Below are 72,089 nucleotides of genomic sequence, written 5' to 3'. Positions count from 1 at the left end.
GATTTTTGTCCCAGTGACAATGGGCAAGAGAATCTCCCCAACAAGGAAAGAGACAGCAATAAAAACTGACATTTCAATACCCTTTTCAAAACAAAAAAATGTGCTAGCTTTAGATGTTTAACCCTTTTTTTAAATATCAGCACGACAGTAATGGACAGTAATTACTATCAATGTAAAGTGTCCCTTGTGGTGATGACTGCTGCTTTCACTGAAATCTTCAGTTCTTCAATCTCCCCCTACTCCTACATGGTAATCTTCCTGTGCTTCAGGGGTTGATGAAGTCAGGGGACCTGTTAGAGGTACTCATCAAGAGTGTTGACTATGCCCAACCTTTCTGCTCCTCTTGTCCATTTATCAAGACTGTCGACAATGCCTACCATGTCTGCTCACCTCTTCCATTCATAGAAGCTGTAATATAGAGTCCATGAATAAAAAGCACTCTATGAATGGAAGAGCTGGACCTTTCCTTTGTCCACTCCTCCTCCATTCATTAGATTTTCATTCCCAGAAGCTATAGTACAGTATAAATGGAAAAGGAGCCTGATAGATCTGATAAATGCCTCTAACATGTCTGCCTGTAACAGGTCACTCAGTTCCATTAACCATCGCGCTAGAAGATTACTGCTGTGGAAGACTGAAGATTCCAATGGACGCACCAGACATCAGCACAAGGGACATCTCACACTGATAGTAAGTACTGTTCCTTATGCTGATTGAAAAAAAAAAAAACATTTGTTTAAACTTCGACTTTTAAATGTTACAGCCTATAAGAGAATTTTGTGATTGGGTTCCCATACAGTATAGTTTATATTGCATTTTAACGGTTAGTCAAATGTACTGTATGTGTGTAATGTCTTTGTAAAAAGTCTGTCATCTTTATATACAGTATATAGTATTGTATCAGTGTATTCTAACTCTACTTATATTTTTTCACTAGCTACAAGCATGTCGAAGACTTATAACATTGCAACATTAAAAGCATGCATTAAGAAGTCTCATTTATTTAACAGTTGTCTTCTCTGTCATTGTGGATAATGTTAATTGCTAAATTTTGTTTTCCGATTTGCATTTTAATTGTATCTTATGTAAACTGATTAACTTCATAATTACTAGAATAATTGGGAGGCAAGTTAAAAATAAACAGAATGAAAATAGAAATGATTTTGTTCTTTATTATATGAACTTAATACATTTAAATGTAAAACACACAAAAGTGTGTTATGCCTAATTACTTTTTAAACAGTGTAGCTTGTCCTGCCACTACTCTTATTAGTGATATCACCAAGGCTACACAAACCTGTCATCTTCTTTATGTGCACATGTTAAATGAATTTGCTTATCTACTTTAAAGAATTAGCAAAATAACATTTATGTTAAAGAGATTGTAAAGGCGGAAGGTTTTTTATCATACTGCAGTCTATGCAGTATGGTAAAAAATCTTCATTGTGCAGCTCCCCCCGCAGCCACCCTAAATACTTACCTGAGCTTGATCTCGATCAAGCAATGTGCATGAGAGCCAAGACTCTCTTGCTCCTCATTGGCTAAGATACAGCAGTCAGCAGTCATTGGCTCCCATTGCTGTCAATCAGAGCCAGTGATGAGGCGCAAGGGTAGGGGCCGAGCCAGACTCTGTTTGTTTTATGGACACACACAGCAGGGCTCAGGAGCGAGCATGCATGAGTGCCCCCAGAGTAAATGGCTTCCTCTGGGGACACACAGCAAGGAGGTGAAGCTAGGAGCACTGGCGGCAGACCCAAGCAAAGGAGGATCAGGGCTGTTCTGTGCAATACCATTGCACAGAGTAGGTAGGTATAACATGTTTGTTATCTTAATAAAATAAAAAAGGAAGTTTTACAATCACTTTAAGATGAAAAGATTATCTAGAAAATGTGTTAAGCCAGTACTGAACATGTATACCCTAATATAGCAATTGTACTACATCTGCCTCAGGGTAATATATTATAAACATCGGTGAGTACGGTGATGAACTACTTTCAACTAAGTTAGTGAGATGCTAATTGTGTACATCTCTTAAATATCTATTCACTGCAATACCAACAGCTTTCTTCTTAAAGGAAAACTGTAGTGGGTTTGCATTTTCATATTCATTTATTATGGTTAGCATTAAAAAAAAACATTTAAAAAAAATTATTTTCTTTGAAAAAATATAAAAGGTGAAAAAAAGTCATTTTGGTAAATATGAATCATTGCATATAAATATTGTGATATTGAGGAATTCAGCTCAGTGGTAGATGCATTTTTAGTGAGCCCACACCAGTGGGAAGTGTGGTTTTAGGGCTTACCAGATCATTTCTATTTAACCGCTTGCCGCCCGCCCACAGTACATCCACTGCAGGCAGGCAATACAGTTCACGGATCATGGTGCTCGGGTATCGTGTGATCACTATGCCCAGTCATAGCGATTACATGATATTATGGATTTTTTCATGGCTTTCATTTATGAACAGCTTGCTTACTCTTGTGATGCTGTGATATGCCCTCAGCTATAAGATGGTACCTGGCACTCTGTACCATGTGATTAGCTATAGCCAATCACAACAGTAATCAAGCTGTCATGAATGGAAAGTCTTTCCAAAGCTTTCCAAAAATGGGTAATTTTGGGGGGTATTTGTACTGTCCTGGCATTTAATGGCCTCAAGAAATGAGACAGGTCATTAGTACACCAGGATTGATCAATTGTCAAATATATACACCATAGTTTGTAGACTCTATAACGTTCACACAGACAAAATATTATACAATGATTTGGGCTATTTTTAACAAAGAAATGCAGCAGACTGCATTTTGGCCTAAATTTATGAAGAAAAATTTTTTGTTTGCCAAATGTTATAACAGAAACTAAAAAAAACTTTTTTTTTTAATTTTCTGTATTTTTCTGTTTATATAGCAAAAGATAAAAAAAACTAATGGTGCTTAAATACCACCAAAAGAAAACTCTTTTTGTGTGAAAAAATTATATAAATTTCATTTGCATGACTGAGCAATTTGATAGCTAAAGTAGCATAGTGCTGAAAAGTAAAAAAAAAATCCCTGATCATAAAGAAGGTAAAACTGTCCGGAAGCCAAGTGGTTAAACAAAAGTCAATGCAAAGTCCTTTACATCAGGTTTTCCCATGCGAGGGCTTTTCACCAGCAGAACAGATAATGAAAATACCAAGTCACCTCTCTTTTTACTGGTCCCTCAGAGTCAGTTGTCCCGGGAAAGGAGGAGGGGCAAAGGTGTCATCAAAACATGCTCAAACAAGCAACAATAGATTAAATGCCTTTTGCCCCTCCTCCTTTCCCGAATCTGCCTAACCCAAGTGGGAGGGTCCAACTTCAGTCCCAGGGTATATATGGAAGAGGGTTCTCATTGTCAAGTCAGCTCTGATGAAGAAGGGACTCCCTTTGAAACATGTCAGCCTGACTTTGAGAATCGTCCCTCACGATAAGACTCACGCTGGTCTCAGACTCCTTGAATCTCGCTAAGGACTTTACAGGCTTGTTATACTTCTCTGTTTGTGAGTATATTTTCAAATTTAAAACAAATCACATTTTACTGAGGTAATGCGCAAGGTTGGTGCGCTTTCTTTTTGTTTTTCTTTACAGTATTGGTCGGGTTTCCCCAGCCTTGTTTAGAGCCGCACAACCTTTGATGCTTTGGTGGTGAATTTCTTCAAGTTCCGTGTCCATCTATCCACCCTTGCTCTGGGCCATATAGCACAGGAGGTGTTGTTTTTTGTATCCAACAGTTTCTGCTGTGCATCCTCAGGTCTAGGCAGAACCCTGTGACACATCTACACCTGCCCATGGGGGTTCCACGTGTTCACAGATACATCGAGAGCCTCTATACTGACTCCATCTTTGCACATGCATGGGAAATAGGGAAATGCAGAGATATTTAGCAGGGCTTTGCCAAGACCTAAAGGAGCACATATGTTCATGCAAGGAATCCTTGGGGTGGGGGCTCAAAAACACTTAAAAAATATATTTATATATATATATACAGCTCAAAAAAAAAATTAAAGGAACACTTTGAAAACACATCAGATCTCAATGGGGAAAAATATCATGCTGGATACCTATATTGATATGGACTGAGTAATATGTTAGGAACGTAAGGATGCCCCATAGTTTCATGAAAATGATCAACCTACAGAGGACTGAATTCAAAGACACCCCAAAAGTGAAAAAATGATGCAGCAGGCTAGTCCATTTTGCTGAAATTTCATTGCAGAAACTCAAAATGGTACTCAGTGGTTTGTATGGCCTCCATGTGCTTGTATGCATGCCTGACAACATCGGGGCATGCTCCGAATGAGACAATGGATAGTGTCCTGGGGTAAACACTGTCAGTGTTTAAGAGGGATGATCTATGTGTTCTCTGGATCTGCATGCCTGGCTGGTCATCTGGATAAAATTACACACATGCGCATTTAAAATGCGCGGTCGGTGAGTGCGCATTTTTTCTGTTTGATTCCAGTCACCTAATGAGGACTTTACGAACTATTTCACTTTTATTATTTTTTATCTATTTAATTACATTACAGCGCTGCACTATATATTTAATATTCTTGTTATGAGGTCCAGTGATTCCTTGGAGTGTTTCAGCAGCTGACTTTTGAGCGCTTGCTTTACTTTTATTCTTCAGTGTGAGGTCAGGCTGGATGGATTGGCAGGCTGAGACTCTATTGCCTCCAGCTGGTTCTGGAGGTTCATGGAAGCTTCCAGAAGCCAAAGGGTGGAGGGGTGTATACTTCAATCTGCATAATCATAGGAGTCTGACCAATCCCAGAGAGGAGGTTTTGGTAGTGTGGCAGACCAGCCCATGGACTGTTTACTGACTGTGAATGAAAGGGTGGAAAATGCATGTTGCCTAGCTGTGCAGAGCTTAGGGGGACCCAAAAACTCAAAAGGGTAGCGCTATATATATATATATATATATATATATATATATATATATATATATATATATATATCCCCACCTCTCACATTTGAATACCTGTATACATTATATATATATATATATATATATAATGTATACAGGTATTCAAATGTGAGAGAAGGAGGGGGGAGAAGGCAGGGGAAACATGTTTTTATTTAGGGTGAAGGTCTATTTTACAGGATAAGTTCACCTTTTAAAAAAATGTGTATTTATTATTTTTTTCATTAGGAGTCTGTAAAGCATTGAGCCCAAAATTAGCAGATTGCAGATGCAATGAAAGACTCCTGCAGACTGTCAGTGTTGCTGTGGGCAGGCAATGGCTAGAAGTATCCATGAACTACCAAGAGTGCTCATCATGCTAAATTCATGCAGGCCATAGACAGTTCGTTTATCGGCTGATTTTCGCACTGTTAGTGGGACAATGGCATCGGCCGATTTTTGCTGTTCATACTCATTTCTTTTATCGGTCATGCTGCGAAAAATTTGCGAAAAACAGCCAATTTTCACAATCATTGGTGGCAACAGAACGACCAATGTTTCGTTTTTTGGAGGAAAAATCGGCCGATAAACGAACCATCTATGGCCTGCATTATTAGTTTTAGCTTTTTCCACCAGGATCAATCATTTCCTTGAATCAAAACAAAAATTGTTTTGTTTGCTTGTATTTTTTTTTTTTCATTAAACCACCCACTTGTAACTGCTGCCAGATATTCTTTCTTCAAAATGATCATTATATTGAACAATCCTATTGTTACCTATATGGCCAGCATAATGTTGGCTGTGCATGTAGCAATGAACAATCAATTGGTCATAGATCTCTTTAACTTTAAAATAATTGTTTATTGCATTGAAGAAAATATTTAATTTGCTCTTTGCTATTTGTTCATTTTTCATTAAAAGAATCAAATATTGATTGAAGTAAGCTCTGAAAAAATACCCTTCTTTAACCTAACATGTCACTAAAAAGCATGTTCTGCGCAGACACACACCAAATAATAAATGTCTCTCTTAGCCTTTCATTTTTCCTCCAGTTCAGCACTTGAACCACAGGCTGCTTGTCCAGACCATGTTACTGCCTTTTTTTTCACATCATAGGTGGCTGGCTTTTTCTTCCTGGGTCTCCAAGCCAGACCACCGATGACATCCACAACAGATATGCACTATGAGATATGGCTAGGCATAAACAAAGCCTTATTAAGTCCCTAAAATCACAAGATTTCACAATTACATTTCCTAGAGTGGCCTGGAAGGACAGATGATGTAGCCTTCCCAGATGACAGCAGGAAGGCACTGACAATGGGGGTGATTGCCCCTGATGAAGCCACAAGACCGGTGGCGTAACACATAGGGGAGGGGCTTTGACATCACGACTCTCAAGGGTTCCATAGTGACACCAGCTAGACATTTTAGGATATTCACCAATGGAAAAAAATCTGGAGGACACATTTTGTGCACAAAGCATTTTTATACAGAGTACATGTGAGTGCGCTAATTTATTAATAAAACGGTTTTAACAGGATAATACACTATGATTTGATTATTCCTCTATATTAACCACCGTGGAAGGAGAGCCTATCGTTTCAGCAGAAGAAGGACCCCAAACAGCAGGATACCATCCCATCCAATTTGGCCCACTTAAAGGGACACAAGCATGATATGATCTTACTTAACGGTTTGGTCATATACCTGAGGTGAGACTACATGTGGTGGGGGAGCACAATAAATGCAAGTTTTTTCACATGAGAAATCAATTAAGAAGCACGGGATATTTTATTTTAAAATTGAAGAAGCACATATTTATGGATTTTTTTATATAATTTTAATTTATTATATTTTTTGATATGGATATGGACATTATTTTTGGTATTTCGTCTTTTGTTCACAACTTTTGTATGGCTCAAATTGAATCCGCACCAAAAAGGTGCAATACCATTTTTTAAATCCACACCTAAATCGCATCACATGGGTGTTCTCACCCATGCAATGCGATTTCTGGCATGTTTTGTGGGTAAAAGGAGTGTGGCATATGTGTGATGAGTATAGGGGGGTTTATTTATCTAAGCCCTTTTAAGCCCCTCTCACGGTTAGGGCAGTTTGGCCACACCCACAATTCTTTCTCTTTTTTGGACCATTTTTGTTTGGGGGGGGGTGATTGGCTACGGGTTCCAGATATGCTAGGTAAGTCACTGGGTTTAGGTGATGCTTCTTTAGCTTTTACAAATGGATGGTTAGGGTTAAATATTAGGGGAAAATGTACCATTATGGGTGAAAGGTCAATTTTAAGTGGATGACTAGCCCACTTGTTTAGAATAAAGATTTATGTCCCATCAGCCAATAGTGACATAGAAAAACAAATAAACCTCCCACTTAAAAAATATTGGGATGATGTATGCCATAATAAAGAAGCTCTAATGGCTCTCTCTTTTACATTGCAGGGTAATACAGTTACTTTTATTACAGAGAAATCATTTTTTTATGAACTGATGCGAAAGATCAGCTGGTGATTTTTGATTAGGTTATGGCACCATCTTGTGACAAATATTTACAATTGCAGCAATTCTTTCCAATATTGCCTTCTGGAGTAGAGAGTAAATGGGAATAGAGAAGAAATGGAAAGGTAGAATGAAAGAAAAGGGGAACACATGGTTTTTTCTGTGTCTAGATTACATTTTACAACATCTTATAACATTTGAAGTCAGAACTAATCATTATAATGGAAGGATGGTATATCCAGTGTCAGTTGGTCTAATAAACAGAGACAAAACACTTACTGTAGCTATGGGACAGTGTATTTATTATTTATTTATTTCAGGTACTTATATAGCACTGTCAATTTACACAGCACTATATATATATATATATATAGTGAAATAAAGACAGAGGTCTATCTGGTTCTGTGTGTGTGTCCCTAAGAATTCCCCTACCCCATATATACTGTTCACTCAGGAAAGCTCCTAAATGGTTTTGGAATATATCTATGTTCTCAGTTACTACTACCTGGGAAAGGGAGTACACATTTTCATTTCTCTAACAGTAAAGAATTATAGGAAGGAGATAAAATTAGGCCCCCTCCCATTTCTAGTAGAGGAAACAGCACTTTTCTAGAAGCAGATATGAGTGAAGCTTGTCTGGGATTGGGAATTTGATGTTTTAAATATTTGACATCTAATATTTTTTATGTTTTTTTAATTATGTGTGTCCCTTTAAGGGATACAGGTGATTGAGATGAGTGTCTGGTAAGCGTTGTATAAAAGCCCTCTCCTGGTTCCCCCTATCTCTACAACTAATCCTGTGAGGGGGAAATGCATCAGAATGCAGCAGTTTTTAGGCTATCAGTGTGCTTTGTCTTGTGGAATAAAGTTGATTTGATTTAACCACTTGGCCTCCAGAGGATTTACCCCCCCCCCCTTCCTGACCAGGCCATTTTTCTGTTACAGCGCTGCGTTACTTTAACTGACAATTGTGCGGTAAGGCAATGCTGGATCCAATTGAAATTTACGTCCCTTTTTCCCACGAATAGAGATTTCTTTTAGTGGTATTTGATTGGCTGTGCGTTTTTTATTTTTTGCACTATAAAAAAAATACCGACAATTTTGAGAAAAAAAACAATATTTTTGACTTTTTGCTATTAAACTTGTCCAGTAAAAAAATTTTAAAAATCAAATGTCGTCATAAATTTAGGCCAAAATGTATTCTGCTACATGACTTTGCTAAAAAATAATCCCAATACGTGTAAATTAATTGGTTTACGTGAACGTTATAGTGTTTACAAATAGCAGTGTATATATACTGGAATTTTTTAAATTTTATTTTATTGTTACTAATAATGGCAGTAATCAGTGACTTATAGCGAGATTGCAGGACTTTGGCAGGCATTCTGACACTTTGGTGAACTGACTTGATGTCACTGACATCCCCCGTGACACCAATACAGTGATCAGTACTACTAAAAAGCACTGACCCTGTACTAATTGCACTGGGCAGAAGGGGGTTAACATGTGGGGCAATCAAAGGGTTAACTGTGTGTTGTGTGTGTTTTACTGTGTGCTGTGAGTGTGCTTCACTGTAAGCACACTGCTTTGCATGGCTCTGCTGTGCAAAGCCATGCATAGCAGTGTGCAGGAGCTGATAGGAGAGAACTGTATTGTTTACTGATGGTTCTCTCCCGCGTCGGCAAGTGCCGGCGAGTAATCACCGTCCGGGACCCAGTGATTGGCAGCCGAGCCAGCAAATAGTGGCCCAGGTAAGGTGCATGCCCCCTACCCGGAAATGCAAAATCACATATATATATACGTGATTTTGTGCACCCGTGTTGCCCTGTAGCAGTATTACTTCTATAGGGCAGATGGGAAGCAGTTAAAGTGTTACTAAACCCTCAATAGTAAAATCAGTCTGTATATGCAGTAAAGCATGCTTGTTATACCTAAGGGTTTAACCCTCTGCATTGTGTAAAAAGGCAATTTGTTCCTGTTTTCTCTGGCCCTCCTCTTGTTCAAATGTCCATGTCTTATCTCCTGATAAGAGAGACTGAACCTGTAGTCACATGCACATGATCAGTCTAGTGTGTATTGCTAGAGAGGTTTTTCTTGAGAGGGTGCATGTGATCAGCACAGGGCCAATTAGCACTGTCCATACAGAGGTCAGGGATTTTGCATCCTCCTAGAGCAGAAAGAAAAAACTCCTCCTACAAGCTTTAACCTGTGCGCTGCTGAAGTCATAAGACTGCTCTAACTGCTGATGAGAAAAAGTATTTAGCAGTTTATATTTACTAAAATAATAGCACTTCCATGTTCTGTGTACTGTGGGAGACCAGATATAGTGAACGCAGGGTCCTGGGTTTAGTAACACTTTAAGTGACATGAACGGCTGCTCATTCTTTCTATGGCAGGGGTAGGCAACCTTTTGAGAGGTGGAGATCTACCTGAACAACATAAAAGAGTTTGACGTCTTTTTTTAAAGAAACTAACTCGCAAGTCCTACCTAAATAGTAAGGAAAACTTAGAAAAATATAATAAAACAAATGTCATTGTAAAAATATAAACATAGTCTAACTTAAAATGGACAGTGTCAGTCAGTAGAGCATTGGACCGTGTCAGTAGGACAGTGGATGTATGTGGACAGTGTCAGTACGGCAGAGACCAGTGGCAGTAGGACAATGGATAGTGTTAGGCCGTAGACCAATGGATGGTGTATTCTTTTATTTTTTCATTATTTTTTTTTTAGGAGCAACTGAGAGCTTTGGTGAAATATCAAGGATTTAAACAGACCCCTAATGTCTAATGTTTGAGACAGAGAAAGAGAATAAGGACAATTTTGCAGTTCTTTTCTCTGCAGCATCAGCTGCACTGGACAGTAAATGAGTAGGAAGTGCTCTGAGGCTTCCTGCTCATGCACAAACTGAAGCATAGTAAACAGCCTTTACTATGCTTCAGTTGTGAATGAACACAGTCAGTGATCGGTACTGATCATTGACAGTGTTCATTCAGAAAAGGAAGGAGCCGGTAAATGACACATTTACCAGCCTCTTCCCTGCTCTCCATCCCGGAACATCCCCCACAGCAGCCAGTGGGAGAAGTGAGAAGGAAAATCCGGCAGCGCTGTAGGGCCAAGGGAGCACATTGTGGGGGCTGGAAAACATAAGAAAGAGGAACCTGAAGAGGAGGGGTGGCATTTAGTGGAACCGATTAGCTGTATTTTCCTCTCTGCAGCTAAATGCCAGCAGGAGGGTGAGAAGTGAGCATTGCCAGCATTCTTCTGCTGCAGAAAGGAAAATACAGCCCATGGATTCCACTAAATGCCACTCCTGCCACCCCTACTCTCCAGGTTCAAGGGCGGCAACTAAGGGACTTGATCATCAGCTGCCCATCGACAAGTAGATTGCGATCAATGGGTTGCTGACCTCCATCCTATGGTGTACACGGAGCACAAACTGACTCTGTTACGGCTGGACACCTGCTCTTAGAAACAAAAGGAGAGTGATGGAATAAACAAATGGCCTAGTGGTCCACTGAGTCTGCCTTTTTTTATTTATACATTTTTGTTTTTTGGGGTTTATTTTGCGTACTTTTTTGTGAGGATAGATCTTTGTCCCAAGCATGTCCAAAAATGGTTGAAGCCAATTACTGTTGACTGACTTACTACCTCAGCTGGAAGTCTATTCTAAGCATCAATTACTTTCAGTAAAATAATACTTAGTTTAGTTTTGAACTTTCAAGTTATTTTGAGGTCATGTTTCCATGTTCTTGATCTTGGTTTCATATTGAAAACACTGCCCTCTTGAACCTTAGTCACCCCCTTGGTGTATTTAAAGTTTCAGGTATGCCTTTCCCTTCTTTCCTCCAGACTGTACATATTAAGTCTCTTCAGGAGAAAAAGAATGCTACTGTAGCTCAGAGCAGTGAAATCCCCTTGTTTCTTTGACCCTTTATGAAGATTTAACCTCCTTTCATCCACTCTTAGATTATGACCACATGTCTTTTTCAGGGACCTTAGAGTAATCCATTTATTACCAAACTACAATCACCATTAATAAACATGGACATAGTGATCATATCAAGCACCTCTCTTTTCCAGGATAACTACATTTAATTTTGTAATTGTCTCTCATAACTGAAATCCTTCAGCCCCCTTAATAATTTGTTGCCCATCTCTGGACTTTCTTTAATTCAAGGACATCGTTCCTGACCTCACCAAAACTGAACTGCATACTCAAGGTGAGGCTATATCAGTGTTTTGTAAAGTGGTAGGATTATTGATTTACCTCTGCAGCTTGGCATTGGATGCTGTTGCTAAGTCTGTGGTTTACAAGGCCCCCAAATCTTTTTCCGTCACCTATTTTCCCAGAGTAACCTTTCCTAATAAATACTTTGCATGTATGTTTTTAACACCCAAGTACATAACTTTATATTTTTCTGCCATGTAGCTGCCCAACTCCTATTTTTTTCAAGGTTTTCCTACAATGTTACTAAGTACCAAAATTATCACCTGCATAGTTTGGTATCATCATAAAACACTGAAATTTATCTATTAATTCCAACCACAATATCATTATTAAACAAGCTAAACAGCATTGGTACCTAGAAAGAACCTTGGGGTACACCACTCACAATCTTGGACCATTTGCTTTAGCAAAATCCAGGCAAACTATGGTCTGTATGGCCTTCCTCTAGTTAAATGATAAATACTAATACTCCTGCACTGCCTCTTTTGACAACACCTAAAATAAATTGTTTTCAAAGTGACACTGAGCTGCTGCTGTCACCTTGCACGTGTTCCCATATCCACAAAGTATAATAATAATGTATTGCTGTGCTGCTGAGGTATGTATTACCAATAGAAAAAAAACAGTATGTATTAAAAAAAAAACCAATATCAAACAAACTGTGTAAATAGCGAACCAAACCGCTACAATACTGTATAATAATATAGTTTATAAAATTGCAACAAATTAAATGTGCTGCACCCTCCTAGTTTAGAGTAGGCTGCTAGGTAAATTTAGTTTGGCTTCTCTGTGAGCAGTGGAGCAGGGACCAATTACTTAGAGCTGCAACCTGTGAAACTCTGAACAGCCCTGTAACTTCCCCATCTTCTAGAGGTTTCCCGGAATATAGCGGTGGTAGGAAGGACAGGGTTTGCAGCCTGAATATTTATGGGACTCTAATCAATCCCTGGGGAGGTGTGCCCAAAAAATGGAGAGAGATCCCATAAGTAGTCTAAGGTCTGAGCAGCAGTGTGCAGAGTTCCATTTCTGTAGGACAAAACCTCTGTGCAGGGGCTCTGCCCCTAGAGCAGACGTCTGGGAGGAAGGCAGCCTGAAGACCTCGAAGTCCCAGCTAGGATTAGCTGGTGGACATATGTACAAGTCCCAGTCCTAGGATCCAATTGGGTCAAAAGAAGCTCATGAGAAAGAGCCATGAGTCTACTTCTCACTCACTGGAAAAGAGCCTGGTAGATATTGGCAGGAGGCAACCAATGACCCTTTGGCTAAGTAAGTACAAGACCCCAGTTCTGCAGAGTGTAACAGTGTGCTGCTTTGAATCTCTGAAAGGATTACAAGTCACAGTCAGTCTAGAGATCCTGGGGGACATTTCTTTTGCAAGTGAAGTACAGCCAGGAGTTGTGCAGTCAGAGGGTGTGCAATACACGCAGATGTTTGCACATAGCAACCAGAGGTTGTACAAGACAGCCAGAAGTTTGTGCATAGCAACCAGAAGTTAAACAGTCCTCAAGATGTTCAGTTTTGCAGTTCCCGGGTATCCCATGCTCCCCATCCCCCTCTAAGCTCATCATTCTTCAATAAATACACAAACAGAAACACTTAGATTTATCTTTGAGCTAGAGGAAGAATGCCAAAAATGCTGTGTGTCTGGATCTGTGCTCTAAGGGAGAAAATAGGACCAAATTTACCAGCAGCTCCTGCAGGGGTAGTGCTACAAATATACTGTGCATTCATGGAAACAAAAAAGTCTTTATACTCCTTTCCAAGTAAATAAGATGACAACAGTTCAGATATACAGGTGCATCTCATTAAATTAAAATATCATCAAAAAGTTAATATATTTCAGTACTTCAATTCAAACAGTGAAACTCATTATATACAGTAGATTCATTACACACAAAGTGATATATGTCAAGCATTTCTTTCTTTTAATTATGATGATTATGGCTTACAGCTAGTGAAAACACAAAATTCAGTATCTCAGAAAATTAGAATATTACATAAGACCAAAAAAAGGATTTTTAATACAGAAATGTTGGCTTACTGAAAAGTATGTACTCGTGCAGTAAGGTGTGCACTCAATACTTGGTCGACCTCTGTTCCACCTCTGAGGAAGTGCGTGCGCACGAAACGCGTCAGGTGGGACCCTAGGACGCCGTTGACATTAAGCCGCCGGTGCCACGAGGAGGCCCGGCGGCCATTTTGACATCTAATAGGGTCAGTGTGTTTGCCCATACTTGGCTATTTTCCTGTATTCTGCACCTGTGCTGCTTTCAAATAAAGTTTTAAATTACTACACTATGAGTGCTCCCCTGTGTCTCCTGTGAGGAGCTTTTCCATCCTTGTAGCCCTTGGGATTCCTGTGCCAGTTCCTGTGGAGGTTCATCTGGATCGTCATAGCTTTGACCTGCTGGATTATTTCCCACCACATGAGGGCGTAGGATCTCCATTCTTCCAAGCCATATACCTGACCAGCCTTAAGTGGAGAAAAGGATCTTCAGGATTTACACATATATGCGCATTACCCATGCGCGTTCTGGTTAGTGCAAAATTCTACCATTTACACTTGGAAACAAGGAGCACTGTTGTTTTACTGGACTGTGTCTACTATTTCCAATATTAATTTTAGAGCGCTGCATTTCTTTTGTATATGTATTTTGGGACTTCTTATGTGTTTTCCTATATGTTCAGCTGCTTGCACTATTTATGAGCGCTTACTATTTATTACTATCATTCCCAATACTTGGTCGGGGCTCCTTTTGCATGAATTACTGCATCAATGCGGCATGGCAAGGAGGTCATCAGCCTGTGACACTGCTGAAGTTTTATGGAAGCCTAGTCTGCTTTGATAGCCTCCTTCGGCTTGACTGCATTGTTGGGTCTTGTGTATCTCATCTTCCTCTTGACAATATCCCACAGATGCTCTATGGGGTTTAGGTCAGGCAAGTTTGCTTGTCAGTCAAGCACAGTGATACCATATCCATTAAAGCAGGTATTGGTACTTTTTGCAGTGTGGGCAGGTGCAAAGTCTTGCTGAAAATAGAAATCAGCATCTCCATAAAGCTGGTCAGGAGAGTGAATCAAGAAGTGCTCTAGAATTTCCTGGTAGAGTGCTGCACTGACTTTGGACTTGATAAAACACAGTGGACAAAACACCAGCAGACGACATGGCTCCCCAAATCATCACTGACTGTGTAAACTTCCCACTGGACCTCATACAACTTGGATTCTATGCCTATCCACTCTTCCTCCAGACTCTGAGAACTTTACTTTCATCCAAAAAGAGAACTTTGGACCAGGGAGCAACAGTCCAATCCTTTTTCTCCTTAGCCCAGGGGAAATCTACACTGATAATCAGTGCCACCTGTCAGTGCACATCAATGCCACATACCAGTGCCCATTAGAGCTGCCTTTCAGTGCCAACTATTAGTGCCACCCATCAGTGCCATATATGAGTGCTGCCTTTCAGTGCCTCCTCATCAGTGCAGCCTATCAGTGCCCATCACTGCAGGCTCATTAGCACACATCAGTGAAGGAGAAAAAATTTCAGTTATAAAATTTTGTAAATAACTAAAGTTTTCTTAGTTTGTATAGCAAAATATAAAAACCCAGTGGTGATTAACCAATTCAATACCGGGCAATTTTACACCTTCCTGCCCAGGCCATTATATTGCTTAATATATGGGAACAATGCGTCGTTAGTGATATTCTCCGGGATACCTCGCAGTTTAATATTTTTGCGTCTAGAGCGGTCCTCCAGTTCTATGGTGTGGTCTGCATATGCGTCAAATAATAATGCGCCGCGACCCATTCTCCCATTTTTGATTCAATATGGCTTATTCGGTGGTCTTAATGCTGAACCACATTGGAGATCTGGGCTAGGGATGCAGTGATATCACTGTGTAATGTTTGACGCAGGGATAGTAGCATATTTTTCAGACATATTTCTGTAATAGGTTGGTCAGTGGCAGGGAATGTTTCTATCACTGACGTCTCAGTAGTAGTATGCAGAGATAATGGCATAGTGGGTGAGTTGTCAGAAAAAGGATCCCCCTTCTAAGCGTGGCCTCGACTTTGCAGGACTGCACATGGTGGGCGACAGGGGAGGGGAGGACTCACCCGGGTCTTTGGGATACAGGGAGGCTCGCAGCCGCAAATCTGGGATGTGTGAAGTGCTGTCTTCCTTATGGTTGCTGTGTCTGTCTGATGTGGAGCCGGCGCCAACTTGGATCCCCGGCGACATGGCCGGGAAAAAAATCTGTCAAGTTTCCCTGGTGGTCCCTGGGTTTTGCGGCGGCATGGCATCTCTCTAAAGGGTTGCACACCCTTCATGCATGCACTTGCCTGTGTTAGAGGCCTCAGGGTCGGTGTGTGCCACGGTGTGTCTGGCAACGGGATGGAGCGGGATTCAAGCAGCGTCAATCCGAGAGCTGGCCGCGCATGCGCCCCTACGGTCACTTTAAAGACAAAAATAAATATCCTAAAAATAAGATCATTAGGTAGTTTATAGTGAAGAGCAGGGTTATATTAACCCCCCCCCCCCCCTATTGCCTTCTAAGCCTGCTGGTCATGAGTCACAGGACATGCAGAGCACTGTGTTTAAAAAATAAATAAAATTGCCTCTGGGTCCTGCTGGAACTACCTAATTGTGCCCCTATCGCAACATCGACACTTCTATGGCTTCCCCCTGGCCTGCGACCTATAGCACTGAGTCCAATGTTGCTCCATGGCTTACAAGTCTGGGACTCGGTATGTTACTCTAGTGGCCTGATGTCATCTTTCCTGCCTTTGCTCCCAATTATTAACAACCCTCTCTTCCCACCGGGTTTAGATCAACAGAGAGCGTTTTCTCGGTAGGTGGCCAATGGTTTTTCGCAGGTGCAACACTTTTTGATTTTTTGGTCCTTCTCCACCTGGAATTCTCTTTGGGAGTCCTGGGATGTCCCTCCGGCGGAATTTTTTCGATACCTTCAACTGCGGCACTGGCTGATTTAGCTGCAGGGCACTTCTGTTTTCCCATACCAGAAATCTGCCTTTGAACAGCTTTGCCAACAGCGTCCTGGGCCTTATCTCCCTTCTTTATGCAGCTTTGAACAGACGCATGACGTATACTTCTTTCATATGTCGCTCAGTGGGAGCGCGACCTGGGAGTGCTTGTGGATCCGGAGGACTGGAATAAGGCCTGGTCGCTTATATCTAAATGCTCATTTAATACAACCACACTGGAGGTGGCGTACATAGTATTGTTTCTTTGGTATTGGGTTCCGGCTTGTTTAGCCCAAGTAAACCCTGCCTGCAGTGATCGATGCTTTAGGGGTTGTGACCATTGTGGAGATGTATTGCATATCTGGTGGTCATGCCCGAGACGGTTTCGCTTTTGGTCTCATGTGTTTGGCCTCCTTTTCACCTTGTTCCATCTCTCCATACTCTGGGATGCTCGGTATGCTTTGCTTCATTATCCCATACCGGGTCTCTTGGCTCACCAGTGGAAGTTGGCTTATTTGTTTTCATCGGCCATTAGAACAATTGCTCAGGCATGGAAGAGCCAGTTTGCCCCTCTTCAGGGGGTGCGGGATTGTATGACCACGATGATGCTCAATGAACAGATGTCAAGTATCTGCAACGACTCCCAACGTAAATTTTTAAAAATATGGGAGCTGTGGTTGCAATATGCCTTTCCTACGCTCCCCCAGCTAGTCTGGGGATGTGATGTTGTTCGGTATTGGCATTCTAGGAATCCCTGCTTTTGGGTTCTGTTATATATATATTTTTTTTCTTTGTACTCCTTTCTTTTCCGGTTTGTTTTTGGTGTGGCAGTGGATAACTGCTTTCAGTTTGAGTTGAGTTAGCTTAGACCAGTGTTTAACCTTTTTCAGTCAAGGCACTCTTTAAAATTATGGACACCCCATTCTAAAATGTGAAAAACTATGCTAATAGTTTTATTTAAAACAGCAACATCCATACATGTAGGTCACCCAACATTAGAGGTGATTTATGCTTTCAAAGCAAATACACTTTCACACACTGGTACTGACTAGTATTCCATTGTTTCTCTTCTGCCTGAGTTTTTCTCCATCACTGAGCTTATGTGAGCACAGCACTGATGGAGAGGGGCAGGGGAGAATCAGACTAGGATGCTGTGCAGGCAGCTGCTATCCTCATTATCAACTGATGTTATTGGTTGTCAGGACACCGGCAGCTAAGTTCTATTGGTGTGCAATGAAAACCTATGGCTTTGTGTAACTAAAAGGCAGGCCTCATCCACGCGCTGGCTTGTATACAAGTTTTGGGTAATTTGTAGACATTTTGCCAAGGCACCCTGGTTGAGAAAGGCTGACTTAGACTGCAGAGTTTGAAACTACAGGCTTTGCTGCAAACCAGTGGTAGCAGCAAATCCAGACTTTATGCTTAAGTAGTACAGAGTACTGAATTTAGATAACTAGAAACGCATTTCAACAGCAAGAAAAAAAACATATACCGTATTTTCCGGCGTATAAGACGACCCCCTACTTTCCTGTTTAAAATGTAGTGTTTGGGCTATACTCGCCGTATAAGACTACCCCTCTTCCAGTGCACACCAGTGGGAGGAATAGCGCCCCATCATTGGTGTCAGAGGGAGGAATAGCGCCCCATCATTGGTGTCAGTGGCAGGAATAGCGCCCCATCATTGGTGTCAGTGGCAGGAATAGCGCCCCATCATTGGTGTCAGTGGCAGGAATAGCGCCCCATCATTGGTGTCAGTGGCAGGAATAGCGCCCCATCATTGGTATCATTGGGGGGAATAGCACCCCATCATTGGTGTCAGAGGAATAGTATCCTATCATTGGTGTCGGTGGGGGGGAGGAATAGTGCCCCATCGTTGGTGTCAGTGGGGGGGAGGAATAGTGCCCCATCGTTGGTGTCAGTGGGGGGGGGGGGGGGAGGAATAGTGCCCCATCGTTGGTGTCAGTGGGGGGGGGGGGGGGGAGGAATAGTGCCCAATCGTTGGTGTCGGTGGGGGGGGGGGAGAAAGTGCCCCATCGTTGGTGTCGGTGGGAGGAATAATGCCCCATCATTGGTATCAGTGACACCAACGATGGGGCACTATTCCTCCCGCTGACACTTGCTGACCCGTTCCAGTACGGTGCTGCTGCAGACAGCATATGTGGTTGCAGCAGCACCTAAGCACGGCACACTTACCTGCATCTCCACTCGATTTTCGCGGGGCTGCTCAGCTCCGCCTCCTCGCCGGTGATTGGCCGCCTGTGTGCCTTTCCTGAGCTACAGTTCTGGCAGCCAATCACCGGTGAGGAGGCGGAGCCAAGCAGCCGCGCGAACATCCAGTGGACGAACCGAAGGAAGGAGCAGCCGCGCTTCCTGGACCGGATCGTCGTGGGACTGGAGCCAGGTAAGAGACAGCAGCCCCTGCCCACCCCTGTACTTAGTGTCCCTACTGTTGGAAGGGGGGGGGGGTGGCGGCACCACGCCGCCCCCCTAAAAAGTGTCAGCATGCCGTTACCGGCGTATAAGACGACCCCCGACTTTTGAGAAGATTTTCAAGGGGTAAAAAGTCGTCTTATACGCCGGAAAATACGGTAATCTATTTTAAGGCATGTCCAAGTGAAAATAATTAAAAATCCAAAATAGAATGGTACAGGTCTTTAACCCTTTCGCTGCCAGCCCCACACTTTTAAACTCAGGTGGCCAGGCCATTTTTGCTATTTTTCTATTGCTTCCCCCCCCCCCCCCCCCCCTTACAGTTTTCAGAGTTTGTAAATTAGCAACCAAACCATATATTTTCTGAAAGCACGTGGCCAGTAGAATTAAAAGAAGGTGCTATTGAGCTTAAAAGGCCCATGATATTTGTGCAAATATTTATCAAAACAATAACTTCTGTAAAAATACACCAACATTAATTAGCAGATACAGCAACTTTTACAACAATTCTGCTAAATTCCTATTAGAGTTTTGACTTAACAAATTTGTAGATTGTAAATTGTGACTTTTTGCTAAAATTAAAAAAAAAGGTACACAAAACTTTTTAAAAAAAAAAAAAAACAAAAAAAAAAAAAAAAACACATTTCTCTAAAAATCTGAAGGATCTCATTTTTTTACTTACAGCTTTCAGTTTTTAAAATACCCCCCAAATCCTATATTTCCTGAAAGCATAGAAGCAGGATAATTAAAAGAAGGTGGTACTAAATTATTAGGCCCCACACCAGTTGTACAGATGTTTAAGCTATAAAGAAAAAAAAAAAAAAAAAAAAAACACTCACACCAAAATCCCTATTTTCACACAAACACAACATAGCTTACAAAATTCCTGCTAAGGCTTCGCATGAGGTGTACTAAGCGAACACCCATGGAGGGCTGTGTTTACAAACACAGGGATGCACAGGTGTTGTGTGTTGTGTGTTCCTGTGCAAGCCGTCCCATTCATGTCAATTGGGATGCAACAGCTGCAAGGACAGATCTGATATCCGTGCAGGTGTATCTGCATGGCCTGAAACGCAGTGTGAGTTTTGTGCCATACACAGGCATGCACGAAACACCTGTGCATTCCAGTGCAGCTGCTGTGTCCTAATCAACATTAATGAAGATGCATGGAACACCTGTGCATCCCACTTAACTTGCAGATTGGGGGGGGGGGGTGCAAAAATGAACGGTTGAGCTGCGTTTCTGCCACTTGCCAACTGCCCCAACTTCAGCTAAATGGAGTTAAAAACAGGCAGTGAGGAGGCATTGCATCACTTCCTAACCACATGTCACGGATCAAGCATCAGAGGCAAGGGAGATTTAGATGAATGTCTAAATCTAGCCTTAAAGGATAAGTTCACATTTTAAAAAAAAAAAATTTATATATATGCACGCACACACACACACACACACACACACACACACACATATATATACACACACACACACACACACACACACACACACACATATATACACAAACATACATACATATATACATACATACATACATACATGCACTTTTTTTTTTAACCTGCAAAAAATGTGTGTGTATTTATTATTTTTTTGTTTGTGGAGCCGCTAAAGCATTATACCAGCGATCAGTACCAGTATATAGCAGTCTTATGACCTCTATCAGTGTCCGGCTAAGCACTGCATATACAGACTGATTGTACTGTTGTGGGTTTAGTAACATTGTAATACAAGGTTACCATATTACTTGCTAAATCACCAAAAAGGGAGAATAAATTCAGAAACTGGAATTGGAACACAGACTGAAAGTTAGGTCTTCTTATCCATCAGTGGCTGACCTCTGAGAAATGCCCTTTTCGCTAAATGAGCACACCTTTCCACAAACATTGCGGAAAGTCTTTTCAGAAGACTTAAGGCTGTTAAAAGTTCCAAGGGGGTAAACGTCATTAATGCCCATGTTTTTTAGAATGAGATGCCCAAGAAAATCATGCAGATGTGATGGTGTCCACAAACTTTTGGTCATATAGTGTGCAAAGACGGTAAGTTGCCACTATTGTTCATTGGATATCAGTATGTCATATGCAAGCGCTGTTGCCAACTTACCATAATAAAAAGATGCTAAACCTTTTTCTGCAAACTTATTTTAAAACAAAAATGTGTTGACACGTTTCCCCAAGTAACAAATTTTCACTTCCTCTGGTCTTGAAAATAACATAGGTGTCCATTTTAAAAAAAAAAAAAAAAAAAAAAAATTTGAACGAATGGCACAAAACGAACATGTTGTTCTACGATGTTTGCCTCCATATAATAGCAATAATATAGGTATTATGGCCACTAAATGGAACAGACTATCGTAAAAAAAAAAAATCAACCTTATGGGAAAATATGGACAGAAGTTGTGATGACTACGTGAGTGCTTGTGGAAAAAGGAAATAAAAAAAAAAAATTTTTTTTTTTATAAATAGACCACATAATCTATGAACAGACATATGACCGGATAAGGACAGTGTCATTCCTTAGTGTATTGAAATGGGGCCTTGTTCTGCAAGAGACAAAATGTGTCAAAGTATCTGGTTTCAATATGTATATAGATCTAAAATGAACTGTACTATAGACTCAATCCCCCCAGCAAACAAAAAAAAGAAAAAAAACAAACACAAACATGGTTTTAAATGTTTCACTTTTATTTAAAAATACTGTAGAGCTGTACCCACTGAAGCACAGAAATTTGGTATTTCCAGATATTTGCCAACTCTGCATGATCAATAAAATATTTATTTAATTGCTATAGTATTAAAGGAACCTATTATCTTTGTGACCTGACCAGAATACTTGCTTCTAGTTAAAGATTCTCCAGATATTGAAGCAAGAATAAGGATGACAGTCCAAGAGCTTGCACCTTTAAAAACAGTTCTTTAGCTTCCATAGTCCTTTAAAAATGACTAAAATCTATATTTTCAAAGAAAATACAATTTGCAGTTTTAGGTATTCTTTGTAACCTATTCCTACTAGAGATTCAGTATTTTCAGAAACAAAGGCATTTTACTTTAAAAGCTATCCTTATAGGTATCATGAGCCATAAAGGAAGCAGTAAAAAAGTATCTGGAAATAGTTTGTACATATTATACAGTATTATATTTGGTGGATAGGTCTATGAAAAGCAATTGTAATGCAAAAAGCATATTCTTATAAAAATATTTAAGAAAAAAAATCTGTACATTTTAAAGTGGTGTTTTATGTGCATCTACAAAAAGGCATTTTATACACAACAGACTATTGTACACTTTCTGGCTTTAGAGAACACAAGACAACACAAAATAAGTACCTAACAATTTAGAAATAAAACACACCACTTTATATATTTTTTTTTTTAAAAAAGTACATATTTAAATATCAGTGCAATTTACCTTGTTAAAAAAAAAAAACAAAAAAAAAAAAACACACCACATAATTATATATCCGTCTGTCATTTGGGAAAGGAATGAATTAGCTCTTAAATTAAAAGTTACTCCATCTTGTCATTGCCACAATAGGCTAGTTACAGTATATGCTTGTACTAACTTAACAAAAAGCTAGTGCAAGTTGGAATTAGCCGAATGTTTAATTTTGAATGGCAAATAAAAAAGGCATATAAGCCCCCTCACCCGCACTTTCACCAAGAGTTATGGTTTGGACATGTGAATGCTATATAGAAACTAGATTAACCTCCCTGGCGGTGTTCCCGAGTGTAGCTCGGAGTAGTTTCATTGCCACAAGCGGTAACCCCGAGCTACACTCGGGCTTACCATGCGGCACTGCTCTGCGATCCCTCTTGCACTTACCTTGTCCTGCACTCCCGCGATGTCCCTTCTGCAGTGTCCCTGGCAATGTAATCCGGCGGATGCCGGCATCTGTCATCTGGGTTCCGTCCCCTGCAAGCGTCGAGACGTATGGGGGACGGAACAGCAGGAAATTTGAAAATGACAAAAAGTGACATTCACTAAAATCACGTAGTAAAACATTACTGTATCAAAGCATTTCACATACATTTTGGCCCAAATGCTTTGTCCTGTGCCCTGCCTACATTTTTACTGTGCTTTCTGCCTGGAAACTGAGAAATGTCCATGGCGTCCAAAAAGTGTCCCTTTAGGTCAAAAGCGGTTTTAGACCAGCTAGAGAACAGCGATAGTAAATCAGAACCACTTGCAGAATTGAGTGATGATTCATGGGGAAATTTGTCAGACACTGAAAACGATTTTGCGACTAAGATCAGTGATGTGCGAACTTGGCGCTATATTTCAAATTTCAGTGTTTTTGGTTTGATTATATTATTGAATTAAATGTATTATATTATTTTTTATGATTAAATTATAAATTTAGGATTTAGTGTTTCAAATTTTATCCTACCCGGGATATTTACTAGACTCTTGTTCAGACAGATTTCAGTGAGTTATTCCTAAGAATTACAGGCCTACAATAAAAGAAAATACATATTTCCATGCAAAAAAAAGGTACCGCTTTGAGCACAGAAATATGGACATAATCAGACCGCTAGGGAGGTTAAAACCTAATCAAACGGTCGCAGTGTAGCCTAGAATTATGTGACAAAAATCTTTTTGCATTAATTTTTAAGAGTTATTAATATTTTGCTTTGTTTAGCAGCTGTATGCTGTAAGCATAGATTCTTGCGGGGGAAAACAAAATATTATATACAAAAACAAGGTGCAGATCTCATCCTAATAACATGGACTACTAACATAAAAAGGCATAAAGAACCACAAAAAAAAAAAAAAAAAAAAAACACAACATAGAACCTTAAGTTCCTAAGACAAGCTTTGCAAAACAAAACAAAAAAAAATTTTTTTATACCATATAGTAATATTGAACACTTCCTTACAACAATTGGATTTTGCACTATTATTTTTTACTGCATATAAATAGTGATGTTGCAAGAGCAATGGTTTGAAAATAGTTAAAAAAAAAAATTGTTGCATCCTTTATGGTCATATTCATAGTAACTTCAATGGGAATATGAACTCCCTTTAAAAAAAATTTTTAATAAAATTTGATACTGTGCCATGATCAGAATAAAATTGCATATATAAAAACACACAAACAAAATGGGTTTCGCAATTTCAAATTAACGTAGCATCAGCATAAGGCATCCAAAATAGTTGTCTTAGAACAAAGTTGGGCATGGATCTTTTAGTGGTCCCAAAATCTTTTTGGGTCTCCGTATTGGGAATATTAAGTTCATTGGGTACCAAAGCTTTTGGGATTCCATGAATATTTGGAAACGGACAGAGGTTTGCAAAAAAACCAACATTTGGGGTTTCAAAACATGAGATTTGATAAGCAGCAGTATTGAATATGAACTTGCTGGAAAATAACATGACAATTATGATTAGCTTTACCCTTCAAGTACTGTCAATACAAGGAAAAACACTATTAGGGGATTTCATTTGATTCTTTTTCTGTAGGCAGTAATCTATTTTACAAGTGACTGAGTGAATTTCTGCTTAAAATGAGATACTAAAAAAAAGGCGACTAAGCACATGATAAAGACAGTCTGCTGATAAAACACTCATTTTTTTGCACAAACTTCTGCTAATGTCCTGAATTTTGGTTCCAGATTATTCAAAAAGTCCATCCTATCATCATCTCCTCGAAGTTCACTACAACAACCTACAGAACCAGCTGCTGATCCTCTTCCTTCATAATTGTATGGGACAACATAATCCTCACCATGCTGAGTTTCCTCATTTTGTCCATACATATACAATTTCTGCAAGGATAAATAAGTGGGGTTAAACAAACTCTTAAAATATTCTATATAGAAAGAACACGGGTCATGAGATCACTAATCACTTCTGATACAACTGATGTCACAAAATAAAAATGGTGTCATTATCACAAATGAGCAAGGCATGAAAATACATTCTGGAGCAATGAAGGTCTACATACACCAGCCACTTTATTATTATTAGGTACACAAGTGCCAAAAAAATATTTCCCCCACACCATTACACCGCCACCAGTCTAAACCGCTGATACAAGGCAAGACAGATCCATGCTTTCATGTGGTTTTCACCAAATTCTGACCCTACCATTTGAACATCGCAGCAGCCAATCTGCCTATTCTCCTCTGACATCAACAAGGCATCATCATCCATACAAATGCTGCTCACTGGATATTTTTGCTTTTTCGGACCATTCTCTGTAAACTCTAGAGATGGTTGTGCATGAAAATCCCAGCAGATTAACAGTTTTTGAACTACTCAGACGAGCCCATCTGGCACCAACAACTATGTTATGTTCAAAGTCACCTAAATCCCCTTTCTTCCCTATTCTGTTGCTCAGTTTAAACTTCAGCAAGTCCTCTTCACCACATCTACATGCCTAAATGCATTGAGTTGCTGCCACGTGATTGGCTGATTAGCAATTTGTGTTACCAAGCAATCGAACAGGTGTACCTAATAAAGTAGCAGGTGAATGTATAGAATGAAAGTATACGTACAGTCACAAGGGGAAAAAAAAAAAGTTGCTCAAAATCACAGAATTTATACTTTCACTGCCTAAGCGTTCAAATGAAAGTGAAGAAAAAAAAAGTTGAACCTGCCCAGAAAAACCTCAGAAACAGTCAGTAAATCAGAACACTAAAGGCTGTTTTAGCAAGGTGTTTGCAAATGTCATCACCTACTGGGATTTTCACATCATAGTTCTAAGATCCACTCTTTAGCCTTGAACTCTTATTCCTCCTGTTGTATTCTTTATTATAAAAAGAATGGGAAATCCAACAGTATGAAACAAGATGGGAGCTTAGAAGCAGATAGTAGACAGATATCACAAGTCCTGTATATAGAAAACTATTAGGTTGTTCAAGATGCCAGTAGATATCCAAAATAAAAACATCAGTTTTGGATAAATGGCATAATGTCCATGCAATATATTTGGAAAAGTGACAATTAAAGGACGTTTTGTTAATGCAAATAAAAAAAAAATATGCATAAAATTATTCATCCTTCCAGCAATCCCAAAAAAAAAAAAAAAAAATTATAGCCTATCAAACTTCTAGCAAGATTATAATGGCTTCAATGTCAAATTACTTCAGTTCTTACATTACAATATTTTATCAGAGACACCTGATCCGCTATGCACAAGTGTACTTACATCTCCAAGGTGAGTGTTCATAAAACTTTGCCACTCTGAATAGGTTTGTCTGCTGGAGTCAAATCTTTGATGTCCTCCTCCCATAGACTGTAGAGTACCCATGCCTCCCATAGACTGTAGAGTACCCATGCCCCCACCTGATTTTAGGTGGTGGTCTGTCATTTTTGATGCATTCATCTGTTGATGCCTGATTTGAGTCATTTCTTGACCATTCTGATCATATGAACCAGACTGAGCATTTCCACTTGTATTGCTGTTTATAATGGTAATTGGGACTTTCATATTTGGATCCTAACAGAAAAGTAAAAGAAGAAAAAAATAGAGCATCCATTAGTTTGCTTATTTAACAGGTTATGCAACAGCTCCGAAATCTTTAGAGAAGGGATAATCGCTAAACCTTTACTTCTGTGATCACAGATTTTTCAAAACAAAAATTTTAATTCTATTCTTTGCGACATTCTCAAGTCCGACCACACCAGAATGTATGCAAGCATGTTGCATTGCGTAGTTTTTTTACATTTACATGATGTTGAAAAAATAAAAGCATGTCTGTACAGCATGCAAAAGAAATTTCCCAATATACCACAGTGTCAAACTTTGGCCTCACTAAAAGACATTCTTCAAACTCAGGCAAGAGAAATAACCTGTAAGACCACACATCTTGAGTGAACAAGTCTTAAAAAAAAAAGGAAGCCAGTACGGATTGCCATTGCCCACTCCATTTCCTGCACACTTGTTCTAGCTTGGCAATTCAGACAATATCAAAGCCAGAGAAAGACATATATTCACAGGAGATAGTCAGCAATAACTGCTTCAAAAAGTTCTTATAGCACAGGTTTCCTTTAAAGTGCGCTCCAGCCGGAAATAGGTGTCCGTTTATGAACCAGCGATAAATGATCACTGCTCAGTTCTCCGGCATTCTCGGAGAACACAACTCTCCTGTGAATGGCTTTTATGAAGCAGTTCTCCGAATGAAGGGAGAACGGTCTACAAATGCTGGAGAACGGTCTACAAATGCTGGAAAATGGCTGATTTTACTATAATCTTGCGAGATTACAGTAAAAGATCAGTTTACTAAGCAGAGGTAAATTATCGCTGCTTAGTTTGCGGTCCCTCTGATTCTCCAGCTCTGGGCTGGAGAATCTGGAGGGAGAACACAGACCTCCAGTGAAGGGCTGAACATGTTCTCCGCTGATCTCCTGAGTGTCAAACTGTGAATGACCAGAGAGTAGCTGCGATCCTCTGAATCGCAGCTATTCTCTGTGTCATAAACGGACACCTTAATTTGTTCACCGAAAGCTTCTCCATGTAGTAACCACTCCCTACAGAAAAGTTGTTAAATGAGACCTGACCACTTAAAATATACAAACCTGTCCTGTTGTGACCAAATCTCAAACTATAGACCGGAGATTTATAAAGAGCCATTGCACAACTATCCCTGCTGTATTTCAGCTTATAAATGCCTAGGGTCACTATCCTCAGGTACTCTGCCTCCTTGAGTGACACCATATAAGCCCAGCAAGAATCCTAACGTATGATACAGGGCAGCTAGTCATGTGGGAGCTGCATGATAGTGTTATGGATGGATAGAGAAGTTTGGGCTATACATTAGGTTCACATACTGTATTTACAGAGGTGTTGGTGAGAAGAATTTAACTTTACAGGTTGAGTAAAATTTTTAAAGAACCTTTTTTGGTACCTTTATTAAAAATGTAGGCCATTGTTTGGCATTAATAGTTCTGTTTCACAACTTGTTCTCACAAAATACAAGTCTATGAATTGATTGATTTTAAAAAAAAAAAAAAAAATCTCCCTTTGCAAACAATATATTGCCTCAGTAATCGTTGTTATGCAGAGCATTAGTAGTACAAGAAAAAAAAAAGAAAAGAAAAAGAAAAAAAATAATGAAGACAGCATTTTAAAAGTCACATTAGAAATTACTTAAATTCTAATTCAAGATATGTGCTCATTGCATGAAGCGGGAAACAAGACCATATAATAAGTAAACTTACCATGACATCTGCTCCAGGTGCTTCTGTATTTGCAACAATCAAGTTCTGCTGTGCTGCATCATCAACAAAACCCATAGTGCCCTTGTCTGGTGCAGCTCTACACAGGCATGCCAACAAAAGACCTGTGGACAAAAAAAAGGGAAATTGAGTGAGTTCCCCACATCCTTCCACCAGTACCTTCTATATTTTGTCTTAGCTAAATTTATTTGGTTTAAAAAGTAAAAACTGGTCATATGAGAAACACCTATTTTCCATTGCTGACCTTATTCTAAAAAATGCTAGTTGTCAGACTGTCATGCTAAGTCTCTAACTTTAGTACCTTGACTTAGGAGAATTATGCAGATCAGCAATGAGCTCATGCATATTAGGAAACAAGACCAAACCTGCCTGAGCTACCCCGCCAATAAGCTGTCAAAGCTGACAGCCAATCAGAGGCAATGGAGGCTTTTCCTGCCCCATACCCACACATATACACACCGCTTGCATAGGTGTGGCTGCAAGGCAGGGAATGCCTCCACTGTGATTGGCTGTCTACTTTGACAGCTTACCAGCAGAATAGCACAGGTGGGTTTGGACTCATATCCTAACCTGCCTAAACTCATCCCTAATCCAGATCAGGAGTTCTGACTTCTCTTGTTTTCTCAGTTTTTGGTTCAATAATGCAAAAACAGAAGAATAGCATACCCAAGCAACCAGAATTTCAGAAGGCATTATGTAATGATAATCAAAGTATTTTTCCTATGACTGGTGTCCTGAACATTTATAAATAGGTCCTGAAATATCTTAAAGAGAGTGGTTTAAAAAGTTGACTTTTACCCTTGGAGAATAACCTCACGCTTCCAACAGTTCATAAAGTTGAAAACATTTCCCTAGTCAATCTTATGGAAGCCATGGAGACTTGGGAGAACAGATGCTGTTAGATTTAAGATTTCATATTAGCAGCAGATGCGCATACCAATAGCACAACATTAGCTCTGTCTTATTTCAGGGACTTCTATAGCGCCGTCAATTTACGCAGCGCTTTCCATATTTTATACATTCACATCAGTCTCTAACCCTCAAGGGGCGTACAATCTAAGGTCCCTAACTTTCATTCATACATACACATACTAGGGCCAATTTAGACAGGAGCCAATTAACTACCTGCCGACCGCAGATAGCCGAATGACGGCTGCACTGCGGCCGGCCAGTTCTGGGTGGACGTCATATGACGTCCTCCCAGAACGCGCTCTCCTGCGCGCCCCAGGGGGCGCGCACCCGGCGATCTCCGTGATTGCTGTGTCCTACGGACACAGCTGATCACGTGATGTGGTAAAAGGCCAATCACAGCGGCCTTTTACCACGTGATCAGCGGTGTCCAATGACACGCTGATCACAGGGAAATGCAAGTGCCGGTTCTCGGCTGCACTTTCCTCACGCTGTCAGATCGTGAGGAAAGTACTGCCGAGAACCGGCAGTTGTCAGAGCGGGGATCGGCACCGATCATCAGGGCACTGATGATCAGTGCCCTGATGATCGGTGCCCAGCAGTGACACCCGCAAGTTCTGCCCAGCAGTGCGCCCACTAGCTCCGCCCACCCGTGCCCAGCAGTGCCCCCACCTGTGCCACTCTGCAGTGCCACCTACCTGTGCCCAGAAGTGCCACCCACCTGTGCCCACCAGTGCCACCCACCTGTGCCCACCAGTGCCACCCACCTGTGCCCACCAGTGCCACCCACCTGTGCCCACCAGTGCCACCCACCTGTGCCCACCCACCAGTGCAGCCCAGCAGTGCTGCCAGTCAGTGCCACCAGTCAGTGCCCAGGGGTTGTGCCAGTCAGTGCCGCCAGTCAGTGCCCAGCAGTGATGCCAGTCAGTGCCGTCTATCAGTACCCATAATCAGTGTCACCTATCAGTGCCGCCTATCAGTGCTGCATATCAGTGCCGCCTATCCGTGCCACCTCATTAGTACTGCCTATCAGTGCCGCCTATCAGTGCCCATCAGTGGTGCCTCATCAACGCACATCAGTGAAGGAGAAAAAATACCTGTTTGCAAAAAATTTGAAAAAAAAAAAAGTTTTTGTTTCTTTTATAAAATTTTTCACTTTTTTTATTTATAGCGCAAAAAGTAAAGCGCCCAGTGGCGATTAAATACCACCAAAAGAAAGCTCTATTTGTGAGAAAAAAATTATGGGTACAAATTTGCATGACCGCACAATTGTCAAAGTGCGGCAGCGCTGAAAGCTGAAAATTGGCCTGGTAAGGAAGGGGGTATAAGTGCCTGGTAGGCAAGTGGTTAACCTACCAGCATGTCTTTGGATTGTGGGAGGAAACCAGAGTACCCAGAGGAAAACCACGCAAACACAGGGAGAACATGCAAACTCCAGGCAGGTGGTGCTGTGGTTGGGATTTGAACCAATGACCCTAGTACTGCCAGGTGGAAGTGCTAACCACCTAGCCACTGTGTTGCCCGTCTTAACCCCATGCCTGTAAATCTTAATCCAAATGTATCCAATTCATTTTTTGTATAATGTTCTGCATCACTATCATGAACAGGTGAGTAATGGCAAAAATAATGATCATCTACATATGAACAGAAATTATACCCCTTCAGCCAGTCACATTTATGTATGAATATTCAAATCAATAAAAAATCCAGGTTTATATTAAATTGAAAATATGGTGGCTGAATAGGAGAGCCACAAATTCCAGATCATAGCTAATTTTATGATCATTACGTGAACAAGTGTCGATACAAGGAGATAGAAACAATCAGTCCATACAGACTTTCTATGCCCAAGTTATAGGAAGCGGTTTTATAATAAGCAGTCTGTTGAACAGTGTGTGAAGCTTGAATGGCGCTGCTCCAAAGCCAGATTCATAGAAAACGATCACCACACTGGCATAGCAATAAAGGGAGCAGCATCTTAGGTCCGTTCCAGTTTCTAGAGTAAGGTAAAGGGGGAGCGGATGCCGCTCAGAACCAGCCCCAGGAGTCCGCCACGTTGAGTGTGTAGAGTGGTCTCAGCACCGCGCTAGAAAAACTGACACATTTCACCCCATCCATTGAGGCTTAGCCTCTGTGACTAAGTCCCTGATGCGTAGGGAGAAATGCGTCAGTGGATGTGGTTGGTGCGGTGCTGAGGCCACTCTACACACATGGTGGATTCCTGGGGCTGGTTCTGAGCAGCATCCACTCCCCCTTACCTTACTCTAGCCTGTTGAACTGTTACAAATTCAGAAGAGGAGCCCAGATTTTGCTGAAGGCACTAGTGCAAATGTACACAGACTCATGTTCACCACTGTACCTAGCATTTCTAGATTTTTGGGGGATTTTTATTTATTTCTTTGCTTCTTAAAAATGGACAGTTAAGTCAACAACTTCTTTTCTAGTTTCGAATAGAGTTGGGAAGAATGAGATCTTGTGAGTTTTTGTTATTTTGGACTATTAGAAAGATTTGTCCTCACTTCTTGTACTACCGACAACAGTTTCCTCAGACAGGAAGTGAAGTAAAATATTCAAAAAGGAGCAAACACTAAAATTTGATAGACGTTCTAGCCTTTCCATACTCTACTAAAGAGAATAATTTTTACTTGTTTGATACTGTTGGAAAATGTATCAAAGGCAGGAAGACTGACAGGGATGAGTTTAGCTTTTTGAAAAATAAATTCATGGATCAGTACATTGAAGGAGTGATGGCTGCACACCCAATCTATTTGTTTCATGGGAATGGAGAGGAGCTTGGGAGCAAGAACAGCAGCAGTAGCTGAAAGCATCAGTAAAACTTCACTTAGCAATAGTTTTCTTTCAGCCCCTCAATTCCTGTCTGGTAAAATGATTTCAGCAGGACAGGTAACTCGTGTAAATCTCTCCAGCTGTAAAAACCTGATGGGAAGCTGTAGCCTTTCCCTACTCATCAAAACCTATGAAAATGTTTTTGGCTGGACATAAACGTTAGCATACTAAACTTGAACATAATAGGTCAATAAATGCAAGAGACAGGGGCAATGGGTAAAGATGGCTATAAATGGCCCAATAAACAAGTCATGCTTATTATGGTACAGGGTGATTTTAAAGCCATGGGTGTGGAACAGATAAAACTAGAAAAGCTACGATTTCTGGGGAAATTGTGTGAAGTGTTCTTGCCTCCACCTGTAGTCTACAACTCACACTCTAGCTTTTGTCACTCTGCTGCCTGCTCACACACCTGGGTTCCTATGGCAACTCACTCTACAGCAAGGGCAGAGAAGAGCGGTTAAAAACAAACTGCTCCAACTTGCTCACTTCACTGGCAGTTGCCATTTTCAAATGGCTGTAGTTTAAAAATTGTAAATCCTACACCGAAGAGCTTTATATTGTGGGAATCACAAGACCCAGACCTACATTTGTATGCATAGTATGTCTCTAAAATATTAAAAATGAAGGCACAGTCGCAGTTTAGAAATTGCCCTTCAAATTTGAGGTGGCTAGAGTGGAGTTTCAATGAATGTCAATGGGCGGTGTGAGTTGCAAACAAATGGTCATATTGTGAAAACTATCAGGGCTATGGCTTAGTCAGACATTTTTAGTGGCAGCAGGGATAGCTGAACGTTTTGATATAAGATTTGTGTAGGTGGGCTTGAAAACGAGGGAGTGATGGCAGTTTAGAAATCATGTCCTGATTTTTCAGCTCACACTCTAGCTTTTGTCAGTTCCCACTCTAGTTTTGAACATTCCGCCATTCATTCCTATGGGACCAATTTCACCACAAAAACGCTGATATTTTGTGAACCATTCGGCAAAATGTTCCACAAAGTAATTGCACACCAATCGGGGACAATCCGCACGTTTTGGTATATTACAGTCTATGTAGTGTAAAAACTGGGAGGAGTTAGGGCGGTAAATTTGGCTATAATAAGAATATGTATGTGAGATAACAGTAAGTGGTCTTGCCATGCAAGAACACCTAAATACATGCAGTGCATATTATGCCGACTACATATCACAGCAGGTCCCAGCATTGGAGTGAAAGCGGATGAGATTATCTTCCCATATGTAGGTAGTCTATGCTCACTTCCTAGTACATTTTAATAGAAAATTAAGCGGACAAAAAATAAATAAAAATAAAAAAAAAAAAAAACACCAAACAATCTAATATTCTAAAATGGATGCCTATCACCAGAAGACAACATAACAAAAAATTAGTTAGTGGTCAATCTCATTTAACACATATCGAATGTGGCTTGATGCACAACATATCAGAATACTAGTGTATGCGCTATGGCTATATAATATCAGATAGGCATTGTCTCAGTATAACAGTACATTTCCTTAATAGGTGATGCAAATTGATGATCCTGACCGTAGTTTTTTTTGTAGTAGGAGATATATTAGAGGAGTAATTAAAAAACATACTTACAGAGAAGTAAAGCAAACAGCAGTGCTGACAGAACCATTACAAGAATAGCCAGCCCTCCAAGTGCATGATTTGAGTTAGTACGTGGCGAAACACAGTTCTGACCATCAGGACAGTTACACACTGAAATTCGCACGTTCTCGATTGTGGCACGACCTAATTGATCAAGTATCTTTACTGGCACAACATACTCTCCAACATCATTACCAGCATTTTCAATTCTAATCGTATTATCTGTAATAGAACACATTTTTTTTCTTTAGAGCTAGAAAAAATTAATACACAAAATTAAACAACATTTGCAGTGACCATTTAGTTAGGACAATCTAGGGAGTGCACAGCTTCACCACTTAAATGTTTCAGTGACCCAAGCAAAATGATTTAATATAGTTAAAAAATGTGTAAAGTCTTGTCACAAGCACAGTTTAAATAGGTACCATGTCTCAGTGTATGTGTATCATGACCAAGTAAAATGGCATTTTTACATGAGGCAGACACCTAAACAGCATTTTGCTTTCACTTCATTAGATGGATTGAAGCAAACAAATTTACAGTTATACCAAGCTAGGTGAGCATTCACTTTGCATAGTGAACAGCCTATACCATTTTAGTAAATCCACTCCAATGATTCATTATGTAATCTTTTGCAACATAGGGAACTGGCCTAAAATCCTAATTTACATTTGCTAGCAGTTGCCCTTTCAGTCTACTGCAGACTTATTATGTCAATAGTGAGAAAGAGGTGCCTAAACCTTTATGCAATAAAGTGAACTAAAAAAAATAAAATAAAAAACTAAATAAAATAGAAATAATAAATTATGTAAGCAGCAAGGAAGGCGCCTCTAAGTGCAGTATGCAGCAGTTTATTGGATTAGAAAAGGTTAAAAGCACTTACGAAATAGCAATCAGATAAAGGCTCATCAGGTGTAATGCCAAAAAGCACACTAAGCCGACCAGTGGTAGGAAGTGTGGTGGAACACACAGGCAAGATGTCCATCGTAATTCCAGGAGAGGCGTGGAACGCACACGCAGGACGTGATGTCAAGGGGGCAATAATGCCGAAATGCAATTTCCACGGTTTGAAGGAATGTCTGTGCATGCTCCAAAACAGCATTTTGGCATTACCGCCCCCTTCACATCATGTCCCGCATGTGTGTTCCCCAGGGAGATTTAGCACACATATGGGAACCAGATCACCAGTAAGGTAGGTCAACACGGGTCTCAATTAATCTAAGCAAAAGCTGAATGCAGGTTTAGTTTACAGTACATATTCAAATTCACATACCATTTTCTTGGATAAGGCGCCACTGATTCTGAACCCTTGGGTCTACGCTGCTGTCGAATTGAAATCTGTATGGAAATTTGTTGACACTGCCATCCCTGTCAATTGCGTTAAAGTTGTCATATGTTCTACCGTTTGTGCAAACACTGCCGGAAATCCTTGACAGGCCTACTGAATGTTCATCAAGATCCATAAGGTTTATCACAAGAGTACAGGTGCCAGACTTTCCAGCTGGTTAATAAAAGTGAGAGAAAGCTTTATATTAATTTATATACATATATATACACACACACACACACACACACACACACACACACACACACATTATTGGAATCCTAACGGTTTAAAATACAAGCAAAACAAAAAAAATGCTGCTTTGACATTCAACATTACGGGGCAGATTTATAAAGCAGGTAATCTGACATTCATTGCAAGTGATTCTTCCAGGTGCATAAGTTTTAAAAGAAAATGAATGATATACCACCAGTCAATTTCACTCTATAAATATGGTCCAAATGTTAGGTGTACAGTTTATTTTTAGGGTCAAAGTAAATGTTAAAGGTATAACATCATTCTGCTCAGTATACGTATATATGTGTCCTCGCCAGCAACCAGTTATACCAGGGTCCTGGCAGTTATTGTTTTTTTGAGCCAGCAAACCACTTTAAAACAGCTTTTAAGAGTGATACAATTGGCTTTACAGCCATGCAATTACTCTTTTCCAGTGCTCGGAAGGAACCCCATGCCGCCCCCCATTCCCACCCTTCTCAGTTCCACCAGGGAGCCTGGGCCACTGTAGGCAGTCAGGTCAGTTGCTCACAAAAGAGATGTAGGAAGACTACGACAATAGAGGTTGTTAGTACAATGTTGGCCTAACTTCATAACTACAGTTTCAGTATTTTTGCGACTTCAGTTAGACTATGAGGATACTTTAGAGCAGGGGTCTCCAAACTGTGGGCAGCAGGTCAAATGTGGCCCTTTGCTTGCCTTTATCTGGCCCTTGGTTGGTCATCCCTCCCACCGACACCAGTGATGGGGTGCCATTCCTCCCACCGACACCAGTGATGGGGTGCCATTCCTCCCACCGACACCAGTGATGGGGTGCCATTCCTCCCACCGACACCAGTGATGGGGTGCCATTCCTCCCACCAATTATTTTTTTTTATTTTTTTCCCCTCTTACGGACCACCAAGCCTATGGCATTGTTTACTCCCACAAATGCCAGGGCATTTTCTTCTCCCACTGACCACAGTCTGGCCCACTTGAAGTAACTGCCCCTTTGTTGTTTCAACAGTTTGGCGACCCCTGCTTTAGAGTAAAAGACACTTAGGGGGCTGCATGTTTTACACGGTTCTTGGCCTTGAGAGCTGCAGAGATCCAAAATATTGCTTTACATGCTACAAAAATGCAACTAAATACCATCTTGATCTGCTTTTATTTGGTTTTCTAATTGTGGTTTCTTTGTGGGTCCAAATTTGTTTTCAAATTAGGGAAAGTCAGAAGCCGTTACTGCATCATAAAACTTGACCTAAGAATAGTTACAACAATTTCAAATAGTGTTAATTTTCAAGTTCAATTATCTAGACCAAAATTGGGACAACGTTTGGTCATAAACATCGATTAGAGAATTTAAAAAAGTTCTTTAATTCACTCCACCACCAAGTACTTACCTTTCCTTTGGCTCCCTACACTCCATGCAGCTGCTAAGAGCAAGGAAACGCAGCCCTATTGAAACTAAGTTGCTTTAGGTGGGGCTCCCATAGGGCCAAGGACTCCCCTTGTCTCCATGTGACAGTGCTGGGTGTTGCAGGAGCGAAGGAAAGAAAACAAAAAAAAAGTACTTTTTTGGGCAGCGGGCATTAAAGTGAACCTATTTTACGCTGTATTGCTTTTACAGCTCATTGGTAGTGATTTAGCCCACAACACCCGATTGAAACGCACTCTGCACCATTCAGGCCAGGACATGATGAATTGTGATTGGCCACTCTGGGTTATATCACCAAGTATTAGAATTCTTTGGGGACTGAGGCCTTCAATGCAACTTATTGACAGCTTACAAAAACACGAATTAATAAAATCAACACTTCACATGCAGCACAACTCAATTAAAGCCTTACATGCATCAGTTGCCAAAAATGTTATATTATACTTGTGATTTGGAACATCTTTGGATTCATAGTCCATAATTTGGGCAGTAGTAATTCGACCATTATCAGCCACACTGACCCAACCCAGTGGATCGGATAATTTTTGGTACCTGTGGAGAAGATTTAAATAGTATGTTAGTCCATTAAAAACCAAAACACAGTTCCCTAAAGTGAACCTGTGCTTTTCCATCCTGGGCAGCTCACTTAACGGATGCCCTCCCATGTTAGTTACTTTCTTGTTCCTGATGGGGGGGGGGAGTGAATGAAAGTTTATTTGAAGCTTATACAGGGAATGGGGCTTTTAACACTCCAGGTGAGAAAACTGGGCACCACGTAGCTAATCATCAAGCACCACTGCAGCGAAAGGCAATAAGTAACATGCTACTCGTTGCTGTAAATACTGGCTATTTCACAGCCAGCAAACAGGTAGACCTGGTAGAGCAGGGAAGGATGGGATGGGGGCAAGAAATAAAAAAAAAAAAAAAAAAAAAAGGTGGGGAATGCAACCATGTGTTTGGGGGAACGACAGTGGGCAAAGCTTTTCCTAAGTTAGTAAGTATATTAAGCGATTTATAGTCACATACCGTATGCCAGTAGAACTTTTAGTTTCAGGATCAATCGCTGTATATTCTGTAATTTGAGTACCAATGGTTTTATTTTCTTGAATAGTCACTTCTTTAATTTTTGGCTGACATTCAGGACCTTCATCGACATCTTTAACAATGACTGTGACTGGAACAGTAGCAACACCACTGGTTTTTGTCCCAGATTGTGTTATTAGGCTTACTTCATTAGCAACTGCAACTTGTAGTAGAAATCTTTTGTCTTCTTCATAATTTATTCCCTAAAAACAAATATACAAAAATGTCTTAATGTCTAAAGGTGAAAATTCCTAATGCCTGAATGCAGTTTTGCAATTTAGGTGTGTGCTAGTAAAATGGCACACATCACAACTGCTTATATCAATGTAAGAAAACCTGGCCTAAAGTTAAGCAAATTAAAAAACCCTCTACTCCTTGCGTTTGCAGTGATAATACATGTGTACATTTATTGTTGCACCCAAAGTAGGGTCAAGCAACAGTAGTGCAGCTTGACTCAAAGTTTCCTTTAACCTGACATTGCTCACTTGATGGACTAATTGTTTATGTAGGGATAACAACCGAAGGGCTAATTTGACTTCATGAAATAACACAGTAAGACGTTACTTAGGAGGGGAGGGGGGCCTTAGTAACACACATAGCCCGTTCATGCTATACTGCACCATTGTTTGTGAGAATAAGGCCAAAGTGTGCACAAACAAAGTTCTGAAATCCTAATAAGAGCGAGTATTTTTTCATTACATGCAGCCAACATATAAAACAAAGTGCTTTCAATGGTTTAACAGACCAAAATCTTCCAGCTCTATGAAGCTTTCTCTTCCAGAGTAAAAGATTAAAGTGGCTGTAAAGGCTCAATGTATTCCATTCTATGCATGAAGGTTAACCACCTGTGTGCAGCAGCCCCCCAATATTTACCTGAGCCCCCTCTCAGTCCAGCAATGTGCGTGAGAGCCTCAGCTGTCCTGGGTCTCTCCCTCCTCATTGGCTCCCACTACTGTCAATCACAGCCAGTGAGCCATTGAGGAGAAAACAGGGAGTGGGACCAAGCTGCATCTGTGTATGAATGGACACTCAGTAGGGGTTCAGGAGCAAGCCTGCTTGGGTGCCCCATAGCGAGTTTCTTGCTGTGGGGGCACTTGGCAGGAGGAAGGGGCCAGGAGCATAGGCAGGGGACCCAAGAAAGGGAGGATCGGGGCTGCTCTGTGCAAAACCACTGCACAGAGCAGGCACATATGACATCTTTGTCATGCAAAAGGAGGCATGCAGTGGCCTGTTGTGAGGCACCTACTTTGTACCAGATAATGGGAAGGGGAGAAAATGTGCTTCAGCACTAAACTGCATCAAAGTCAGTGTTTACTTACTGGATGTAAGCCAGGATCAAAATGATTTAGATCTTGCCCTTAAGCAGATGATTTATATTGGTTTGTTAGAGTGCTTACTGTGTAGGTTATGCAGTTCACCTATTTAAACTTCAAAGCACTCATATCCCTGGTGATAACCCAAAGCTCAAATCCAGCATAAAAAAACAAAAAAACAAAAATGCTGTAGCATTCTCCATTGTACAAAAACTTGATTTTTTTTTCGTGTGTTGTAAACATTTTCCATCACTTCCTATCCTGAATGGGGAGGAATGGAGAAGAAAAATCTTATTCTCCAATCGGGTACACTGATGGGAAAAACAAAAATTCTTTCTTGAAAAAAGGAAACATTTTGGGTGGAGTTGGGCTTTAATGGCTGCCTGAATTTAGAAAAGTAGAAAATGATTTCAACATGGTTTCAAAATGCTGTTAAACTACTTCACAATATGTCGAATTCCCTTTAGGAATGAGAAATCCAAATTCCCTTTAGGAACGAGAAATCCAAAAGCTAGCAAGTAAATAAATTAAAAAAACAGCCACATTCTTTCTGCACTTACCTTTACAACCCAAAGCAGCCCTTCATTTGTCTTTGGATCAGTAGTTATATTGAAAAAGCGCTTCTCGTTCCCTTGTGTGATTGTATACACAGCTCTCCAATTTGAAGTGTTGTATAAGTCATTGTCTGTTACAGGGATTCTCAGTATGACTATTCCACTTTCATTTTCATTCACTTCGGTCTGATACTAAAAAAATGATAGAAAGATTCATTACACTTGAAAAGCTATAAAGATTATTTAACTGTTTTTTAAAGGCAAGACCGTACAAAGAAACCTCTAGCCAACATCAACCGATGTCTGCTAGCATGGATTTGTGATTGTAAACAAATTCATTTGGATCGAATTGGATGAATCCTGACCAGTAAAAGTGTAAAGCTTAAAGGATGGAACACAAACTTACTGATTGCTGAGAGAAGACTGGTGCAAAATCATTCACATCAACAACGGTTATAGACATGGTGCCAGTGGAAGACAAACAACCTATGCTGCCACCCATATCACGCACTTCAAGTACAAGACTGTAGTGGTCCAATGTCTGCAAAGTTAAGCACATGCATGTATTGTTTACAGAAATGTCAATGAATAGAACAGTGCTTGATTAAAAGATTTATTTTGTATCTGTTGTCTAGTAGTTGCCGTTTTTACCCTTAACATTGAGCTTGAGTAAAATGAAAAACTTTTTTTTATATAGGACTGCATCCTTAAATATAAACTCCGGGCATAACAGGCATGTAAATAATGCAATTATATAGTCATTTAAATTTTAAAAATGGAGCAGTTTAGGTACCTGAAGTTGTTTTGAGATCAACCTCTAGCAACCCCCCTGTACAGCAACACTCAGACTGGGAGGGTGAGCACAGAATTACAAATTTGGCAAGAAACCGTTTTTAGGTCAACTGTTTTTAGATGACTTGAAGTTCAGCTTTATTCAATAGATAAACGCATATGAACATTGCATAGAAGTGTAGAGATATTGATAATCCAGTCCTATAAGTGTGAGCTCATACATCATCTTTTACAAACTAAATTAAAACTGAACAGAGTGGGAAGCCAATCTTCTACTGTTGTACATACAACCCATTTGAGTGCATTCACAAAATAACCTCCCGTCCCCTCCCCAAGCCAGAGCAGGTTACATGTCCTGTGACAATGCCTCAGCTTTTCCAAGCCCTCGCCCCAGGCAGTACAAAGTGGGTTGGAACTGTCAGTCAAGAATCTGATCCACCTGAAGGCATTGGTGGTTACAGCAGATCCTTGAGTGACAGCTGCATTCTGCACTACACAATTTCTTTCCTTGGTTGTCATTGTGCTCAGTACAGTGCAGTATACAGGCAAAGTACAAAGCTGTGAATCTTGTGTCCCAGTCTGATTATTCAGCTCCTGCTTGGCTGTTCAGCTCCTGCTCAACTGAGAATGTTCTGTAATGTGACCTGGATGTTCAAATGCCATTTTGGCTCAATGGCTGCTGTTAAGTCTTAACAGAACATTTGAGCTGTACACGCCTGTATGCTGTCCTGTGCTGAGCACAGTGACAGCCATGGAAAGAGATTGTGTTTAAGGCCTTATGCACAACGGGCATAAAAAAATGCTGCTTTTACAATTTTTTATTCTTTGGCATGTATAAGCAGTTCTAAGTAAATCTGTCCATGCACATTTGGGCATTTACAGGCATATTTGCAGAGGAGCATTTTCAGGCTGGAACACACACAATTACTTTTGCAAGGAGCTTTCTGGCAGAAAAACTGCTTGATGTACAAAAATGCAACGTTTAGGAGTGCTCAGCGTTTCCACGTGTACATTGATTATAAAAAAAAAAAAAATGACCAGAGGGAAATATTTTGGGAAAAAAAAATTTTAAAACAGCAAAGTGCCCACAAACGCTCCAACTCTTATGCAATCCAAGCCACGATGAGCATTTTATTCAGCTTTTTTCGTCAGAGGTTCTGGCATTTTTTTCAGCCACCTAGTATGTATGGACCCTGAAGCAAAGTACAACTGTCAGTCAAGGATCTGATCCAGCCACTGATGCCTTTGGGATGGATAAGATCCTTGACTGACAGTTCCAATCCACCTGCACTGCCTAGGGGGAGGGCCTGAAAAAGCTGAGGCAGCAAAGGACATGTGACCTGCTTAAGCTCAGCCCTGCACCCAGCTCAGGCGATGTTGCAGGAGAAAAAAAATTTGCATGACCACCGCTTTACAAGGGGGAAAAAAAAAAAAAAAGGTATTTAATAAATTATTAAAGAACATCCATTGTGTGTCAGCGACTGATCATGTGCCACATCAAGTAGAGGTGGGCACACTATTAGGGTATGGAAACACTTCAATACAAATTAAGATTTGCAAATAGTAACCAAGCACCATAAATCTGGCTTCTCTATGAAATGGTGAACACAAATTCAAATTTCCCATTTAGGTCTGGGATACATTCCTATAGCACCTGTGTATCAACCTGTCTGTCAGGGATAGAAGATTTAATAGGCCTGCCAGAAGTAGTAAGGAATTTTGGCCTCAATAACAGGTTGCAATCTGTATACCCTTGAAAATATTGGAGGAAAAAAAAAAAAAAAACACACCACACACACTTACCTCTCGATCAAGCTTGTTTGACAATGTAGTGACAATGCCATACTCTGCATTCACGGCAAAAAGTAGAGGTGATGGAGGAATTTGTCTAAGAAGATAATATCTTAGCAGGGTGTGCCGAGTTTTTGGCTCATCTCTGTCTGTAGCGTTTACTCTTCCCACAACAGTACCTTCAAATGAAAAAAATAAATAATATTAAGAGTGATCAAATAAAAAAATACTCGCTGTAATACCTTTACTACATAACAACTTAGATGAAAACAACTAGACGTCATAAAATACTTTCATTGAATAGAAAAATAAAAAGGCGCTAAAGAAAAAAAAAAAAGTGGAAAATAGGTTTCCTCCCACATTCCAAAGACCTGCTGGTAGGTTAATTGGCTCCTGTCTAAATTGTCCCTAGTATGTGTATGTATGAATGCAAGTTAGGGACCTTATATTGTATGCCCCTTGAGGGTTAGGGACTGATGTGAATGTACAATGTATATGTAAAGCGCTGTGTAAATTGACAGCGCTATACAAGTACCTGAAATAATTAAATTGTAGAGCTCAAGAACCAGACCAATATGGGAACAGGCACTGTAGTAAAAAGAGGGAAAGCTTCTTCAGAAAAGTCATGTGCCACTTTTTTTTACTTTTTGGAATCCTTGGATTTGTTCTTACGGAGCCAAAAACTAGGGCAAAAATGCTACCAACGTTAAAGCAAACATTTACTGAAAGATATTCAAGGTGCCACTGCCAACTTTTTTTTTTCCAAAAAAAATTGCCTACCAGTCAAGCTGCACCAATGATTAAAAACTGTCTAAGCCACAGACATGGAAGTATTAAGCATATCAGGGTATGAATTCACTTGCTGCACACTTAATTTGGGTCAGTGACTCAAAACTACCCAGGCAACTAGAATTTTCTAAAGGATGTGTCAGAAATGACAGCTTACATATTTCCATACAGTATATTCTTTAACCTAACTTAGTGTTACCTCTAAAATTATGCTTTTCCCTCAACCTGCCTTTACACTTACCCTGATGACACTAAAAGGAAAAAAAAAATATAACCCTCAACATTTAATCCTAACCTAAGATTTGAAACCGTAATCACCCAAAACCTATTTTACCAACACTGAATGCTATTCGTGTCACACTAAAGCAACCCTTTGATAGAGGGTTTCAATTTAGGCTAAGATATTTTCATTTGCTTTTTAATGCAAAATGAACCTCTGAATGACATTACAAAGTAATCTCATGTCACCAAGATTAAAAAGCGGTTGTTATGAGTCTTAAGATTTAAGGGCAACTGAAAACCATTCAGTACACAAAATGTCAAAAAGGAGTATGAGTGTCCACAATAGACAAGATTTTTCCCTTATATGATATATCAAAAGTAAAACCCTAAATTTGATGGCTACTATAAGTTGCTTACCAGATTTACTGTGCTCCAACACTTCAGCACAAAACACTGCTTCAGTAAACACTGGGGCATTATCATTGTCATCCCCTATGACAATGGGAAACGACAGAGGGGACTCTGGTGAATATCCATCTAATGTTGCTGCATAAACGGTTAGCTGAATGCAAGATATAAAAGTAGGAGTTATAAATGTCTTACAAAAGCTTTGACACAAAACAAATAGCGGAAAGTGAAGTAAAATACTTAAATTATGAGTAGTCACCATAACAAGTGTCTGTTTCTTCCCTGTTCTTGTTCTGGTGACAAGTCTCACAGAAGAGGAAGGGGGGAGAGGGGAGAGAGAGAGAAATTGTGTTCCAACTAGAGATTTCCCATCATGCTATGTAATGACAAAAGTGAGGGGGTACAGTGCCTTGAAAAGTATTCATAACCCTTGAAATTTTCTAAATTTTGTCATGTTACAACCAAAAACGTAAATGTATTTCACTGGAATTTTATGTGATAGACCAACACAAAGTGGCACATACTGTAATTGTGAAGTGGAATGAAAATGATTTCAAAATTTTTTACAAATAAATATGAAAAGTGTGGTGTGCAGTTGTATTCAGCCTCCCTGAGTCAATACTTTGTAGAACTAAAGACTTGCAATTCCAGCTGCAAGTCTTTTTGGGGATGTCTCTACCAGCTTTGCACATCTAGAGTGATATTTTTGCCCATTCTTCTTTGCAAAATAGCTCAAGCTCTGTCAGATTGGATGGAGAGCGTCTGAACAGCAATTTTCAAGTCTTGCCACAGATTCTCAATTGGATTTTTGACTGGGCCATTCTAAAACACATGAATATGCTTTGATCCAAACCATTCTATTGTAGCTCTGGCAGTATGTTTAAGGTTGTTGTCCTTCTGGAAGGTGAACCTCCGCCCCAGTCTCAAGTCTTTTGCAGACTAATAGACTTTCTTCTAGGATTGCCCTGTATTTGGCTCCATCCATCTTCCCGTCTCTATTACAAGGCACTGTAAGTCCCCAATAGAGATGCAGAGGGGCAATAAAACCTTCTCAAAAGGCTCTAAACCCTCCCTGTTCCATCTAAAAATAAAAATGTTTGGGCTGCAGTTGAGCTTTAAAATAGCAAAGAAAAAAAAAAAAATACACAAACATTCAATAGAATAGAATGCAGACAAGACAAGAGTGGTCAGTATGTGTTATACATTTATTCTACAAAATGGAAAAAAAAAAAAAAGAAAGAAACCTGCATACCGGAAAAGAAGGGTATTCTTCCCGATCCACTAAGCCATTGATGTACAAGTCTCCAGTTTTTGGATCCATCTGAAACAAACCTATTGGTGGCTGATCCACTCCTGGTCCCGAAATGGTGTAAATAATATCATATAGCACCTGAGTGTCAGACTGGAGCTGTATGTGGGGGAAAATACATATTATATTAAAAAGTCTCATTCTGTATTCTGTTATAATAAGAAAAAGGTTGTGGAATACATCTTGGAAATTAAACGTTATTGACAGTATATAAATGCTCCTGTCTGACCTTCTCTTACCCCACAACAGGTAATTCTATTGCATCAAACAAATCTTCTCCCTAAATGTGGCAGTGTGTATTACACCATATGGTTAGAGATGTGGACACCAGACTATGCATGGTCAAAAGCCACAGTTCAGGCATTTCCAAGAAACTGTACAGTTAATGCGATAGCATACAAATACATATTGGACTGTGAGCTTCCAACTTATGATATTTTGGGGAAGACTTTTTTTTCAGTTGCAGCATGACTGTTCTCCTGTTCACGAAGACAGCCCCATAAAGAAATGGTATATTGAGGCACTCATGTTGCCATCAGACAGTCCTGGCTTCTATCCTACTTAACATCTTTGGGATGAACTGAAATGTAGATGAGCCAAGAAGTTTCCTCCAACATCAGCACCTGACCTCACAAATGCCCTTTCGACTTAATGACCACAAGTTCTGAGAAACGTTTCCACAAAGTCATATTACGTTGGGAGCTGTCCTGGTTGCAAAAGAAAGGAAGGTTGGGGGGGTTTAGATTGGTTGTGATAATCATCTGTACACAATCTTTTAGGCCATATGTATATTTTTCCTTGGCAAAACACTCTTATTTGAGAAAAATCACATCATTTCCCACTGAAATGATGCAGCAGCTCATAAAATGTACAAACGTGAAACACAGCAAGCATCACATTTTCAACAGTAGGATATCCTCATCCCTATTATCCCTCACGAAATATTCCTGCCATTGATAGTTAAATATAAACCCACATATAAGCGGTCACAGATGGTTTCTTTCTTATGTGGTAGTGGCTTTAACACTTTCACCAATAACTGAAAAGTAAATGACAGGGATAACAGATTGTTTTAAGAAGCATTAAACCAAAACCTTGCTTACGGAGCCTCAGATACCTTTTGCAAAGCTTCACTGAACAGGTCTGCTAGTAAACCAAAAACTCTGAAGTCAAAATAGAGAGAAATATATACTGGGATACAAGCCCTACCCGTTCAAGATAACATGGAAATTTCCCTCTGTAGTTCTCATTATGTATGATGGGCAGAGGACTCCATCTCCTTTTTGTACGTCTTAGTAGTTCTCTGGTGTATCTTCCTTTGCCAGCCTAAAAATAAGATAAAAAGGAAAACCATGAGTATTTAGCAAAATACAAAAAACACAAGTAGAACAGTGTTAATATGGATTTTATTAGGTATTGGATTTTTGTTCCAATAAATCCATTCCGTGGGTGACCCCATCAGCAATGCCCAAGGCAGAAGAATTCGAGCAGAAAATGCTTGGCGAAAACAGTACCTGCAGCCAATTAGATGTAGGCATGCAAAGTTTTGCTAAGCCCACAACAGTAAAATCACTCCATATATGCAGTAAAACAAGCTCGTTATACTCACTATGGAACCTAAGGGGTTAATCCTTTGCATTGTGTAAGACTGTTTGATCCTGTTCTCGGATACTCCTTTTTCCCAGTCCCCAATCCATCTGCTGATAGTACAGAGCCCCAGGAGGCACTCTGCACATACTTGGTTTGGTTGGTGTGTATGCTAAAGAGTTTTTTTTTTTTGGAGGGGGTGGTGGTGCAAGTGATCGGCACAGAGCCGATCAGCACTGTCCAGACAGGGTCAGGGATCATGCAATCTGATAGGACAGTCAGGGGAGAATGAAAACTCCTAGAAGCTTTAACCAGTGCTCGGCCGGACACGGATAGAAGTCATAACACTGCTATATATTGCTGATGGGAAAAGGTATTTAGCAGTTTATATTTACTAAAATAATTGCATTTCCATGTTCTGTGTACTGTGGGAGACCAGAGAGAGTGAATGCAGGGTCCTGGGTTTAGTAAGACTTTAAAAGGTATTCTAACAACCACCGGAGACAACTGTTAGAGTACAATAGCCAGCAGTGCAAACTCATCCATTTACATTAATAGATTGACTTCTCTTGTTCAACCCATGGAGCTGCATAGATTATAGTGAAAATTGAGCCAGCTTTGGAGTGGGGGCTGTCGCAACAGGGTTTGGCCTTGCACCAATGGCATAAGTTTGTGACACTTCTTAACTCATTCAGGTGTATTTTACCCACTTCAAGCCAGTTTTGCATTCTCTTAGAACTGTGTAGGATAGCAAAACTGATACAAGCGAACAAAAGCCCTTTGACACAGGCCCTAAAATTCTGTAAACATGCTATCTTCTGACAGGTTCATGAATCATACACCTTTAATCATGAAGTTTTTATCCAGTTCTTACAAGTAAACCAATTTAAAAAAAAAAAAAAAAAAAAAAAAAAAAAAAAAAGATAACAAGTTGGAAAAAAAAGGCACACATCATAAGAACTTGATTCTTCTTGCATAAGCAAAATCTGGTCTTGTACAACAAATGATATTTTAGAGCTTGAGGCTAGTGACTCTTGCTAATACACTGGCTTTAGTTACTAAAAATGTATAATTTTTTTTTTCTGAGCAATAGCTATTTCACCATACCTTAGAACAGGCTAAATGTAAATATGCTGTTTGGTTGCGGAGGATTTTCATGAGCAAAACAAGTATTCCTTATCTACATATGTGTGTCTTCACTTCTAAAAGGAGTAACTGATGCAATGGCGTTCAAGTTTCTTTAAAAATTGTCATTGCATCCTGTATTACATGCTGTTCATACTCAGTAGCAGACGTGAGCCAATCGAGGGGGGTGGTCAGGGTTGAGCTGTGGCTCTGTGTATGAATGGACATGCAGGGCAGTGACTCGGGAGCACACCTGCTCGAGTGCCCCCATAGCAAGCCATTTGCTATGGGGGAACCCAACAGGAGGGAGAGGCCAGGAGCACTGGCAGGGGACCCGAGAAGAGAAGGAACCTGGCTGCTCTGTGCAAAACCACTGCACAGAGCAAGTATAACGTGTGTTATTTTTAAGAGAAAAAAAACAAAAAAACTTTAGTATCACGTTAACTGCTTCCCATCCGCCCTATAGCAGAAGTACTGCTACAGGTCAGCACAAGTGCACAAAATCACATATATACACACACACTTGATTTTGCTGTTCCGGGTAGTGGGCACACGCTCTACCCGAGCTGCGATTCATGGCCTTGGCTGTCAATCACCGGGTCCCAGCCGGTGATTACTCACACTGCTGAGCATCTCTGATGAGGATGGGGGGGGGGGGGGGCGGCGGATTTGGTAGAACAGTTTGTAAACATTACAGTTCTCTCTCCTGTCAGCTCCTGCACACCGCTTTGCAAAGCAGTGTGCTTACACTGAAGCATTAACACAGGACACAGTGTAAAATAGCACACAGTTAACCCTTTGACCACCCCGGATGTTAACCTCTTCCTGCCCAGTGCCATTAGTACAGTATCAGTGCTTTTTATTAGAACTGATCACAGTATTGGTGTGACTGGGGATGTCAGTGACACCAAGTCAGGTCCCCCCAGTGTCAAAATGGCCGCCTCAGTCCCGCAACAATTCGCTGATTGCTGCCATTACTAGTAAAAAAACAAAATCCCAGTATATATACCGCCATTTGTAAACGCTATAAAACTTTCACGTAATCCAATTAATTTACACATATTGGGATTTTTTTTTTATTTTTACTTTGTTTTTTTACTGGGACATGTTTAATAAAAGTAAAAAATATTTTCTCAAAATTGGCGGTGTTTTTTTTAATATATATAACAAAAAATTAAAAAAACTCACAGGCTATCAAATACTACCGAAACAAAGCTATTCGTGGGGGGGGGGGGGAATTAATTTGGGTGCAGCATTGCATGACGCGCAATTTTTAGTTAAAATAACGCAGTGCCGTAATGCAAAAAATGGCCTGGTCAGGAAGGGGGAGGGTGGGTTAATCCACTGGAGGGCAAGTGGTTAAACTCCAAGCAGATATACTATATATTCATTTTAATCCCAGTCCAGAGACTTTATTGAAGGAATAACAGCATACAAGCAAGCAGGGGAAGGATATCTGTGTGCCGCTTATCTTTCATTGTCCAATCAGCAAGCTGGGATTGGTGAAGTAGTCACTAGTGTTTTCCTTAACAGGATGCATGCATGTGAACTTTAAATTTGCCTCCATGGACCAGTATTAAAAATAAGTCAGTGCCATAAAAGGAAAAAAAAAAAAAAAAAAAAAACAACTTACATTTGTTTCAGGTACAAGTGTCACTGGAATAATCCTCTCCTTTTTGGAATTTTGATTCTGCAGTATAATTCCAAGTGAAACAGGATGATCAGGCATCTTAACATATTCCGTGGCATACAAGGCATATGTGGAACCAACAGGTTCAATTGTGAAATTAGAATTACTTGTTCCAGCAACTGCATCATTAGAGCGCAAGCATTTATGCAGGTCAACTAAAATAAAAAAAATGCATGGGGTTACCAATACATTGTAAAGCAAATAAAACAAAAATGAGAGAATAAAAAGGGAAAATTAAAGTAAGCATCAGCAAAACCTAGATTTAGCATGACAATGCATATAGGGGGGCTACAAAATCTTCTAGTTGTAAGTTAGTGCTCAGAAACATCAGTTCCTATGAATATGCAAGATTATTCTAACTCCAAAATAGTCCCTGTGTAGATATTGTAATCATGCATGTTCTAGAACTTGGGTCCAGTATAGTAAAAGCACTGCTCACAGGAAGATGCATAGCAAGAAAGATTGATCAGCGACTGCGTTCCAGTCATCTCCAATCCAACTGCAGAATGTTAAAAAGTGATTCAGGGTAAAATAAAGTCAACTTGCTTTTTTTATGCACAAATTGCAGTTTCTGGACAATTTTTCTTGCCTTGGTAGCATTCTGTAAAGTGCCTATATTTAATGGTGCTGCCATCTTGGGCTCCTAGTGGCTCCACATTTTGTGAATATCTGAGAAGGTCTGCAAATAATATCCAGCTAAATATCCAGGGCTTGACCAATTTGCTTTAAGGCCTGGTTCACACCAAAGCCTTTTTTAGTACTTTTTGCAGAAATGCACAAATGTCTATTTAACATGGATTCCTATGGGACACGTTCACATCTAAGCTTTTTTGAGCTGCTGCATTTTTGGAGAGTGTCAGAGACTTTATTAAATGCAAAATGTAACGTTTTTGGTTCAACAGACTTCAATGGAGATGCTGCAGAAAACACATGTAGTGTGTTTTTTTTTTTTTACGTGTTTTTGATGGGCTTTCCATTTTTAATCTGCCCGGCACTAAGTTGGCCCAAAAACAAGCATAACGCAAAATGCATCAAAAAACACGTCAATGCACGTGAAAAAAAAAAAAACACACAAAATGCACTTCAAAAAGCACTGCAAAACAGACAAAATGCAAAATGCATTGGTGTAAACCAGGCCTAAACCTAGGAGCTAGCTAAAAAAAAAAAGTTTGAAGCCAGTTTTTTTTCTTTAGTATAGCATGGGTTGTCAGAGCCCGGGGCAAAACCACACCATGTTTTAGGTTCCATTGAAAATAATGGCACCTGAACCTTCTTGTAACTGAAGTCGCCCAGGTACACACATGTGCGATTATGGATGCCTTTTCAAACTCACACATTCGCAGGACAGGCTAGATATTATGTGTTCTTATTGAGGTAGTTCACACTGATGCGATCCACAAGCATTGTGTTTTGAGTGCCATTACAAAAAGGGTCCTGTGCAAGTATGCAGCAGTGCATTCCAGACTCACAAGTGATAGAGTAGAGAAGGGGTGTCAGACTGGCGGCTTTTCAGCTGTTGCCAAACTACAAGTCCCATGAGGCATTGGAAGATTGACAGTTGACTCCCATGACACCACATGACTCCCAAAGGCAACAGCTGGAGGGCCGCCAGTTTGACACCCCTGGAGTAGAGTGTCATGTGGAGATCAGCATTCACACAGGATTGCTATTGACAGGCAGTTTTTGCATTGAAGTCAATGGGAGGCTTCTTTTACATTGAAGTCAATGGGAAGCAGTGTGTGAACCCAGGCGGCGACAGGACACAATTTAGCTGCCAGGAATACATGGAATCCTTTAGTTCTCTTTTTTTTTTTTTTTTAACACCCTTTCTCTGCCCAACTGTACCTACAATTTGGAACCAGAGACCTCTTCATGTTGGTGTTCTGGTTGCATAACCTGCCCATGAACATTGTTAAGCAGTAGTCATTGACGTCAACTAAAGAACAGAAACACATGACCCAAAAAATGGATGTTGCCACAATTCCTAAGACTCTGGCAACAGATTTTTTCTATGAGTAAATAATTCACTAATCTCACCCCCCATTTTATTATTTCAAACTTTACAATTTTTTCTGGAAGATCCAATTAGATGGCTAAAAGACAACATAATCTAACCTTATTGCTCTGACAGATATTTTAGAGTTTCCGTATATCAAACCATGCAAGAAACCTCTAACTCCAAAAGTAATCATTAAACAGAGTAGATTTACTTAAACTGGAGCATTTGGAATCTGGTGAAGCCAGCCTCTAACTTCGGTTTGTTCAATTAAGATTTGGCAATAACGTCTGGAAGCCGATTGATTTCTATGCAGAGTTGCACCAGATGTTTTACGGTTTTATGTATCTAAACCCCAACTGTCTAATTAGGCAAAAGGATATGAACTCACCAGTGCCAATCAAGGATCCAGTAAGAATATAGTGATGCACGGGAAGTTTTATCTGGGAACAAGAATTTTCAGCTACAACCAACGGCTAAAAGAGAAAAACAAAAAAAATACTGTAAAAAAAACCCTTTAAACAATTCTATAACTTATTGCAAACATGTCCCATCTTGCTTTATGTTCATAGCTTACAGCTTAACAGTTTTGACTGTCATGAAGTGTATCACAGATAAAATGTTAGTTTTTTTTTCTAAATAGCTTTTTGAATATTATGTCAACAATTTGATCCCCACAACTTTTGCTATCTTTCTTCTATCACCAAAGCCAGCTACAAAATAAATACTGAAGTCCATCTGCATTTCTCTGCCACAGTGCTACCTCATAAGAGTAGGTTTCTGCAGAATGACTCTTCAGCTGACACAAAGTAATTATTTGTATAGTGGATTGTCAGGCCTCAAACTGTCAGCAAGAACCCTGTGTTTATATGAGGATATTTCTAAATGTATATAATGATTTTTCAATGGTGTCATCCAAACAGTACAGTTTTGTGCTTCTAGGATCCGATTAAAGCCTCTAAAAGGTAACTGAATAAGTGTAAATGCAGGTAAACCCGCTTTAAGTCACTTCCACCCTCTTCCTGTCCAGGCCAATTTTCAGCTTTCAATGCTATAACATTTGAATGAAAATTGCGCAGTCATGCAACACTGTACCCATATGAATTTAGCATTTTTCTGAGACAGATAAAACTATTTTGGTGGTATTTATTCACCACTCGGAGTTTATTTTTTGCTATATAAATAAAAAAAGTCTAAACATTTTGAAAAAAAAAAAAAAAAAGTGTTTTTCTTATAAAATAAATTAATAATCTTTCTTCATAAATCTTGGCCAAAATATATTCAGCTATCTTTTAAGTAAAAGAAAAAAAAAGAAAGAAAGAATTTACCCAAATTAGTTTTATAACCAAAAATTATAATTTATTTTTTTTATATAAATTTTTTTTGTTAACATACTGTCACCCTAGCATAGTGACACTGTACTACTTGTGGGGGGTGATGAAGATTTTTTTTTCACACGGATTGCTTTTACACCCATAAAAAGGCTGTAAAAGCAATCATTTCTCCACCTCTTTGGCTGCATTCTTGCAGCCATTGAGAAATACTGAGAGAGTTGTGATTGGTCACAGCTTGTCACATGATACAAGGCTGTTGTGAATAGCCCCGTGCCATGTGACCTCTGATCATTCGCAGATTTCACTAGTACTAAGCATTGTCAGCAAGTGACAATCAGTGATCATATGATTGGGACCTTACACAGGAGGTCCCATACAGCGCGCACAGGCAGTGAATGTGGAGGCAGTTTATAAACAGCCACCCACTCCTGCACTGCTCCCGTCCAGCCGTTTATGTACATGGGTCGGACGAGAAGTGGTTAAGACAGGAAACGTAACTAAACACTGAAAAGGTGTTCTAGGCAGCAGTTAAACTGGTTTATATGTTTCAGACAACATCTCCTGCATTTTGAAAAGAAAAAAAAAAAAAAAAAAAAAAAAAAAGGTAAGAACACAGGAGTGCAAATGTGAATGTAGGTTTTTTGGGTTCCAGGGACAAGATCTCCCCTCTGGATTTCTCTGCTTACCATTTGCGTCACACCTACCATTTATTTTCACATTGCAAAATACCGGAAAACAATGTGCAGGACCCCTGCTTATGACTGTAGGAAAGGGTAGACACGACAAACCAAAGATCTTGCCTCCTTTAAAAGGATAAGTTCACCTTTATACAAAAAATAAAATGCACATTTGCAGCACCTGCAGATCTGTCAGTATATCCGTTACCAATACGTGTTTATAATGGAACACGGCTGATCTAAGGTGTTTGTTTGGAGTGGGCATCTTGGAGCTATCATTCAGCAAGTTGAACTTCAGAGTCCATACTACTAGGACCAAAAATTGTATAATTTGAGGTCACATCGTTGGAGGTGAGCAGATACATGGTGGAGGATAGTACGCACCTGCATCCTGTGATAGTTGCATTTGGTGGTCGTAATAAGGATTGTCCACAGAAGAATACCCTTTGGACTTTTTTTACAGTTAAATTTTTTTATATCTTTAGATTTTCATTTACATAATTTATATAGATTTTCTAATTTATTCATTCATTCCAATTGATTTGTATTCATATTTTGGTGTATGAATTGATTTTTTCACGTCTGATTATGATTATGTAGCGCAACACTAATTACCCTATACACTATTTAAATATAAAGTAGCGGTTATCTCAATTTGGCTTCAAAAGTAGGAATATACTTTACAGTGAAATTGATTAAAACTTTTGTCTTCCTGCAGTAAAAACATTAAAAAAAAAAAAAAAAAAACCATTTGTTGAATGTATGCTTTATGGTTATTAAAAACAAAAAACACATTTAACAAAAGAAAAAAAAAATGAATTCTCATAAAACAGAAGGAAATGGACTAAAGGAAAAATGATCATAATGACAAACTGTGTATTGTATTTCATAGATTTATCCAGCAGCTGCTTAAAAAGGAGAAGTACATACAAAGCTCTTTTGAGTGTACTTCTGTGGATCACAGAGTGCAGTTCGTTCTGCACTCCTGTGACCCGTTTTCAGCTGACAGCTGGTTGAAGTTCACTGTTGGCTGACGTAACTGAGCCAGTGTAGGCTGGGGAAGGATCCCGACTTAAAAGTCAGGATCCACCCCCAGAGTCTAGAGCGGCATCTGGCTCAGCCACTGAGCGATCCACTGAGAGCCTGAGCAAAATGACACATTGTGCATATAGCCACAGCCCTCATTCTTAAAAAGGAATCACACAGACCATCTCCCCAAAGGGGTCAAAGACAGGAGAAAAAAAAAAAAAAAAAAAAAAAGTATATATATATATATATATATATATATATATATATATATATATATATATATATATATATATATATATATATATATATATATATATATATATATATATATATATATCTATCTATCAGTGATTCTAACTCCAAAACTCTGTCCAAAAGACCCGAGTTTGGCCTTAGGTCTCATGCACACTGCAGCTGTCAAAGCCTGTTTTACCAGGGTTTTCTTTTTTTGCCCCTAAAAGCCCATACACACATGGGTATTTACAGGCATTAAAAGGCAGAGGCATTAGGGTCAGAAATCTGAACATATCAAAATCGCATTCAGGAGAGGAGCTTTTGGGCAGAAAAAAAGCCTGATGCGTCTAAGCGCTAGGTGCATTTAACACTTGTGCATTCATTTTAATAGCCAGAATAAAATGACTATTCTAGCCAATGAAATGAACACCCAAAACACTCGATGCGCCTGAACACACCTAAACACATTTTAAAAAAAAAAAAAATGCAACTTTAGGCATGTTTTTCATACCGCTTTTCTCCTATTAGGAGAAAAGCGTTCAGAAGGACATACATTCATGAGGCCCTAATGTGTTTAAATTTTTTTTTAATTTTTTTCATGATAAATTAAATTATAGAGAGCAGGGCATATATCAAAACTAAAGCAAGCAAGGGCTATATAATTTGTAATTCCCAAACCACAAGAGGCAGGCTATTTTTATGGATTTAAAAAAAAAAAAAAAAAAAAAAAAAAAAAAAAAAGCTACCCTATCAATTTGTCAAGCTGAAGAACATTTAGTGAGAGAAACCGGAAAAAGTGACCTCATTGTATTTTCACCAATAAATACACAAACGTGTGTGGTTATTACACGTGTCGTCATCAGACTAGTCATACTGCATATGCAATGCAGTCTGCATACAGCAGGTGTGGTATCTATGCAGAAGATAGAGGAATGCGCACCTTCAGGGGCCCTACAGATTTTACGTATGAACTTGCTGTATGTAACAATGAACACACTCTGTGTTACTAACAGGATAAAAAGCATTTATAAACAGGTTTAAAAGTGAAAAGCATTAGTGTTTTACGAGCCATAGCAATAAAACACATGCTAGCCATATGCCTGCAGCATTGGGCTGAATCGCTTAACATAGGAACAAGACAAGGCAAAGCCCTACGAGCTTAGTTTACATCACCACAGCACAGGTGTGTGTAAAAAATAAAAAAAACAAACCTAGACACACAAATTATATATATATATATATATATATATATATATATATATATATATATATATATATATATTTATTACAGTCAGGTCCATAAATATTGGGACATCGACACAATTCTAACATTTTTGGCTCTATACACCACCACAGTGGATTTGAAATGAAACGAACAAGATGTGCTTTAACTGCAGACTGTCAGCTTTAATTTGAGGGTATTTACATCCAAATCAGGTGAACAGTGTAGGAATCACAACAGTTTGCATATGTGCCTCCCACTTGTTAAGGGACCAAAAGTAATGGGACAGAATAATAATCATAAATCAAACTTTCACTTTTTAATACTTGGTTGCAAATCCTTTGCAGTCAATTACAGCCTGAAGTCTGGAATGCATAGACATCACCAGACGCTGGGTTTCATCCCTGGTGATGCTCTGCCAGGCCTCTACTGCAACTGTCTTCAGTTCCTGCTTGTTCTTGGGGCATTTTCCCTTCAGTTTTGTCTTCAGCAAGTGAAATGCATGCTCAATCGGATTCAGGCCATGTGATTGACTTGGCCATTGCATAACATTCCAATTGTTTCCCTTAAAAAAAAAAACTTTGGTTGCTTTGGCAGAATGCTTTGGGTCATTGTCCATCTGCACTGTGAAGCGGCGTCCAATGAGTTGTGAAGCATTTGGCTGAATATGAGCAGATATTGCCCGAAACACTTCACAATTCATCCTGCTGCTTTTGTCAGCAGTCACATCATCAATAAATACAAGAGAACCAGTTCCATTGGCAGCCATACATGCCCACGCCATGACACTACCACCACCATGCTTCACTGATGAGGTGGTATGCTTAGGATCATGAGCAGTTCCTTTCCTTCTCCATACTCTTCTCTTCCCATCACTCTGGTACAAGTTGATCTCGGTCTCATCTGTCCATAGGATGTTGTTTCAGAACTGTGAAGGCTTTTTTAGATGTCGTTTGGCAAACTCTAATCTGGCCTTCCTGTTTTTGAGGCTCACCAATGGTTTCCATCTTGTGGTGAACCCTCTGTATTCACTCTGGTGAAGTCTTCTCTTGATTGTTGACTTTGACACACATACACCTACCTCCTGGAGAGTGTTCTTGATCTGGCCAACTGTTGTGAAGGGTGTTTTCTTCACCAGGGAAAGAATTCTTCGGTCATCCACCACAGTTGTTTTCCGTGGTCTTCCGGGTCTTTTGGTGTTGCTGAGCTCACCGGTGCGTTCCTTCTTTTTAAGGATGTTCCAAACAGTTGTTTTGGCCACGCCTAATGTTTTTGCTATCTCTCTGATGGGTTTGTTTTGTTTTTTCGGCCTAATGATGGCTTGCTTCACTGATAGTGACAGCTCTTTGGATCTCATCTTGAGAGTTGACAGCAACATATTCCAAATGCAAATAGCACACTTGAAATGTACTCTGGACCTTTTATCTGCTCATTGTAATTGGGATAATGAGGGAATAACACACACCTGGCCATGGAACAGCTGAGACGCCAATTGTCCCATTACTTTTGGGACCACAAGTGGGAGGCACATATGCAAACTGTTGTAATTCCTACACCGTTCACCTGATTTGGATGTAAATACCCTCAAATTAAAGCTGACAGTCTGCAGTTAAAGCACATCTTGTTTGTTTCATTTCAAATCTGTTGTGGTGGTGTATAGAGCCAAAAATGTTAGAACTCTGTCGATGTCCCAATATTTATGGACCTGACTGTATATATATATATATACATACACATACACAAACATACATATATACACACAAACACACACACTATATATACATACATTCACACACATACACACAATCAGGGGCAGACTGACCATTTGGAAACTCGGGCAGTGCCCGGGGTCAGTAAGGGGCCCCATGAGATGCCCCTAGTACCTTTTTCATATGCTTTTGAGTTTGGGCTAGGACACAGGGGCCCCATGAGTTGTCAGTCCGCCCCTGTACACAATATATATATATATACACATACATACACACACACACACACACGTATGTATGCATGCATCTCTTGTTGCATTTTTACGCTGTGCAATCGGATAAGCTATAATGTGGCAACATGGTAATAGAATACAATCTAAGAAAAATTATATTTTTAAGGATTTAAGAATTGTACCGCAGTGCATGTCAAATACACAAAGCATGGAACATTGCAGCTCAAGTTAAAACAGATGCTGATGCACCCAGTATGGTGTGAAGAGTATTGCAATGTGTATGTAATATTGAAAATAAATTTCTCAATAAAATAAACTGTTTCATTTGAACAGAACACCTCGAAATCAACTGTATAAGCTCTGAAACAAAAGTTAACTATATACATACATCCATTATATGGACAAATGTTTGTGGCTACTGGACCTTCACGCCCACATGATCTGGTTGGACATCCTTGTCCAAAGCCAAAAGGGATTATTATGCATTTGGCACTCCATTGCAGCTGTAACAGCCTCCATTCTTGTAGAAGGGCTTTACCAAAATGTCAGAGTACGGCTGTTAGAGTTTATGCCTATCCAGCCAAAATTATTAGTTGTGAGATCAGGTACTGATTTTGGATGGCTGGCTCACAATCAGACTTCCAATTCGCCCCATCAGTGTTGAGAAGGGCTGAGGTTAGGGATCAATGCAGGCTGGCAGACTTTCCCCACACCAAATTCATCGTACCACAAAGGCACATTCCAGCTAGAACCAGAAGACAATCTTCCCCAAAACTTCTGTCATAAGGCAGGCCCACAATTATGTAAAAAAAAAAAAAAAATCATTGTATTGTGTACTGAAGCACTAACAGTACCTTTCACCAATAGCACCAGAACTCAGTCTGGATGGTGGATACTTTTGGCTTTCTAGTGTACCTGTGATAGCTCTCCACAAGCATTTCGCCATATAGTGTGGAAGCAAATGGTTTTCTTCAAGCCATAGGAGACTAAAACCGAATATGCTCTGCCAGTCCCTGTAGTACAACAAAGCAAGCTACTATTTAGGGGCCCTTTCACACGTGGTATGCTTTTTTCAAAAATGCATATTGTGATTTTAAAGCATTTGTCGGTGCGTTTTCTGGATTGCAGCCTCCCAGCATGTGCCTGTGAATGAAACTTGGGACATATGACTTGAAAACGCACCGAGGGTGTATTTTTAAAGTGTTTTCCATTCATTTCAATGAGAAGGTGCATTTTTGGTGCGCTTTTTAACAGGGTGGATTTGATTTAAATTACTGCAAAAAGGCTTGATTTAAATCATTTTTAAAGAGCAACTGTCATCTGTCTTACAGCGGCTGCTCCTCTGACCCGCTGTTGACTCACTTTAATTGGACAGCTAGTGATGCGGCAGTGACAACAAGGTGAGGGACGTGGCGGCAGCAGGTGAGTGGATGCCCGCTAACAGATGCTGCCATGATGGATTTAAAATGACAGGTGCTCTTTAAATGTAAGGAATCTGACTCATTCTTGGTGGTAGTTAGAATCTTTAATATTTGCAAAATAAATGAAGGTTTCCTTTTTAGAATAAGTGGCCAGGTTAGTAAAACAGCGATATCAGAACAGATTTTAGGTTAATCATACATAGCTGGAGAACTACTCAAATTCTTTTATTTCATGTTTTTTTCTCATGGTTACTGTGAACTTGTGTGAACACATCAATGCAGTGCATGTTATCTCGGCTTGGATTCATTGAATGAGTTTACCAACAATGTAAATATTGCAGAATATAAAGCCTCATGCTTTATAACTAAGCTCCATTTCATGCTTAATAAATTATTAATGTATCTTAAATAGAAAAAAAAAAAAAAAACTCTTTTAGATAGATTTCTTACTCCAAAAGCATTAAAATGTGATAAAAAAATCAAAACGTCCAATTTAAAAAAAAAACACAAACAGATTTTTTAAGAAATACTCAATTTTTATCCACCCTGCTTTTTAAATATGCACCAAAAATAAATGCTTCCTTCAATCTTGCTTTCCCTTGCCGACTACACTTCCATCACTACCTGGGCTTCTTCTGGATTTGGCAGTTTCAGGCCATCTGAATTGATTGGCCTTGGATGACACAACTCATTCATCCCAGCACCATGGAATGTCAAGACTATACATGGACATGCGCATGTGTAGTTCACTGTACAACACTTGCTGACAAGCATTTACTGTAAGAGACATACAGCATCTTTTTTTCAATGAAAGCCTTACCACTAAACTTTTAGCAAAGTTAAACACTACAAATACTTGAGTCAATGATGCAGAACCAGCACAAGTTTCGAATGCACTCTACTCCGTAATAGAGCGCACTTTTCACACCTATGAATATGCGTATACATTCCTAACCGTGTAAAAGGCATATCCTCAGAATTTTTTTTATTTTTGGCTATGAATCTGATTGCAGTTGTCTGCAAGTCCCCATTTAAAACATTATACCTTCACTCCAGAAACAAAAATGTTTTTTTTTTTTTTTTTTTAACACCCCTTAATAGCAATTCACAGATGAATCTGCCCAGAAGCATGTATTTTACCTACACAAAAGCTGCGTATATTACTTGAACCAACTGAAATTACGAAGTGAATCTCTGTACATTACCTTCTCTCGAGCGCAAAACATTGTGAAAACACAAAGTGCATCAACCCCAATACGGGAATCCCTAAACTGCTAATGGGCTACCTCTGAATTATTAATGGTTAGTGAACCACAAAACTTCTCAATCTGCAAAGCTGCATTTAATGAACCCAAAAAAAAAAAATTTAAAACAACCAAATGCCTAGAAAATGCAATTTTTTACAGATATTAATAAGGTTGCATTATTAACTTCTCATTAAACACTAAAACACACTTCAGTGTAAAATAGCGCAGAACATATATATATTATAATCATTCAGTTTTTATTAGTAACAACTGCAGAATAATCTAATAAAACAACATTTGAAGATTTCCTCTTGATAATTTACTTTGTTGATTTTGGGCCCATTCACACCTACAGTAGCACGATTTAGATCTCCACCAGAAGTGGTTCAATGCTTGATACTAGGATTGCCATTATGTTAAGCAGTGCCTGCTCATAGCAAAGCATGGTGTTGCTTGAATTTCAACAATTTAAAAAAAACCAAAAACACATATGCTTCTTTTGGGGCAAAGTCAGGGGTTTTGACCCCAATAGACTTCTATGAAATACCCCAAAATCGCATGTAATGCATGAGTTTCCATGCAGTTCCTTGATTAGCAGCTAGCTTTACTGTAGCTAAAAATTAAACACTTAAGCCCAAGAAACAACCAAAGACACTCAAGTGTGAATGGGGCCTTATATGCATTACAAATGTAGTTATAATATCTAACTAGTATTGTTTTCAGAAGTCATACATTTGTAAAGGGATTGCTCTTTGCATGTACACCTTGCCTAACACTGAACAAAAGTGAGGTTTTATTTCCAGTAACAATATAATCATTGCAGGCCTGAATAAAAGCTGAGGCAGAATCATTCACAGCACTGGCATAATCAAACCTGCGTTCACTGGTACACAAGTACAAGGCCTGATCAATGTGAAAGTACGAGAGAACGTCTGCCAGTATTAGGCCTCATGCACACAGGACATTAAAAACTCTCCTAGAAGCCTTCCTCTTTGCAGCAGCGTTTTTGCAGAAAAAACACCCGACTTTTGTAAAAGTATCTAATGCTTTTACAAGCGTCAAACACTTGGGAGTTAAGGTTTTAACAGATCAGCATATGTAAACATGCATTTAATAAAATAAAAGGCCCCATAGAAAAAACAATGCAAGAATACACAAATGAAAAATGTATTTAGGGTTTACAGCTCAATTCAACAAGAGCAACACAGTGGTTAGCACTTCTGCCTGACAGCACTAGAGTCGTCAGTTCAAACCCCAACCATGGCACAACCTGCCTGGAGTTTGCATGTTCCCCTTGTGCCTGTGTGGATTTCCACCAGGTACTCAGATTTCCTCCTACACATGCTCCTCAAATACGTGGTTGCAGGTTAACTGGCTCCTGTCTAAATTGGCCCTAATATGTGTATAAATGTGAGTAAAGCTGGCCATGCAGGATCTGAAGTTGTCTGGTTCAGCAGGGACTGGATGAATTCTGATCATGTATGGGCACTTTGGTTGTACACAAGTTAATCTATCGATCGACTTGTGTATAACCAGCCTGTTGAGTTTTTCCCAAATGACTAGTGCTGCTGGCAGAACACAATAGCACTGGGGGACTGTGTTGATGGAGGAATCTTCTGGATCAACTCTGGGTATAGAATAACTTTTTTTCTTACATTTTTCTTTTATCCTTGAACTAAATGGACTTTTGTCTGTTTTCAGACAGACTATGTAAATTATGTCCTTTCCTCAAACTTGTGGTAAACAAAACTGCACAATCTATGGCCTGCTTTAGGGGCTTTAGAATGTAAGGCCATTGAAATCAGGGACTGATGTGAATGTACAATATATATGTAAATTGTTGGTCCTATACAAGTACCTTTAATAAATGTCTCATTTCTAGAGCAATCAAGGCATGCAAAAAGATTTTGTAGATTTGTATTTGAAATTAAAGTCCTGACAGTCAGTCAGTCCACTAAAGAATCACTGTAACATCTACCAGACAATACTAGGGTACTGTTCGTATATGCTGGATGCCAGTCTAAAGCATTTTAGCTTGACACTAAACCAGTGCTGATTAGAAATTACAAAAAAAAAAAAAAAAAAAATAGTAATTGTAATAACTACAACAAAAATGTTAATGCTGAACTCCAGGGAAGAACTATGTTTTGACATTTGCTGGGACTAGCTTACTTACTGCTAATTGTTGCCCGACACCCAAGCGTCCCTCTAGCGTAGCCCAACGTGAAAGCGTCCCTCTGGCGCAGCCTGACACCCCAGCGTCCCTCTGGCGTAGCCAAACGTGAAAGCGTCCCTCTGGCGCAGCCCGACACCCCAGCGTCCCTCTGGCGCAGCCCGACACCAAAATGTTCCTCTACTGTGTCCCAACATTGGTTCGAATCCAAACCACGGCACCACCTGCCTGGATTTTGCATGTTCTCCCTGTGCGGGTTTCCTCCAGGTACTCTGGTTTCCTCCCACACCCCAAAGACATGCTGATAGGTTAACTGGCTCCTGTCTAAATTGTCCCTAGTATGTGTATGTATGAATGTAAGTTAGGGACCTTAGATTGTATGCCCCTGGAGGGTTAGGGACTGATGTGAATGTACAATATATATATATGTAAAGCGCTGCGTAAATTGACGGCGCTATATAAGTACCTGAAATAAACTCGAAGGAAAAATATTTGACATTTGCTGGGACCAGCTTACTTACTAATATTTGTAGCCTAACACCCCAGTGTCCCTTTAGCATAGCCTGACACCCCAAGATTTGCCTTGTAATCAGCTTCTCATAATTCAAATATTTAGGAACAAGTGAAATATCTATGGTGTAAAAAAAGAAAAGAAAACGCGAGCATATCATCACAACTGACTCCTAGGCAAAGGGTTAGCTCAGCTGTCAAGGAAAGCTCCAGCCACGTCTGATCAGACAAACTCTGCCGAGGGACCCAGGTTATATGAACAAAGGAGTTTCCTTCTGTTCGGATTTCCCTGCTCAGCCACTAGGCTGCAGAGCATACCTTCTACTGAACTTCATAGGGAGAGGCCAATGAAACCTTCCATCTAGAGTTCTAGGAGAACAAATAGAAGTGTGTGTGTACAGACACACAGAAAAGAACATTTCTATATAGGAAGTACACCCTCTGCACACACGGGGACAATAACGGCTCTAGTGTGTGATTGTTACAAGGAGATACCTTTGTTTTCTACACTGACCGAGTAAACACAGAACCCATAACAATGATAGAGAAGAGCAGGAGTGTCGCGGCACTCACCAGCAGCAGTGCCAGGTACCAGCAGCAGCACATAGTGACAAATCCTCGGGGTGGTCCCATTGGAAGGACCGGTAAAGGGCAGTAGAGTCCGGGCGGTAGGTAGCGGTGTCGGTAGGTCGGTAATGTGCTCCCAGGTGTACACGATGACAGTAGTCAGGCTGTCCCCTCCGACTGGCTGGCTGTGAGCTGGGACAGGGAATGTACACGGACTCCGGCAGCCAGCACAGTCTGTCTGTTCCTTTTCTTCTCTGCCTACACTCCGCACCTGTCTCCTCCCTGCCGGACACCGGGAAGGTGGGACTGACAGGAGGTGTGACTGGGAGGGTCACGGACAACTTTTATTGACTCTGGGCTCCGCCTTTTCTCGTGTGACTCAGTCCTAGGTAAGATGGAGAATCCGCACAGACTGGAGGGCAAAGTCCTGAGTGATCGGCTCGGTTCATTAATCATCTGTATGTGTGAGAACACAGGAGCCGAGCTGGAGGGGGAGGGACGTCTGCATTCCTTCCTACTTCCCTCTGAGATAGCCCATCCGTGTAGAGGGGCGCCTACTGTCCCTGACCTAACCTATCCGTATAGAGGGGCGCCTACTGTCCCTGACCTAACCTATCCGTGTAGAGGGGCGCCTACTGTCCCTGCCCTAACCTATCCGTGTAGAGGGGCGCCTACTGTCCCTGACCTAATCTATCCGTGTAGAGGGGCGCCTACTGTCCCTGACCTAGCCCACCCGTGTAGAGGGGCGCCTACTGTCCCTGACCTAGCCCACCCGTGTAGAGGGGCGCCTACTGTCCCTGACCTAGCCCACCCGTGTAGAGGGGCGCCTACTGTCCCTGACCTAATCTATCCGTGTAGAGGGGCGCCTACTGTCCCTGACCTAGCCCACCCGTGTAGAGGGGCGCCTACTGTCCTTGACCTAACCCATCCGTGTAGAGGGGCGCCTGCTGTCCCTGACATAACCCATCCGTGTAGAGGGGCGCCTGCTGTCCCTGACGTAACCTATCCCTGTAGAGGGGCGCCTGCTGTCCCTGACGTAACTCATCCGTGTAGAGGGGTGCCTACTGTCCCTGACGTAACCCATCCGTGTAGAGGGGCGCCTACCGTCTCTGACGTAACCCATTCGTGTAGAGGGGCGCCTACTGTCCCTGACTTAGCCCATCTGTGTAGAGAGGTACCTACTGTCCCTGACATTGCCCATCCATGTAGAGGGGTACCTACTGTCCCTGACATAGCCCATCCGTGTAGAGGGGTACCTACTGTCCCAGACATAACCCATCTATGTAGAGGGCCACCTGCTGTCCCTGATGTAACCCATCCATGTAGAAGGGTATTTACTGTCCCTGCCACTGTCCTTGACATAACTCATCCGTGTAGAGGGGCGCCTACTGTCTCTGACGTAACCCGTCCATGCAGAGGGGCGCCTACTGTCCCTTACATAACCCGTCCGTGTAGAGGGGCGCCTACTCTCCCTGACGTAACCCATCCGTGTAGAGGGGCGACTATTGTCCCTGATGTAACTCGTCCCTGTAGAGGGGCGCCTGCTGTCCCTGACATAACCCATCCGTGTAGAGGGGCTACTGCTGTCTCTGATGTAACCCATCCCTGTAGAGGGGCACCTGCTGTCCCTGACGTAAATCATCCGTGTAGAGGGGTGCCTACTGTCCCAGACGTAACCCATCCGTGTAGAGGTGCGCCTACCGTCCCTGACGTAACCCATTCGTGTAGAGGGGCGCCTACTATCCCTGACGTAACCCATCCGTGTAGAGGGATGCCTACAGTCCCTGACTTAGCCCATCTGTGCAGAGAGGTACCTACTGTCCCTGACATTGCCCATCCGTGTAGAGGGGCACCTACTGTCCCTGACATAGCCCATCCGTGTAGATGGGTATCTACTGTCCCGGACATAACCCATCTATGTAGAGGGCCACCTGCTGTCCCTGATGTAACCCATCCATGTAGAGGGGTATTTACTGTCCCTGCCACTGTCCCTGATGTAGCTTATTTATGTAGAAGGGTACCTACTGTCCCTGAGATATCCCAATCATGTAGGGCAGTACTCTCTGTCCCTGACATAACCCATTCATGTAGAGGGGTACCCACTGTCCCTGCCACTGTACCTGAGATAACACATCCATTTAAAAGGGTACTCATTGCCTTTGATATAACCTATTCTTCTCTTCCAGTCTCATCTCCCACATCACATGTCCCCCTCCTTCTGGCCTCCTCCACCACATATCCTCTTTTAGTATTATCTCCCCTATCACAAGTCCTCCTTCTCCTGGGCCTCCCCATCACATGTCCTCCTCCATTCCATGTCCTCCTCCTACTCCATCCCATGTCATCCTCCTCCAGTCTCATCTCACACATCACATGTCCCCCTCCTTCTGGCCTCCTCCACCACATATCCTCCTCTTTCAGTATTCTCTCCCCTATCACACGGCCTTCTCCTGGGCCTCCCCATCACATGTCCTCCTCCATTCCATGTCCTCCTCCTCTTCCATCTCATGTCATCCTCCTCCAGTCTCATCTCCCTGCTATATCGTCCTCTCTCTCAGTGTCATCCCTCTGTAGTCCTACACCCTCAGTACAGCCCTGATCCAGGTGATATTATTATTATTATTATTATACAGGATTTATATAGCGCCAACAGTTTGCTCTGCGCTTTACAATGTAACGGGAGGCAATACAGCAACAATACAGTTCAATACAAGAGGGATTTGAGGGTCCTGCTCCTTGGAGCTTGCAATCTAGGAGATATACCTTAGTGTATATGAGAGAGACAAAGAGAGGGAGAGAGAGACTGGTGACAGGAGTATATCTGTCTCCTTGTAATAGAGATTATATGTAGCTCCTGTTATTTTACTTAACCCTGTCCCTTCTGTTCTGGAATTCTATAGCTGGTTTTAGCTTAGGGCTCAATAACCAACATAGGCTAGAGCCAGGTTAGACATCCAGTGGCCACTTTGGATAATTAGAGGTCCAGCTGCATTAAAGATTAGAAACTAATAGGGACTAAAACACTGAGTAGACAGGCTGACTTACAGTGCAACGCCACGGTTTCGGTTGATGAGAATCTGCATTCCAGGCCAAAGATCTTGTCTTCAGGTCTCCAAAACAAAGTTGGATGTTTCATCACGATCATCCTCAGGGGATCCTGCAAGTGAACTTTGCTGCAACATTCATCTACAGGTATCCTATTAATAACTGTATATACCTGGGTATATGTTACGCTAGGGCTCTGGTTGGGCCCTTGACTGATAAAACCTTTTGCTACAGTGGATGTATGTACTGTTATTCATTTTTTCTTATAGCAGGGCCCTCCTATCCAGGGGCGGACTGACCATTCGAGCACTCAAGCACTGCCCAAGGGCCCGGGGTCAGTAGGGGGCCCCATGAGATGCCCCTGGTACCTTTTATTGGCTTTTCATAGGCTTTTTTGGGTGTGGGCGAGGACACAGGGGCCCCATGATCCCCTATTGCTCGGGGGCCCCATGAGTTGTCAGTCCACCCCTGCTCCTATCCCTCTCGTATTGAACTGTATTGTTGGTGTATTGTCTCCCATTATATTGTAAAGCGCTGAGCAAACTGTTGCCGCTATATAAATTCTGTATAATAATAATATAAAGCTTGTATTATTTTGATATTAGCGTGCATCTATATACTTATGCTGAATATTATATGTTAGTTGCAGTAGTTTATCTGTTATTTAGTTATTTATTTATTATTTTTATTTATTGCAGGTGCCTATATATCAATTTACGCAGTGCTTTACATATGTATCATACGTTCACATCAGGCTCTAACCCACAAGAGGTGTACAATGTAAGGTCCCTAACCTTCCAGCATGTCTTTGGAGTGTGGGAGGAAACCGGAGTACCCAGAGGAATTCCATGCAGGCACAGGGAGAACATGCAAACTCCAGGAAGATGGTGCCGTGGTTGGGATTCGAACCAAGGACCCTAGTACTGCCAGGTGGAAGTGCTAACCAGTTAGCCTATGTTCACAGCGGCCCTGCCAATTTTATTATCAAACACACTCTTCCACTTAGCAAAAGTTCTGGTTCCCTTATTAACCTACAAGTTTAGCACAATATCCTGTCTGGGGAGGGCCATTTGTCATAACCCCCCACCCCAAAATAAGAGGGCTACAGTGCCAAACGACAAATTTCATCCTACAAGAAATATTCAGGGAAGTTTGCAAATATCATATAAAGTGACAGTGTTTTACAAATTCATCCTAATACATAATAGCTGTAAAATATAATATCTCTATTTGCCTTAATCCCAAAAATAAAAAGAAATAATATTTTTTATATAAAGTCCACTAAAAATTAAAATCCACTGAAATTTCTTTACAATCCACCAAATGACAGTCCAAACAATTCTTCCAACGATATCCAAAAATCATCCACCTCAAAAAAGAAAATTTGCATAGTGCATTACCTTTTATAAATCAAAAATTCCATACAGTTAATATAGTGAATATTCATGAAAAAAAATAGTGAAAAAACGTGAAACAAACGTGAATCAGTGAGAAATAAGTGTATATAACACTCAGCAGTGCCACATCAACACCACAGCAAAGTTTGGTGCACACTTCTATTTGTAGTAACGGTACCCTTACCAACCATCCCAATAAAGTATGCTTCAAAATGGGATGGGATGGTTGGTAAGGGTTTCACGTTTTTTCACTATTTTTTTTCACGAATATTCACTATATTAACTGTATGGAATTTTTGATTTATAAAAGGTAATGCACTATGCGAATTTTCTTTTTTGAGGTGGATGATTTTTGGATATCGTTGGAAGAATTGTTTGGACTGTCATTTGGTGGATTGTAAAGAAATTTCAGTGGATTTTAATTTTTAGTGGACTTTATATAAAAAATATTATTTATTTTTATTTTTGGGATTAAGGCAAATAGAGATATTATATTTTACAGCTATTATGTATTAGGATGAATTTGTAAAACACTGTCACTTTATATGATTTTGTACACCTTCAGGGGAGGGTGTTGATTGTGTTGTAGGGCATTTATTTAATTTGGAGGTGGTTATTTTTAATTAAAAGTTTGCAAATATAAATCAAAGAATTCAGCCACTCATGTGGTACAATACTAATAATCATACAAATGCACATTAGTGGATGATAGTGGTGGCGAATAGGCTCGTAACTTTCTCTGTGACAATGTACAGCAGCAATGTAGCAAACAAGGCTATACTCTGCTTCCTGATGTCCCAAACTGCTGGACACACAGAGGTCTGCTCCCACCTTCCTCCCAGCACCAACTTCCGCAAATCTTCCCAAGCAACCCGCTATGAATCCATTTGCTCCTCCTCCTATTCCCTCCTGAAACTTGTAGTCTTTTCGCTGCTCCACCATAATACCACTGGACCACCACCCCCCTCAAAATACATCACCCAATATTCCACTTGCGGCTGTAAGTCTTAATCCCAGTACCGCCAAATTGGGAGGATTGAGAGAGATAGTGAGCAGATGCATTGTGGACCTGTCACTCACAGTTCCTATTAGTACTAAGCATTCAATTGGAACAGCTAGCACCTGGCTACACAAACATTCTGCTATCCAGTAAAGCACATAAAATACCAACTAATATACCTTGGGCTTTCCAACTTAAGTGTTGTGTCTCAGCAGTGCAGATAGACTGGTAACAGGTTGCCATCTTTATTAACCTCCCTGGAATATTTTACCCCCTTCATGACCAGCCCATTTTTGCTATTTAGTATTACGCTACTTCAACTGGCAATCGCACGGTCATGCATCGCTGTGATATAAAGTGAAATTTATATTTCTATCACACAAATAGAGCTTTCCTTTGGTGATATTTTATCACTACTGGGTTTTTTGTTATTCATTATATAAATTAAAAAAAGACTGAAAATTTTGAAAACAAAAACGGAAAATTTCCTATCAAATACTTACCGTAATTTTCCTTTCCTGATGGACTCCACAGCAGAATACGTATGGATTAGTTCTGCCCTCTCCTCTCCTCTAGAACCCCACTCTCTTTGCTGTTCTCCAGAGGCCATGTTCCATAACTAGCCTACTCATGGCGTTGGGAGGGTACTCCTGCAGCCTTAGTGTCCATCAGGTAAGGAAAATTACGGTAAGTATTTGATAGGAAATTTTCCGTTTTCCTTACAGACTCCATGGCAGCATACATATGGTAAATAACTAGCCATACACACACAGGTGGGCAGTTACTCAAACAAATATTTTAATTCACCTCATCAACCGACAGGACTTTCAAACCAAAATTAACAGAAGATAAGGAAGCAGGCTCTACACAGTAGTGAGCCATAAAAGTGTTGATTGAGGACCAGAGGCCACTCTAGAGATCATCTCAGGGGCGATGTGTCAGGAGCCAACCCAGAATGTAGCCACACTTCTGGATGAGTGTGCGGTCACTGCCTCCGGAGGTGCCAAGCACTTAGCTCTGTAGGCCATTTGGTTGTCCTGGACAATCCAGGTCGTGATTGACCCAGAAGAAGCCTGGTCTCCTTTACTCTTCCCATGGAAAAGGATGAACCTACGAAAGGATGCTGTGACCTGCAAGTACAGCTTTAAGGTCTCACCTACATCCAGGGGGTGAACATCATTGTCTCCAGAGGCTCTAAACATTGGCAGGATAATCTGGTTTTTGTGGAAGACCGAGGTTACTTTAGGATTAGAATCTAGCATAGGGATGAAGATCACTCGATCCAGGAAGAACGTCAGAAACGGTTCTTTGCAGCCAAGGTTCCTGATTTCAGAGACTCTTTTTGCTGATGAAACCACCACCAGAAAGGTCGCCTTCATGGAGAGCTCCCTCACTATGGGTTAACCAGCTGGTTCTGGGACAACTCCAGAGAAGAAGTTAAGAACAAGCGGGAGGTCCCATTTAGGGAACCTCAGTTTTCTCTGGGGCCTCAACCTTACCGCCTCCTTGAAGAACTGCTGGACAAGAGAGTGGTCAGCCCATTATACTCTAGTGAAGGCCGAGATGGCTGACACTTGAACCCTGAAGGTGCTGACCGACAGGGCAGGTCCAGGCTTGACTGTAGGAATCCCAGGACATCCTGAACGCTCGGATTATTATAGGATCCGCCCACGGCAGAGATATAGTCCACGAACTTAGACCAGACTATTTCATAGACCTTGTTGGTACTTGGTCTTCTGGCATTCATCAGGGTAGGAATGAATAAGCAGGACAGCCTAAGGCCTCCTGCCTCCCCCTCTCAAGAACCAGACCATTAGATGAAGCTATTCTGGGCAAGGGTGAAGAATGGCCCCCTGTGACAGCAGGTCTGGCTTGAGAGGGAGAGGAACCAGATACCGAAAGCTGAGCTGCGCCAGTAAAGGAAACCATGGCCTGCTTGGCCAGTACGGAATTATAGCCACTACCTCCACTGCTTCTTCTCTGAGCCTCCAAAGAAACCTGAAAATGACAGGGCCTGGGGGAAATGCATAGGCTGTGCAAAACCTTCACTGATCCATCAGAGCATCCATCCCGAAGGCCTGGGAACAGCGATTCCTGGTGTAGTACATCTCCAGTTTGCTGTTGCATGGGGAGGCAAACAGGTCGACTTCCAGCCTGATCCCGAGAATCAGTATCCACTTGAAGACTACTATGTTGAGAGACCACTCGTTGATGTATAATTGAACCCTGGATAGTAAGTCTGCTTGCGAGTTCTGGACTCCAGGGACGTACACTGCTGTTATATTGAACAAGTTTCTCTGAGCCCAGGTCAGGTGATTGGCTCTACCTCCTGCAAGAGCGACAGGCTGTGGGTCCTGCACTGTCTACTTATGTAGGACACTGCCATTGTATTGTCAGACCTAAGGAGACTGATTTCCCCTGTGTTAGGTGCTGGAAGGTCCGTAGCGCACAGAATGCCGCTTGCAATTCCAGGACATTCAACCCCAACCTGTGTGTGGGAAAACTCCATCTGCCCTGAGCTATCTATGACTGGCATCTGGAGTTGCTGGCATCCATTATGATTATGACCCAGGAGATGGCAACAATCGAGTGGCAACTGAGCAGATTCTTCCATTGTAGTCACCAAGGAAGGCTCTCCTTCATGGACAGAGTTATGTAAATAATCTGGCCCATGTTGCCTGAGTTTTACTGTTGAAGAAAGTCTTTCTGGAAGGGTCGCATTCTCCACTGTGTCCACTTCACCATCGGCGCAGCGGCCACCATGGTGCCAATGATTTTCAAGCATTGGAGGGCCTAAAGATGTGACTAGGACAGGGCAGGTAGTATTCGGCTTTGGATCGCCAGAATCTTCTCCAAGGGCAGGGAGATGGTGGCGCTGACCATGTCGAAATTAGTCCTGAGGAATATTAGAGACTGTGTGGGCTCCAACTGGCTCTTCTGCATGTTCAACACCCACCCAAACCCGATAAGGGTCGAGTTGACATGGGCCCTGTGCTGTAGCAGCTGTTCTCTGTCCTGGGAT

The 72,089-nt window shown here is 40.7% G+C and overlaps 1 protein-coding gene across 1 annotated transcript; it reads right to left on the bottom strand.

Moving 5' to 3' along the window:
* Positions 1-21,754: 21,754 nt before the first annotated feature.
* DSC2 (desmocollin 2) lies at positions 21,755-64,017 on the bottom strand. Its single transcript, XM_089675698.1, has 16 exons — positions 63,632-64,017; positions 51,664-51,748; positions 49,220-49,431; positions 46,084-46,200; positions 44,818-44,973; positions 43,575-43,719; positions 42,159-42,325; positions 39,970-40,104; positions 39,570-39,755; positions 37,640-37,899; positions 37,026-37,165; positions 34,912-35,139; positions 33,630-33,860; positions 28,253-28,374; positions 26,241-26,531; positions 21,755-24,855 (listed from the first exon to the last, which is right to left on the bottom strand). The coding sequence occupies exons 1-16, from the start codon at positions 63,689-63,691 to the stop codon at positions 24,655-24,657; spliced, it is 2,736 nt and encodes a 911-aa protein (XP_089531824.1). The 5' UTR covers positions 63,692-64,017; the 3' UTR covers positions 21,755-24,654.
* Between the last annotated feature and the right edge of the window lie 8,072 nt (positions 64,018-72,089).

The sequence above is a fragment of the Staurois parvus genome, unplaced genomic scaffold (assembly GCF_062004578.1).
Source record: "Staurois parvus isolate SC_StPar_1 unplaced genomic scaffold, SC_StPar_1.0 ptg000157l, whole genome shotgun sequence".
NCBI lineage: Eukaryota > Metazoa > Chordata > Amphibia > Anura > Ranidae > Staurois > Staurois parvus.
This window is presented reverse-complemented; position numbering and strand designations above follow the sequence as displayed.

Coding starts and splice junctions, on each gene's coding strand:
- DSC2 (XM_089675698.1), bottom strand. CDS start 63,691: ATGGGACCACCCCGAGGATTTGTCACTATGTGCTGCTGCTGGTACCTG. Junction 43,720..44,817: donor AAGAATACCCTTCTTTTCCG/GTATGCAGGTTT, acceptor TCTTGCATTCAG/CTAACCGTTTATGCAGCAAC. Junction 37,900..39,569: donor GGCTGCTTTGGGTTGTAAAG/GTAAGTGCAGAA, acceptor ATTTGTTTTTAG/GGAATAAATTATGAAGAAGA.